Source organism: Rutidosis leptorrhynchoides, chromosome 2 (genome assembly GCF_046630445.1).
Source record: "Rutidosis leptorrhynchoides isolate AG116_Rl617_1_P2 chromosome 2, CSIRO_AGI_Rlap_v1, whole genome shotgun sequence".
NCBI classification, from domain to species: domain Eukaryota; kingdom Viridiplantae; phylum Streptophyta; class Magnoliopsida; order Asterales; family Asteraceae; genus Rutidosis; species Rutidosis leptorrhynchoides.
Genome location: NC_092334.1, coordinates 700,538,194 through 700,610,282, shown reverse-complemented (window position 1 = coordinate 700,610,282; position 72,089 = coordinate 700,538,194). Strand labels below are relative to the sequence as shown.

At 31.9% G+C, this 72,089-nt stretch overlaps 4 protein-coding genes across 10 annotated transcripts; 2 read left to right on the top strand and 2 right to left on the bottom strand.

The window, feature by feature from the left end:
• The first annotated feature begins 17,401 nt into the window (after positions 1-17,401).
• LOC139890411 (factor of DNA methylation 1-like) lies at positions 17,402-18,622 on the top strand. The gene is made up of 2 exons (XM_071873296.1): positions 17,402-18,290; positions 18,417-18,622. The coding sequence occupies exons 1-2, from the start codon at positions 17,402-17,404 to the stop codon at positions 18,620-18,622; spliced, it is 1,095 nt and encodes a 364-aa protein (XP_071729397.1).
• Positions 18,623-20,221: 1,599 nt separating this feature from the next.
• On the bottom strand, positions 20,222-23,469 carry LOC139894131 (uncharacterized). 5 transcript variants are annotated; one of them, XR_011774820.1, is made up of 7 exons: positions 23,228-23,469; positions 23,024-23,049; positions 22,582-22,655; positions 22,215-22,364; positions 21,545-21,895; positions 20,488-20,981; positions 20,222-20,361 (listed from the first exon to the last, which is right to left on the bottom strand). XR_011774820.1 is itself a non-coding variant. In XM_071877337.1 (5 exons), exons 1-5 carry the CDS (start codon positions 23,280-23,282, stop codon positions 21,844-21,846), a joined length of 357 nt encoding a protein of 118 aa, XP_071733438.1. In that variant the 5' UTR covers positions 23,283-23,469; the 3' UTR covers positions 20,993-21,843. The 5 variants fall into 5 exon arrangements, 1 of the variants encoding a protein (XP_071733438.1); XR_011774822.1 differs by having other exon boundaries at positions 20,222-20,981; positions 21,545-21,622; positions 21,711-21,895; XR_011774819.1 differs by having other exon boundaries at positions 20,222-20,981.
• Positions 23,470-24,690: 1,221 nt separating this feature from the next.
• LOC139894130 (factor of DNA methylation 1-like) lies at positions 24,691-29,769 on the top strand. 2 transcript variants are annotated; one of them, XM_071877333.1, is made up of 8 exons: positions 24,691-24,834; positions 25,324-26,213; positions 26,340-26,521; positions 26,702-26,791; positions 27,044-27,331; positions 27,777-27,992; positions 28,887-29,118; positions 29,549-29,769. In XM_071877333.1, exons 2-7 carry the CDS (start codon positions 25,325-25,327, stop codon positions 29,115-29,117), a joined length of 1,896 nt encoding a protein of 631 aa, XP_071733434.1. In that variant the 5' UTR covers positions 24,691-24,834; position 25,324; the 3' UTR covers position 29,118; positions 29,549-29,769. The 2 variants fall into 2 exon arrangements, with proteins under 2 accessions (XP_071733434.1, XP_071733435.1); XM_071877334.1 differs by having other exon boundaries at positions 24,729-24,802.
• Positions 29,770-32,896: 3,127 nt separating this feature from the next.
• LOC139894129 (probable CCR4-associated factor 1 homolog 6) lies at positions 32,897-34,099 on the bottom strand. Of its 2 annotated transcripts, none has more exons than XM_071877331.1 (2): positions 33,996-34,099; positions 32,897-33,881 (listed from the first exon to the last, which is right to left on the bottom strand). In XM_071877331.1, exon 2 carries the CDS (start codon positions 33,835-33,837, stop codon positions 33,028-33,030), a length of 810 nt encoding a protein of 269 aa, XP_071733432.1. In that variant the 5' UTR covers positions 33,838-33,881; positions 33,996-34,099; the 3' UTR covers positions 32,897-33,027. The 2 variants fall into 2 exon arrangements, with proteins under 2 accessions (XP_071733432.1, XP_071733433.1); XM_071877332.1 differs by having other exon boundaries at positions 34,001-34,097.
• Between the last annotated feature and the right edge of the window lie 37,990 nt (positions 34,100-72,089).

Here is a 72,089-nt window from a genome sequence, read left to right as displayed (position 1 = left end):
TAGACGTAAAATTAAACGTAAAATATAAAAAAAAAATATTAAATTGTTGTATTCTAATATCTAATATTTTATCAAAACTAATATTAAATAGAATTTGGGTGGATCACGCATTATTAGATAAAAATTACGAACAAAGAATTCAAATTAAGTAATTAAGTAATTAGAACTACATGACTGTAAACTTAGGACTCAATAATAATAATAATAAAGGAATGGATAATATCACATTATCCCATTCCATATACAAAACACGTAATTAATTTAATAATATATATAATATAGATATATAGATATAATATATAGATACAAACATCTTAAAATAACTTACAACCACAATTCACAAAAAACTTTTAGTTTATATATATATATATATATATATATATATATATATATATATATATATATATATATATATATATATATATATATATATATAAAGGGAAGATCAAGGGATAAGTGACTTTTTGGGGATAAGGGGATAAGTAAAATGAGATTTTTATATCTTTTATATTAGAGCTTCAATTTAAAAAAAAAAAAAAAATCCGTGATCGACTGACATTGTGTAGATTCATATTTTTTTTTTTCAACAGGAGCTTAAAATGCATCTGATGCATGTTAACGTGTTTTGAGGTTTTTTTAGTTTTTTTTAGGATTTAGCCCGATTTAGAGTTTAGGGTTAGGGTTTAGGGTTGAGGGTTTACCGTATTAAAACTCGTTCTAAAACCCTAATTTCTAAACCCTAAACCCTAATTTCTAAACCCTAATTACTAACCCTAATTACTAAACCCCAAAGACTATTTTTCTTTTTTAATCAAAAGTCATTTTTTCTTTATTTTTTATTAAGATGCATCTGATGCATGAAAAGCAGTTAACATGTATCAAACAGTGGATAACATGCATCAGATGCATCTTAACACTCCAGTTAAATTTTTTTTTTTTTTTTCTGAATCTACACAATGAAAATAGATACCAGCAATTTTTTTTTTTTAAATCGGAGCTGTAGAACTAAATATATAAAAATCACAAAATCACTTATCCCCTTATCCCACCAACACCCACTTAGCGCTAGATCCTTATCCTATATATATATATATATATATATATATATATATATATATATATATATATATATATATATATATATATATATATATATATATATATATATAGTGGTAGGATCAAGGGGGAAGTAACCAATCGGGGAAAAGCGGGGGGAAGCATTTTTTTCGTTTTTTGAAAAAACTTTGTTCACGAACATTATAGATTGGATGAAAATATGAACATTTAATAAACACACTTTGTGATAAATGTTTTTATTTTGACGGGGAAACGCTCGAAGCAGTAATATATAACAATTATCGTGTTTTTCGAGCGTATGTTGAGGTTTTAGATATTATGGCTTATAGGGTTTAGATATTATGGTTTAAAAATTTAGGGTTTAGGGTTTAAATTTAGGATTTAGATTGAGTTTTTAACACGAACGGTTTAGAGTTTAGGTTTTAGGATTTAGGGTTTTGGGTTTAGGGACTAAACCCAAAACACAAAACTCTAAACCCTAAACCCTAAACTCTAAATCGGGCTAAATTTTACTTCACAAAATATGAAGAAAAAAAAACGTTAACATCTTCATGTAACACCCCGTTTCCTCATACATGGTCTAAAAGTGCGTATTTTACCTTGTAATCGTTTTGTTTTAACCGCGAATGTGATGACCCAGAAAATTTTACATTAATAAATTAATTACAGGATAGAATGTTTCCGACACGATAAACGGACCTATTATGTTGAGTCTTAAAACTTTTTGAACTAGTTTACACGTTCAAGTACCCTTTTATCATTTCCGACGATTCACGAACAACAATATATATATATATATATATATATATATATATATATATATATATATATATATATATATATATATATATATATATATATATATAATGATTTAAATAAATAATTTAATTATATATGTTATATAAATAACTCGATATATATATCATTGAAAATGGCAAGATTGTATTTGGACAAAAATGTGGGACTTTCTATTTTTCACTTTTGATAAACATGCATATCTATATAGATTCGATATTAGACGAGGACAAAATTTAAAGTAGCTAGATATTTGATCATGCAAGCTGACGTGTGTGTATATAATTAGTCTCACTTAAATGTTGTTAAATATAAAATAAAGATTTCTAATGAGCAACAAAAGACTACAACATTTCGTATCAAGATTTCAAGTTAAAATGATGAAAATCACTAAACCTGCGCACTTTCACGAGAAAAATCATAACTAAATCATACTGACTCGAAAAAGGTGATTCCAGTGTCCAGACGTCCGTAACTCAAAAATCTACAACTTTCATGAAGACACCATACGCGGACCACGTACCTATCTACGCGAAACGCATAATGTTTGTTGACATAAAAAGTGATGGCGGCTTTTAATTTAACACGTTTATTATTATATTATATTATTATATTATTATTTTACACACACACACACACATATATATATATATATACATATGAACAAAGTACTTGTGATTAGGAACTTAAAAACACGCACACACTCACATAAATAAATCACTCTGTATATTTTCTAGCTTAAATTTTAAATTAGTAGTATGGTACTGTAACAAGTTATGTACGGGTGTTTTTAATTAGGGTTTCAAACCGTTTTAAACTAAGAAAATATTGGGTATTGTTCGGGGTATTATTCTTGAATCCAAGGCCAACCATACAGTCATCTACCATCATTACGTCTACGCAATTTGCCTACAATATTGAATCTCAATATTGAACCGTGAGTTTATAGTCTCCCTTTTTAAATACTTTAAATATTATTGGGCTGAGAATACATGCAATTTATTTTAAATGCAATGGACACAAGTACATACTTAATTCTACACCGAGTTAAACCGAAAAATCCCTTAGCTTTGGTAACTAGTAGCTGCCAGTACATAGGATATGGACTGGTGGGCGCGAATAATTGTATATGACACGTTGGTTTGCGTGTATTAAAACGAATAGGGTAATTATCATTATAGCGTTAAGTTTAGTTACTAGGGTGCTCTGTTACGTAGAATCTATTGATAAACTTTTGATGAAATCTTGTGGTCCATCTTTATATATTTATGACTCGAGCAATTAAACCTACAACTCACCAACATTCGTGTTGACATTTTTAGCATGTTTTTATTCTCAGGTCCTTAGACTGCTTCCGCTGTGATGTGCTTGTTGCCTGCATGGAGTCTCTCATGCTTTGTATAAAGTTTATTGCATTCGAAACAAAATCACGTTGTGTAATAAATAAATTGACTGTGATGTCAACCTGTAAAATAAAGACTTATGTATTTTGGGAATTTGCTTATACTTAAGCACTCGCCCACATGTTTATAACTTTCTATGTTTAGAAAGTCACTTATTTTAATGAATGCAATATTTTATCAAAACGTATCATATAGAGGTCAAAACCTCACTGTGGAATCAATGATTAACGTGCCGCGTCAATAGCGATTTTGACGGGTTGTTACAGCGAACGATTGTTATTTGATTAAATGTTAGAATTTGGTTTGATCAGGCCCTTCGTCGTGTATTGGTTAGGTATATCGCGTGTATCACTGTCGCGACAGATGATGTTGAAACACGATGGGTTGAAAACCCTCTCTTCTGTTCTTTTGTCGCGTCCGAGGGGAGTATGTCACGTACAAGGACATCGTGGGGCGTGATGTAGTGGATCCAGACGCGATGGCTTCAAATCCCCACTCCTGTCCAATCTATCGCGTTAGAGTGTGTCATGTCGCGTATGTGTGGTCGCGTATCGCGATGGGGTGTCGCAGATCACGACATGTGTCGCTGTTTTGACTATTTTAACCCGAATTAATAGCATCTTTTGGGGGTGTATTGGTCTTTTCACTTGTGGACGGTGTTAGATCTAGAAAACTGATACATGAGTTATCCTAACTCATTTAACACACTTCCAACTACACCACATTCAATTTAGAGAGAGAGTTAGGGTTCTAGTGAGAGAAAGCTCATTTGGAGAAGAAGGAGACCAAATCTCACCCAAGTCCGAGTTTTAAAATTATTCCCTACGTCTCTAGTTACGTTGTGATTGTATTGGTAAGTCTTAACTCCGTGTTTTGAGTTTTACTTGATTTATGACCAGGGTTTGTTCATTTGGAACTTGTAAGACCCATTTAGGGGTTAAATGGGTTAACTTGGGTTAAATGGGTGTATGAAAACCCTGATGGTTATAATCTAGGGTTTGACCATGTAAATTAGGGTTTGAAAGTATTAATTGTGTTGTTAATCACTAATATGCTTGTGAGTTAGTGAAAGATCATTAATGGGTGCAAGTTTGACCAATTTTGCGAGTCTATATGTTTAAATGGGTCAAATGGGTAATAGTTGACCTAGTTGGGTAAGATGGGTATGAAAATACCCTAAATGGTGTTAGTTATTGTTATTGGAATATAATCACTAGCTTTTAGTGATTTATGATGAGTCTTGGACATAAATGGGCGGTTTTGGTGTAATGGGTCATTTAATGCAAGCAAGTCATTAAATGCTCAAGAGTTAAGTGTTGGTCGTTAGTTCCACTAGTTTGTATATTAATGTGAGTACTTAATGTATTAGGTACTTTGCGTGAAGCTTACGGAGTTGTTAATCCATCGCCTAGTCTATAAGGTGAATGGAATAATTATGTGTATATGTATATGGTGTATTTATTTGTGAATGTTATGGTATGAACCACGAGTCGGTAGTACCATAGCACGTGTGTGTGACGACTGTCAAGTGTGAACCACGAGCGGGTAGCACTATAAAATAAAGTGTGAACCACGAGCCGGTAGCACTATAAAATAAAATGTGAACCACGAGCCGGTAGCACTATAAAATGAGGCGTGAACCACGAGCCGGTAGCGCCAAAGTGTGAACCACGAGCCGGTAGCACTATAAAGGAGTATGACTCAAATGCGTAGTGGCGTGAACCACGAGCCGGTAGCTTTATAGCATTACGTATGGTGTGAACCACGAGCCGGTAGCACCATAGCGATTATGGTTAACCATATTGTGTTGTTGTTGTTGATTGTTTAGCATACTATATATATTGTGATGAATGTATGCTAATGCGGTTTTGCGATATGGTACCAATTGTTAGCATTATGAGTATGATGACATGTTATTTGAGTTATAAGTTCGTATGAGGTATTTGGTGGGTGTACTTGCAAATAGATGGGTTATATATATGTATGTATAATTGTTGCACTCACAAAGCTTTGCTTACCCCTCTCGTTGTTTACATATTTAGGAACGAATATGGAGAAAGGGAAAGGGGTTGTCGGGAATTAAATATTTCCATGTTGGTTGCTAGTTGGGGCTTTTGGAAGTCGACCTAATGTTTTGGGTAGTTTAGCCCCAAATCATGCTCGTGTGTCATTTGGTTTAAAACTATCATGTATGGGTCGAACTTGTATTACTTTTGATTAAGGGCTTTCGCGAACATGATGTAAACTTTAAACATGTTGTACGTTTAAAGGGGTTGTATGTAATGGTTTACATCTTGCGATCATTCGAATGGCGCATAAATGGTTTATTATTTTAAAAAAAAATATATTAGTTGGGTTGATTACGGGTTGGGTTGTTTCAAGTGGTATCAGAGCATGGGCTAAGGGATTTAGGCGACTTGAGATAGGTTCCTAGACTTAGACTTTATTGTGTATGTGTTTTATGCGGGACTTGTAGGAGACGGGTCAGACCGGGATTGGTTAGTGCCTAGGTTTATTTGAACTAACCTTGCGCTAATTGTTTTGTGTTGTAATTGAAATCCATCAAGCGAGATAGACGTTGTACTAGCAAGTTAATGCGACGTGCTCGCGTAACAATGACTAGCTACCATTGTTACTGGTTCAAGTCGTGTCAAGCAAGCGATGTACGACGATTATTGTGCAAGATGGAGCGGTGTGGTATATTTATGACTTGTCCTTCATTTCGTTGTTTGACCTATTCCGTTTTGTAGAATGAAGATGAGATATGGTCATGATACCAAAAACGGAGGCCCGAGCGAGGACTCCGAATTCACGGCCAAGGTTGAGGCCATCATTAAAAAGCAAAGAGCAGAATTTCTCGAGGACGACCGAAAGGTCTTCCAAGACTCGGTTGATGGGTAAGTAACCGAGTTAATTAATGAACGAATGAAAGCCGCAATCGAAGAGGCACTCGAGGTTAGAAACTTAAATCCTCATGGTGAAGGGGGTAATGGTAACGGTGGGTATGGAAGGCGAGACTTCCATTTTAAGAACTTCAAGGACGCTCAACCTCCTATGTTCAATGGAGTGAGAGATCCGTTGAAGAGCACGTGTTGGATTTTCGACATCGAGGGGGCCTTCCGTACCGCGGAATGTCCTCCCGAGAAGAAAACGAGGTACGGTTCTAGTATGTTGCGTGAAGAGGCGAAATTGTGGTGGGAAGATAAAATTCAATTGTATGGGGAAGAACAATGTATGAGCTTGACGTGGGAGGAGTTTAAAAAGGAGTTCTTTGTTGAATATCGAACTCAAGCCGACCTAAACACAATCCGGGACGAGTTGCGCAATTTGCGACAAGGTTCTATGGACTTGGTTACTCTCAAGTCTACATTCTTGTCAAAGACTCATATTTGTCAGGAGTATTTTGGTGATGACCGAATGTTGATGCTAGATTTTTATCGCACTTTGAGCGACGAGTTGAAACGTAAGATTAGTCGGGGAATGGCTAAGTCTTTTGAAGAGTTATATGCGTTGGCTCAGGGTTTCGAACTGGAAGTTCCAAAGAAAAGCGATTTCTCTTTCTCTAAGAGAAAATTCGAAGGTTCGAGTCATTAGAACTTTTCAAACAAGAAGAGCAAGAAGGGTTTCGAAAGTGTTAATAGCGTGAAGAAAGGTGGTTCTTTGAGTTATGGACCCACGTGTTTTAATTGTAATCAAAAGGGGCACATGGCCCGTGATTGTATCAAGGCACCGAACAAGCTTACTTGTTACAATTGTCAAAAGGAGGGACATCGAAGGACGGAGTGTCCCGATTTGAACACCGATCATGTTAAACGGTTAGAGAAGGCGGCGGGTACGACTAGAGGACGAAATTATTTAATGACCAATGATGAAGCCAAGCAATCCAATGAATTTGTCTCAGGTACTTTCATGGTTAACTCTAATCCGGCAAGGATACTATTTGATAGCGGTACTAATTTATCGTTTGTGTCTCCGCGTTTTGTGTCTAAGCTTGATAAACCGCTAGCTAAGTTAAGTCATCCGGTAGAAGTTGAAATAGCGGATGGTAAGACGGTGCTAGGGGTTGATATGCGTAATGATTGTAATATTGTCTTTGGTGCCGAAACGTTTAAAATTGATCTCATTCCGATGATTTTGGGTGAGTTTGATATTGTCGTTGCTATGGATTGGCTCGATCGTTATAGGGCCGATATTGCATGCCATGAAAAGTCTATTCGTGTGAAGACCCCAAGTGGGGGAGAGTTAATTATTCATGGCTAGAAACGTAGAAGACTTGTGCCATTATGCACTTATACACGTGCACGTCGATTTCTTACTAGTGGTGGCATGGCTTTTCTTGCCCATGTTGTTGATACTCGTGAAGAGCCACCATCCATTCGTGAAATTCCGGTAGTTAATGAATTCGAAGACATTTTTCCGGATGAATTACCGGGTGTTCCGGCGGAAAGAAAAGTTGAGTTTGGCATTGAGTTGGTTCCGGGGGCTACTCCCATTGCTAAAACTCCTTATCGTTTAGCACCAACGGAAATGCAAGAGTTGTTAAATCAAACCCAAGAGTTGCTTGAAAAGGGTTTTATTCGACCGAGTGCTTCGCCATGGGGCGCTCCAATTTTATTCGTGAAAAAGAAAGATGGTAGCATGCTGATGTGCATCGATTATCGGGAGTTGAATAAAGTGACGATCAAGAATCGTTATCCGTTGCCTCGGATTGACGATTTGTTTGATCAACTCCAAGGCGAGACGTATTTTTCTAAAATTGACTTACGATCCGGCTATCACCAAATGCGGGTCCATGAGGAAGATATTGAGAAAACGGCCTTTCGAACGCGTTACGGGCATTTTGAGTTTGTAGTTATGCCTTTTGGTCTTACGAATGCACCGGCGGCATTCATGGATCTTATGAACCGAGTGTACCAACCTATGTTGGACAAGTCGGTAATTGTGATCATTGACGACATACTTGTCTATTCGAAAAGTATGAAGGAACATGAACGTCATTTGCGTGAAGTATTGAAGACGTTGCGGAAGGAGAAATTGTATGCTAAAATTTCCAAATGTGAATTTTGGCTAAGGGAAGTACAATTCCTTGGCCATATTGTGAACAAAGAAGGTATTCAAGTGGATCCGGGGAAGATAGAGACGGTGAAGAGTTGGGAACGACCGACTACGCCTACGGAAATCCGAAGTTTTCTCGGATTGGCCGGTTATTATCGTCGGTTTATCCAAGACTTTTCTAAAATCGCTTCTCCATTGACGAAGTTGACGAGGAAGAACGTGAGATTCAATTGGGAGAATGAGCAGGAAATTGCTTTTCAATTGTTAAAAGAGAAATTGTGTCAAGTTCCGGTCTTGGTGTTACCGGAAGGTGTAGAAGATATGACGGTTTATTGTGATGCTTCTTTAAATGGGCTCGGGTGTGTTCTAATGCAACGAGGTAAAGTCATCGCTTATGCCTCTCAACAATTAAAGAAACACGAAAAGAGATATCCGACTCATGATCTTGAATTAGTGGCGGTGGTGCATGTGTTGAAAATTTGGTGCCACTACTTGTATGGTGTCAAGTGTACGATTTATTCGGATCATAAGAGTTTGAAACATCTCTTTAACCAATGAGATTTGAATTATCGTCAACGTAGGTGGATGGATGTGGTACAGGAATACGATTGTGAAATACTTTATCATCCGGGTAAGACGAATGTGGTCGCGGATGCGTTGAGTCGAAAGAGTCAACATCCGACGATACGAGTAGGATCGTTATGCATGATTATTACTAGCGATTTTTTTGTAAGGCTTGGTGAGATACAAATTGAAGTTTTTGATAACAACAAACATGAGGAACGAATCATGGGCCAAACGGAGTTTATTACCTTAGGCCCGCATGGTTTTTTGTCCAATCAAGGAAGGGTGTGGGTGTCTAGAATGGGAGATTTTCGGTGAGTGCTACTTGATGAAGCACATAAGTCAAAGTATTCCATTCATTCGGACGCGACAAAAATGTATCTTGATTTGAAGAAAGAGTATTGGTGGCCGGGCATGAAACGTGATGTTGTAAAGAATGTTGAACAATGTGTCACGTGTTTGCAAGTTAAGGTCGAGCACCAAAAGTCGCATGGTAAGTTACAATCGTTTGAAGTCCCGAAGTGGAAATAGGATCACATTACCATGGATTTCATTACAAAATTACCAAAGACGGCGAGAACCCAATTTGATACGATTTGGGTGATAGTTGATCGGTTGACGAAAAGTGCTTTGTTTCTTCCCATTCGGGAAACGATATCGTCGGAGGCTTTGTCAAGGTTGTTTATCAAAGAGGTGATATCGATACATGGGGTTCCTATATCTATTATTTCGGATCGGGATACTCGTTTCACATCTCAGTTTTGGAATAAGTTTCATGAAGATATGGGTACACAATTGAGAATGAGCACGGCGTACCATCCTCAAACGGACGGTCAAACCGAACGTACGAATCAAATATTAGAGGATATGTTACGGACGTATATTATCGATTTTGGTGGTAGTTGGGATGAGCACTTACCTTTGGTGGAATTCTTGTACAACAATAGCTATCATGCTAGTATTGAAATGCCACCGTATGAGATGCTTTATGGGCGTCGGTGTCGAACTCCTATTTGTTGGGGTGAAGTGGGATAAAGAGAAATCAGGAGTACCGATTTGGTTCTAGAAACGAATAGTAAAATTGAGATGATTCGGACTCGAATTAAGGCGGCGCAAGATAGACAAAAATATTATGCCGATAAACGAAGGCGACCGATTGAGTTTCAAGAAGGTGACATGGTGATGCTTAAAGTTTCGCCATGGAAAGGTGTTATTCGGTTTCAAAAATGAGGGAAGTTAGCTCCTCGGTTTATTGGGCCTTTCAAGGTTTTGGCTCGTGTTGGTGAGGCTGCTTATAGACTAGAGTTACCCGAAGAGCTTACGGGAATCCATAACACATTTCATGTTTCTCATCTCCGTAAGTGTCTTGCGGATGACTCGAATTGGGTGCCGTTAGATGAGATCGCACTAAACAACAAACTAGAATATGTTGAAGATCCGATTGCAATTCTTGATGAAAAGGTTATAACATTGCGAAACAAAGAGGTTAAAACTTACAAAGTGCAATGGCGTCATCGAAAAGGTTCCGAGTTTACATGGGAACCCGAAGAGTTTGTATTGGTGTATCTTCCGGCTTGTCATGCGGCTTGGATCGCGAGGACGCACTCCGATTCAAGTGGGGGAGAGTTGTAACACCCCGTTTCCTCATACATGGTCAAAAGGTGCATATTTTACCTTGTAAATGTTTTGTTTTAACCGCGAACAATTGTTATTTGATTAAATGTTAGAATTTGGTTTGATCAGGCCCTTCGTCGCATATTGGTTAGGTATATCGCGTGTATGACTGTCGCGGAACGCGACAGATGATGTTGAAACGTGATGGGTTGAAAACCCACTCTTCTGTTCTTTTGTCGCGTCCGAGGGGAGTATGTCGCGTACCAGGACATCGCGGGACGCGATGTAGTGGATCCAGACGCGATGGGTTAAAATCCCCACTCCTGTCCAATTCTATCACGTTAGAGTGTGTCATGTCGCGTATGTGTGGTCGCCTATCGCGATGGGGTGTCGTGGATCGCGACATGTGTCGCTGTTTGACTATTTTAACCCGAATTAATAGCATATTTTGGGGGTGTATTGGTCTTTTCACTTGTGGACGGTTTTAAATCTAGAAAACTGATACATGAGTTATCCTAACTTATTTAACACACTTCCAACTACACCACATTCAATTTAGAGAGAGAGAGAGAGAGAGAGTTAGGGTTCTAGTGAGAGAAATCTCATTTGGAGAAGAAGGAGATCAAATCTCACCCAAGTCCGAGTTTTAAAGTTATTCCTTACGTCTCTAGCTACGTTGTGATTGTATTGGTAAGTCTTAACTCCAAGTTTTGAGTTTTACTTGATTTATGGCTAGGGTTTGTTCATTTGAAACTTGTAAGACCCATTTGGGGATTAAATGGGTTAACTTGGGTTAAATGGGTGTATGAAAACCCTAATGGTTATAATCTAGGGTTTGACCATGTAATTTGGGGTTTGAAAGTATTAATTGTGTTGTTAATCACTAATATGCTTGTGAGTTAGTGAAAGATCATTAATGGGTGCAAGTTTGACCAATTTTGCGAGTCTAGATGTTTAAATGGGTCAAATGGGTAATAGTTGACCTAGTTGGGTAAGATGGGTATGAAAATACCCTAAATGGTGTTAGTTATTGTTATTGGACTATAAACACTAGCTTTTAGTGATTTATGATGAGTCTTGGCCATAAATGGGCGGTTTTGGTGTAATGGGTCATTTAATGCAAATAAGTTATTAAATGCTCAAGAGTTAAGTGTTGGTGGTTAGTTCCACTAGTTTGTATATTAATGTGAGTACTTAATGTATTAGGTACTTTGCGTGAAGCTTACGGAGTTGTTAATCCATCGCCTAGTCTATAAGGTGAGTGGAATAATTATGTGTATATGTATATGGTGTATTTATTTGTGAATGTTATGGTATGAACCACGAGCCGGTAGTACCATAGCACGTGTGTGTGACGAGTGTCAAGTGTGAACCACGATCCGGTAGCACTATAAAATAAAGTGTGAACCACGAGCCGGTAGAACTATAAAATAAAGTGTAAACCACGAGCCGGTAGCACTATAAAATGAGGCATGAACCACGAGTCGGTAGCGCCAAAGTGTGAACCACGAGCCGGTAGCACTATAAAGGAGTATGACTCAAATGCGTAGTGGCGTGAACCACGAGCCGGTAGCGTCATAGCATTACGTATGGTGTGAACCACGAGCCGGTAGCACCATAGCGGTTATGGTTAACCATATTGTGTTGTTGTTGATGATTGTTTAGCATACTATATATATTGTGATGAATGTATGCTAATGCTGTTTTGTGATATGGTATCAATTGTTAGCATTATGAGTATGATGACATGCTATTTGAGTTATAAGTTCGTATGAGGTATTTGGTGGGTGTACTTGCAAATAGATGGGTTATATATATGTATGTATAATTGTTACACTCACTAAGCTTTGCTTACCCCTCTCGTTGTTTACATTTTTAGGTACGAATATGGAGAAATGGAAAGGGGTTGCCGGGAATTAAATATTTCCATGTTGGTTGCTAGTTGGGGCTTTTGGAAGTCGACCTAATGTTTTGGGTAGTTTAGCCCCAAACCATGCTCGTGTGTCGTTTGGTTTAAAACTATCATGTATTGGTCGAACTTGTATTACTTTTGATTAAGGGCTTTCGCGCCCATGATGTAAACTTTAAACATGTTGTACGTTTAAAGGGGTTGTATGTAATGATTTACATCTTGCGATCATTCGAATGGCGCATAAATGGTTTATTATTTAAAAAAAAAAATTAGTCGGGTTGATTACGTGTTAGGTTGTTTCACTTCACGATCAATATTATCTTGAATGTTATTTTTGTCGATCGTTTTTCCGCCTAAATAATAACATTCACCACGAAGTGTCTTTTTTAAATGTTCATATTTTCGTGTGATCTTAATGCCTGAAAAAAAATCCAAAAAAACAAATAAAAAAAATTGCTTCCACCCACTTCCCCCCGATTGGTTATTTCCCCATTGATCATGCCCATATATATATATATATATATATATATATATATATATATATATATATATATATATATATATATATATATATATATATATATATATATATGTATATATATATATATATACGTTTTAAAAATATTTTTATGTTTAAACATTATTAACATTATTATTATTATTTGTAATAAATGTCGTGGATACTTTTATTGTCTTCGAATTGTCATTTCAAACACATGTAACACAACAACCAGCAACTTAAATGTAACTAAAAGAATATTATTTCACCATACATAAGACATGGAAGCTAAAAAAGAGGATAGCCTGAATCACAAACTTGACAAGTATATGTATATGTATATGTATATGTATATGTATATGTATATGTAACCACTTAACAATGACTACTACTATCTTGGTATTCACCTTAAAGTATCACTATGTAGGAAATATTTGCAATGTAAATAATTATGAATGTGGAATAACTAATAACTATTACTATAGTAACATATGCTAAGTATAGATATTAAAAACGTAACTATATTATTGTGAAGGCCCGTCAAGTACCCTTAACGGCTCCGTCACTTGGTCACACAGCTTGATCGTAACTCTATATGAATTTTATAAATAACATTGCATTCTTTATTTAAAAATGATTTCTTATAAAGGAAATCTACCAAAATGTGTAAGTTTAGAAAAACCCATCATATGTAAATATCCAAAGTTGACCAAAAACCAGGTCAACAAAACGCCCACAAAGTATTAAACCCAAAAGTAGAATGCAATGTTTAATGTTTAATGTTTAATGTTTAAATCAAAATCTGCGACAGACAATGCAGACTCTCTAAGCACATCGGAAGCAATCAATCATGAACCTGAGAATAAAACATGCGAGTAAACTGTCAACAAAAATGTTGAGTGAATTATAGGTTTAATATTGCAAACAATAATTAATTTAAACCATAAAAATTTATGTTTGAAAACATAAAGACTCATTTTGGACCACAAAGTTAAATGCTCAAAAACATATAAAACATTATTTCATTAACCCGTGAGCCACCTGGTAATCACTTAACAACTCCATACCCTTAACAAAAACCAATATAAAAATATACATTGAACAGGTGTATCTTCCAAAATACGAAGTACTAATACATTCCGTCTGTAACTGCTAGCGCGACTAGCATGAAATGGGGCTGTCAGGTCCGATAGATCTATCCATAGGATTCACATTTACCAGTAGAAACCAGTGATTAAAATTACCAGATTAGGGAATATTTTCGTTCGACTCACAATGAATAATTTAAACCAATTTCCACTTGTGTCCAATATGTAAAATAAATTGCACGTATTCTCATCCCAAAAGATTTAAAATAGAAAAATGGGACTATACCTCACCTTAAAGCAAGTGAAGCAACAACAACACAGAAATGCGAACGGCAAAAGGTAAAGTGATCAAGAATGACCACAACACCAACCTATAAATAAAGCAGGTTGATATAAATAACTAACTTAGGTCAAGTCTTAGTATGATAGTTATAGTACTTGTTGCAAATAAGCATAGAACAACACTCAGTATGTTTCGATATGATCGGGACAGCGTATAACACGTACTTTTTATTTTTAGAAAGTTTCTATTTTTAGCAGGTTTCCATTTTTGGAAAGTTTCTATTTTTGGAAAGTTCTATTTTAGAAAAGTTTCTATTTTTAAAAAGTTTCTATTTTTAGAAATTTTTTATCCAAGGAAAGTTTTCTTAATTAAAAAAGTCAACAAAAGTCAACTGGAAGTCAAATTCAACCGAAAGTCAACTCAAAAGTCAACCTTGGTCAAACTTAGTCAACATTGAAATTAAAGTGTAAATTATATTGATAATATAAGTTATAATGTTATTTAAAGTCATATTTGTATAATCATGTCATATCATAAGTTTAATTAAATTAAATTGAATTATAAAGTTAACATGAGTTTAAATGATATACTTAATATAACATAAGTATTTAATTAATTAATTAAATATTAATCATAACATAAGTATTATTAATTAATAATAATTATTAAATCATATCATAAGTATTATTAATTAATAATGAATTATTAATCATATCATAAGTATTTTAATATAATTATTATACCATAAGTATTTAATAATTAAATTATAATTAAATAATAACTAAGCCTTATAATAAATAAATAGATAATTAATCTTTATTATAAGTCTTGATATAATAATCTCTTAACATAAGTTTAATACTTATCATAAGTATTTAATAAAAGTATTATTAATCATAAGTTTAATTATAAGAATAATTAATGATATAATAAATATATATCATAAGTCTTAATTAAAAATAATTACTTTTATAACATAAGTAATTTTAATTATAATGCAAATCATATTTTTATAACCTAAGTTCAAATTTTATAACCATAAGTTTAATTAAAAGTTCGCCGGGTCGTAACTTGAGCCTCGGTGTCGGTTTTCGACGAATTTTATATATATCTTCGCTTAACCAATCAACCCGATACATTAGTGCACTCAAAAACACCCTAAGGTCAGGTCATAAGTCATGAAGAATAGACATGATCCAACCTAAATCATTAATCCGCCTTAAAACTTATTTTAGCCATTCCGGGTAATCCGTGGCTCGGATTTCGATGACCCGAACATGAATGTTCATCCAATCATCAATCCCAACCCAATGGTACACCCTAGAGGCTCAAAAAATGGTCACAAAGTTTGACCCCAACTGATCATACACGTTTATACATTTCAATTTCAACAAAGCCTTAAAATAAGCATAACTTTTGATCCAAAACTCGAAACAACGTGAATCCAAAGCCTAAAATTATTGTCTTGATGAGAGGAACTCATATAATCACTTTATTTAACCAAAAACATCTGTTTAGTGTACTGATTTTACTAAAAAGTCCGCTGTCCAAAATTTATCAAACCGAAAACATACATAAACGAGTATTTCTACGCATCAAATCATCAATACAACAATACACAAGTACTATACTATCATAATATGATTAAAATCAGTAAAAATAAATAGAATTGAAAAATCTAGGGTTAGGGTTTATACCCTAATCGAGAAATGGATGATATGAGCGAGTAGAGATCGAAGAGAGGAACCCGGTTACACTAAAAGCCCTATGATCCAAGCTTGATTTTTGGTTGAAAATGATGATGTTTATGGTGATGATGGTGGCGGCACAAAAGGGAGAGAAAGAGGATAGGAAAAGTGAAATAAAATGTTTAAGTGAAAATGGAGAAATGAGGTTTGCTTTTAATTAATACTAATTACAAAAAAATGCACAAAACACCCCCTAAAAGGGGTTCAGCCGAAATCCTCACGGGGTGGCCCCCCTTGGGCCCAAATTTGATAAAATGTATAATTACCTTTGGCCCGAATGCCCGAACGAAGCCCGAAACGCGAAAACACCGTTAAGCGATTAAATCTTCGGAGGAATTACGCACGCGCGAAAAATAAAATATAAAAATATTTTATATACTCATATGATATAAAAATATCATAATTAAAATAATCGGGATTCAAAATTCTCAAAGTCTAACCGTTGGTTTGAAAACCGAAATAATTCGCCGGATAGAAATTCACGACACGTAGAAACGTGTAATTTAAATACGAATACAAAAATATTCATATAACACACAATAAGGAATATATTATTACTATAATAATAATATAAGTCATAGAAATGACGTGGCACGAATATCAATTAATGGACGTTAAATACGAACGGTAAAAGATAACGAAAAAAGTAAGGTCGTGAGTTACAATTATGAAGATGACTTTCGTAGCAGCAACGCTCCGCCGGAACATACTCTAGTTTATAACAAGTTAAAAAGGCATATTGGATAGTAAATATGGGATGAATAACTAAGTGTAAGAAAAGTGAAAATTATTGGCCCACGGGACTCAAGTAAACTCAGAAGGCCAACAAATTTTGACCCAAATAAAATTTGTCTCTCTCCTACATGTCAACTCTTGTCCCAAACGACTCATAAAAAACTGATAGTCACGTCATACACACATTGAAACTATTTCTCCCTTTCACGATCATTTGACGGTGCTTCTCTACTTACGCAGAGCGTCGTGCTTCCGTCGGTCGCAGGTAGTTCCGGTCATTCAGTTTGTGCATTTTGTTTTCCCTAATCTGTAACTAGGTACTGTTTTTTTAATATTTATGCACATATGTACAACTGAATTCTGCCTTTTTTTGTTGATTATTGATGATGCATGCGTTATACTGTTTGTCGAGTTCAGATTAATTTCATTTTTGTACGCACATTTTGTTGATTTATGATTTTCTAGGGTTTCTGCTTTTGGTGTAATTTCATTTTTTTTTTGTAATCTTAGTTTTTATTTGAAATTCAAAGTTATTTATTTTGAATTATTGTGATTTTATATCTTTATTGATAAAGTTTTGTGCTGATTATGTCGATTTTTGATTGTGATTTGTAACATTGTTTGCAGGATGGAGTACAATTCTGGTGAAGATTCTGAGATCAGTGATTCGGAGATTTACGACTACAAAGATAAGCCATATCAGCAACTGAAGAATGGAACCTTAAAAGTTAAGTATCCGAATGATATTTTTAGGTGTCCTTTCTGTGCCGGAAAGAAAAAACAGAATTTTAAATACAAGGATTTGCATCAACATGCTTCGGGAGTTGGCAATGTTTCTTCCAACCGAAGTGCTAAACAAAAGGCTAACCATCTAGCTTTAAGATTGTATTTGGAGAACGAGTTTGCAAATGAGGCTGAAATCGCATTAAAAGTGACTCCACCTGTACCTGCAACTCCAAACTCTGACGAAAACGAATTGTTTTGTTGGCCTTGGACTGGGATTGTAGTAAATATTTTTAAAGAGGCTGAAGATGTTGAAAATACATCGTATTGGATGATGAGATTTTCAAAATACAAGCCTGTAGGGGTGGAGATCTTATGGGACGATTTGAAACAAACAGCACAAGCATTGGTGAGCTTCAACAATGATTGGACTGGTTTTAGGGATGCAATGGAGTTTGAGAAGTTTTTTGAAGCTTCTGAACATAGTAAGAAGGAATGGAATACATCTGAAAGTCATACTAGCATATACGCATGGCTAGCTAGGGCAAATGATTTCAATGAATTACAAGGGCCAGTAGGAGACTATATTCGATCTAATAGAAGGCTAAGAACGATTTCTGATCTTGTTCAAGAAGCAAAGAATACGAGGAACAAACCAGTGGTGGACTTAGCTATCGAGATTGACACGAAGAATGAAGATCTTGATGATTTGCAGGCAAAGTACAATCAGAAAACTATGTCTTTGAGTAGGATGCTCGAGGAAAAAGACAATCTTCATGTTGCTTTCTATGAAGGTATGCATATAAAGGTTAATGGTTTGAAATTGAGACTTGTAGATCTTTTAAATTCATATTATCAAATAATCTATGTTTGTGAGGGGTCAATGGTTATACTTACATGCAAATATTTTCCCTGTTCAGAGACAAAGAAGTTGCAGCGCATGTCAAACGATCATATTAAAAGGTTATTAGATGAACAAGAAGTGTTGCATGCGGATTTGGAGAAAAGAAGGAAAAAACTTGATTTGAGGAGCAAAGAACTTAGTAGGAGAGAAGCCTTAACGGAACAAGAGAAGCAAAAATTAGAGGAGGAAAAGAAAAAGGTGATTTCCAAATTTCTTCCATAAACGAATTATTATAGCCTATCACATTAATTATTACTTCGCACTATTATTGTTAAATGAACATATGCACAAAGTGATGATGGTGAAGGTTATATCAGATGGTACCGACAAACAATTAAAGGAATACACATTTGAATCTGATAGTGGGTAGGAAGAGAGTGGGTGAGAGTATGGGTGGTAGGGAAACGGAAGTAAAGCCGGTTTTTGTTTTGTTTTTTTTTTTTTTTTTAATCAAAACTTTATGGGGAGTTGTGAATAGTTAAAAATGGATCAATGGGAAGAGAGTAAGGTGGTCAATAGAAGATGGATAATTATACTTGTTAGTCCATTTCAACTCCAAACAATATCCTAAACTCCTTCACTTTTTTACCAAGTTTCTGATAAACATTGTCCATCACTTAAGTCAAGCTCTTTGTGCTCTTAAAAGTTATATATTTCATTAGCTTTGTTTGATAAACAAAATTAATTGGGGCTTTTTGAAAAAAAGAAAGTCTATTAAAATGATGAAAATGAATGATTATGATAAACTAATAAACTCACCAATCTTTTGGTTGACACTTTAAAGCATGTTTATTCTCAGGTATTAAAGAAATCTTCCGCTGTGCATTTGCTCATATTAGAGATATTACTTGGAGTCATTCATGACATATTTCAAAAGACGTTGCATTCGAGTCGTCGATTTCATCAAGATTATTACCAAGTCAATTATAGTTGAAAATATTATGAAAGGATATGCACGCCGTCAACTTTCGATGATATATATATATATATATATATATATATATATATATATATATATATATATACACACACACAATCGAACATATCTACAAATTTTAGAAAATAAAATAAGCTTATATAATATCATTATACAATTCATTTTATATCAACAAATAAACAAAATAAATACCAATAACAAAACTAAAACTTTCTCTGTTTTAGTCATAGTGTATACTTTCAAATAATAAAATGTTGTAAAGCGGTGTATATAAATTTGATTGATTCAACGTGCGCACACACATAAATTGAACTGAATAGCAAATGGACTTGAAATGATTACAGATTCAAAAATGTGAAGTTAAAAGGAAAATTATGAAATTAAAGATTAAAATAGGATTTCAATCCAAGTAAACCGAATTTGACTTGCAGAGTTAAAATATCTATTCAATATCGTTTCTCGTACATATATACAATAATATAAATAACTTAAAATATTTATTTAATATTGTATAAATTGAATTCGGTTTTATATTCGGTTTTCGGTTAACCAAATTAAAAAATTTCAAAACCGAAAACCAAACCGAAAAACCAAATTAAAATTCGGTTTCGGTTTTTCTCGATCCGAAAACCATTTTTCAAATTCGGTTTGATTTTTTTCGATTTGGTTTCGATTCGATATTCGGTTTAAATGGTTTCAAACCAAATGGTGCAAACCCCTAGTCTGAAGAACTAAAACAACTATTGTATTTTTCATGTTGACCACTTAGTAACTTATCAAACTAAATAAATAAGAGACCAACTAAATAAAAAAAAAAAACTCAATTGTCCTAACCTCCCGCTGAATATGTTGGCCATAGGTTACATAAGTTCTACAATGCCATATATTACATATGTGCTTCACTATCATATGTACAAAATGGAAAGGGTAAAAGAATATTCAAAGTAACATATAACAAAACACTAAAAAAATCTTGCATTAACATCACACTAAACTATATCCATCATTCTTTTCGAAGTCTCAACTACAAAAAATTTAAAGGTTCATTTTGTCAGAGTTTCAATTTCAACTTTCCATTTCTTTCTTCCTTAAAATCAGTCAAAATATATTATAGTCAAAGATTGATTCTTTTATAAATTATAAACCTTACCAATAAACTTTATGGGCTTTTAGGATAGTTGTCATGAAGATAGGATCACCATCATCCCCATTAATATGAAAAATTTCATCATCATCAACAACACAGTTTGTAATATCTCCTGCATAATCTTTAGTGTATCCAAAATAGTATCCACAACCCAGTAACAACAAACTGTACGGACATAATATGAACAACTAAAGACTCCTCCATAATCCACAACCCAACACAGTTTGTAATATCTCCTCCATAATCTTTAAGCCATCATATCATAGAAACATAATATGAACAACTAAATACTACCGTAATAATATGTACCAAAAAGCAAGTGAGTAAATACAATTATGACATTATAAATTAACATTAATTCTCTACAGACATCTAAATTTATGTTCTTAAAAAGTTATTTAGAACTTCATGGCCTTAAAAAAGTCTGCAAAGACTTCATGTTCTTAAAGAGTTATGTCCGCAAAAATATAAGTCTGCAAAGACTTCATCGTCTTAAACTGTAAGGTATATTACGTATATGATAGTGATTAGAAACGTATTCAAAAATAAAACAGTTATAAAGAAGAGAATAATAATGACACCATATGAAATGGGATTAAAGGTCTCAAAAATGCAATTTATTAAATCCTTCGTACTTGATATAAAGATAATCAATAGCCCTTAAATTGCAACATCATTTTTGAAAACTATTACTCCGTGGTATATATTAAAGAGCTACTTGACACACTCGTATACAATAGAATTTAAATCCATATTTAAATCCATATTTAAACCCATTCAACATACCTACATCAAAATTCAAAAGTGGTCAAAAGCCACGAGTATAGTTTTCAAACTTACATAAAAAAATCAACTGATTGAATGGTTAGTCCAACTGATTGAGCTAGTTGCCAATATAACACTTCCTCTCTTTGAGGTTTGAACAATAACTAACTCACCTCCCTCTCATAGGTAGCTCTAACTTAACTGGTATATACATGATGCATAACCATTTTTTATGATTGTACTCTACTAATTATAATAAGTTAATTACACGTTATGTAGATGAAATTTATAATACCTGGATTGGATTTACTATAGTTTGTAATTGGACCCATTTCATGTAGGATCATCTGTTTGCGCAGAAACTCTTTTTGAACTACTTGAAACATACATCTATTGTAATACCTGTTCCCACATTAACCAATTAATCATAAACCTAATAAGTAAATGAGTCAAAAAGCTACCTGATTATATCTCTAGGTATCATTTGGTTCCATAAACAGGGTCGGCAACACATAAGCGGGATGCTTCACATAATTCCTCGACAATGCATAATCGTCAAGGTTTACATAATCATCTTCAGTATCATATTATCTTTTACAATGTGGCCTCAGAGCTTTGAGAGTCATAGCCAGAAATACAGACAACCCTTGCATTTCAGATACGATACTTAGTTTAACTAAAACAATCTATCATTCATTTTGGAATGCACTGGAAAGAAAGAGGATAAAATAAATACTTGATAAAAAAAGATAAATGAAGGGATGATACTAAAGCAACAAAAACGGAAGTGATAAATTATTTTTCTTTCTAAACGTATTTGGACAAACAGCCTAGTAAAGATATGGGTCAAGTGTCTGAAATGGTTTCAAACTTTGCCCAAAAATATAGTGTATACATCCAACAAACTCCTACTGTTTGACACTTGAAAAAAGATAGTTGGTCATAGTCTCAATTAACTGTTTGACCTGTTTGCTATTTCATTCAGCACAAAGTAAGTATCAACGTAAACGACTGTATGGCATATGCACTTCATCTCAGACAAACTGCTAGTGTGTCTCTTATGGTCTTCAAATGTAGACGACCGTATTTGTGGCAATAAAGGGATTGTCATCTTCCTGTTGAATCATAAACATCATAAAATCAAAATTATTAATCCACCAGTTACACATGACCAAATATGCCCTTGAAGTAAAGAATAATGAACTAATCACTTTAATTGGCCTACATTTCTAGGATTTACATTCTAGTGACTAAACTCAAATCAAGAATAAAATAACTACCATTTTTATATGAAACAAAGTGATTGAATATATTATACTATTAAAAACTTACCAAAGAGGGATCCAAAACATCAACCACATAACATCCATAATCTTCATCTGGAACCACAAGATCCAAAGTATACCCTAAAACACAAGATAGTAGTGCATAGCATAACAGAGAGCTACTTGTTGAATTATGGTACATACCTATGATATACTTTTCATCTTTATTTGATTTGTGAATCAAATATAGAATATATTTTCATCTTACTAAACATAAATATAAGAACAATGATCATAACATCTTTCTCCATCTTAATTAGATCTGTCAGCAACAACATAGACTAACAAATCAAACTTAACAAAACTAAGTTAATTCCTAAGATTAACAAAATCAGACTAATATCCATTGAAGCAAAAAGATGTGTAATATATAATCAAACCCTTACCCAAAAAAACCTTAACAAAACTTAAACTAATAGGATCAATTAGCAATAAGATAATTTACATACCTGATGAAAATTCTCGACTATAGAACCTGAGGAAACACGATCATTAACCGACAAATACAAAAAGTATGTTATAGTTTAATATTACTTTACAATACGGATATTTATCTGCAAATTTTAACTTAAAATGACAAAAACAACATAGATTATGGCATAAAAATCGAAACACACAAAAATTGGAATTGAAACAGAGTAATAGATACATACTTCGGCCTGTAAGAGATACATACGCCACCATGGATATGAATCGCAATTTGTGCATCGTCTTCCAAATAGTAAGTATTTATGGACGTTTTGTTTATCTAGGGTTTTTTTTTCTTCCGAATTGGGTGAAGAACAAATCTTTGAAGAGGCGTATAATATCTTTTGGTCTCTGAAATATGAAATGATAATTAATACTGGAGAAATGAAGCGTGCAGAAACCTAGAAGCCTATGGAGATTGAGATTAAGAAAGAGAACTGGGGTAATGATTTTAAATTAGGGTTAAGAAAATATAAACACGATGCTTTTTTTATAAATTTAATTTTAGTATTAATGACATCATCGTGCCTAAATTTTTTCCTTTTTAATTTTTTTTAACAAAAAAAATAGATTTTTTATGATGTCATCATTTTAGGATCTATAATATGAGGAGGGTCGGGTGGAAAGTTTAATTTCTTTGAAGAGGCGGTGAACGATTTGGAAGGTTTGGTTCGGATGGAAGGAAAGTTGATCGGGTCGAAGACACTTTCAAAGTTAATGAGAAAACAAAGGCGCGGTCAAGGAAAGGTAAATGGGGGGTCGTTCGTAGATCCAAGTTTGATGGTTAATTTGTTTCGTTCGTTGATTCGTTTGGTTTTTTGTCTCCTTTTGTTATTTGGTTAGTTTGTGTTTTTGTTGACGTTTTGTAGTTTGATTGGCCCCGATGCCTTTGTTTGTAATCTTGTTCCGAGGCTTCATTTTTTTGATGAAGCTTCGCGGTTATATAAAAGTTTCGATTTTTTTGGGCGCAAAAAAAAAGAAAGAAAAAAAAAGATAGATAGATAGATACGGGCAAGGTTGTAAAAGTCGCGAGTCGGGGACGCATCGGTCGAGACCTAAAAAGGACGTGTCGGCCGAGTCGTGGACGCGTAGGGGACGCATCGGTCGTTGACCAACGTTGACTTTATTTATAATTTCTTAAATATATATTTATATATGTATAAAATAGTTGATTCTGTACCATAAATTTCTTAAATAAGAACTTGAATTTAAATACATTTAAACTTCAAACTCAATTAATGTTACCGAGTACATAATCAGTAAAGACACTGAAAAAAGAGCGGCCCAAAAAATGAAAACAAACCCTAAATTTAAAGCATATCACATCTTGACGAAAATTTGACTGATTTTGATCGTTTTTGACCAACTTTGACCGTATTTGACCGAATTTTTAGCTTTGACCATCTTTTGAGTCGTTTTCAGAAAAAACGGGACGGAGAACAAAAAAACGACGCATCGGCCGACTTTTACAACACTGGATATGGGAATAACTAAAGTGACGAAGAACCTAGAAGAAAAAGTGAATATTATTGGCCCATGGGCCTCAACTAAAATCAAATGGCTCAACAAATTTTGACCCAAACAAACCTGCAATAAAATTAGTCTCTCTCCCCTACATGTCGTCTTTTGTCCCAACGGACTCGTAAAAAACTGTGATAGTCACGTCACACACACTGAAACCATTTCCCCCGTTTACGATCATTTGACGGTGCTTCTCGATCATCGTGCTTCCGTCCGTCGCTGGTGGTTCCGGTCACTCAGTTTGTGCATTTTGTTTTTCCCTAAGCTGTAGGTAGGTACTGTTTTTGAATATTTATGCATATATGTACTACTGAATTCTGCTGTTTTTTGTTGATTATTGATGATGCATGCGTTATACTGTTTGTCGAGTTCAGATTAATTTCATTTTTGTACGCGCATTTTGTTGATTTATGATTTTCTAGGGTTTCTGCTTTTGGTGTAATTTCATTTTTTGTAATCTTAGTTTTTATTTGAAATTCAAAGTTATTTATTTTCAATTATTGTGCTTTCATAACTGTTGTTAAATTAGTAGCTGTTTATTTGTTATGCATTTCATTATAATTTGTTAGTTTATAAGTTTTGTGCTGATTATGTGGATATGCTACTATGTTGCATGAAAATATTACTAAGCAGAAGTTAGATGTGATTTTTAAACTTAATTTTACTTAAATTATTAATGAATGACTTTAGAATATTATTATTGTTAAGTTTTGTGCTGATTATGTCAATTTTTTATTGTGATTTGTAACGTTGTTTGCAGGATGGAGTACAATTCTGGTGAAGATTCTGAGATCAGTGATTCGGAGATTTATGACTACAAAGATAAGCCATATCAGCAACTTAAAAATGGAACCTTAAAAGTTAAGTATCCGAATGATATTTTTAGGTGTCCTTTCTGTGCCGGAAAGAAAAAACAGAATTTTAAATACAAGGATTTGCATCAACATGCTTCGGGAGTTGGCAATGTTTCTTCCAACCGAAGTGCTAAACAAAAGGCTAACCATCTAGCTTTAAGATTGTATTTGGAGAACGAGTTTGCAAATGAGGCTGAAATCGCATTAAAAGTGACTCCACCTGTACCTGCAACTCCAAACTCTGAAGAAAACGAATTGTTTTGTTGGCCTTGGACTGGGATTGTAGTAAATATTTTTAAAGAGGCTGAAGATGTTGAAAATACATCGTATTGGATGATGAGATTTTCAAAATACAAGCCTGTAGGGGTGGAGATCTTATGGGACGATTTGAAACAAACAGCCCAAGCATTGGTGAGCTTCAACAATGATTGGACTGGTTTTAGGGATGCAATGGAGTTTGAGAAGTTTTTTGAAGCTTCTGAACATAGTAAGAAGGAATGGAATACATCTGAAAGTCATACTAGCATATACGCATGGCTAGCTAGGGCAAATGATTTCAATGAATTACAAGGGCCAGTAGGAGACTATATTCGATCTAATAGAAGGCTAAGAACGATTTCTGATCTTGTTCAAGAAGCAAAGAATACGAGGAACAAACCAGTGGTGGACTTAGCTATCGAGATTGACACGAAGAATGAAGATCTTGATGATTTGCAGGCAAAGTACAATCAGAAAACTATGTCTTTGAGTAGGATGCTTGAGGAAAAAGACAATCTTCATGTTGCTTTCTATGAAGGTATGCATATAAAGGTTAATGGTTTGAAATTGAGACTTGTAGATCTTTTAAATTCATATTATCAAATAATCTATGTTTGTGAGGGGTCAATGGTTATACTTACATGCAAATATTTTCCCTGTTCAGAGACAAAGAAGTTGCAGCGCATGTCAAACGATCATATTAAAAGGTTATTAGATGAACAAGAAGTGTTGCATGCGGATTTGGAGAAAAGATGGAAAAAACTTCATTTGAGGAGCAAAGAACTTAGTAGGAGAGAAGCCTTAACGGAACAAGAGAAGCAAAAATTAGAGGAGGAAAAGAAAAAGGTGATTTCCAAATTTCTTCCATAAACGAATTATTCTAGCCTATCACATTAGGTGGCTGGGGTTGTAATACGACAACCGAAAAAGCACCCCCCCCCCCCCCCCCCCCCCCCCCCTCTCTCCACCTCCTCGATTATTACTTCGCATTATTATTGTTAATATTCTGTTTGTTTTGTAATCCAGAACGAGGTGCAAAACACTTCTCTGGAAATGGCTCACGTGGAGCAGAAAAGAGCTGATGAGAGTTTCTTAAGGCTTGTTGAAGTACACAAGGTAAACTTGCCCAATGTATACTTAGAGATAGCAATGTGTAATCATTTTCTTTATAAATGGGTGATTTGGATCATGTCATTGATAATGGATCACCCGATCACCCGATATCCTTTTATCATGAAAACTTTAAATTTGTAATCACACTTCACATAATAAGCATTAATATAAGGCTTGCCCTGTATCTTGATAATTGTCTTTATACTTTCTTGTTTATGTTGATGTAAGTTTTGTAAATTGGATTGTTTATGACAGAGAGAAAAGGAGGAGGCAATGAAGAAAGTACTAGAGTTAGAGAGGGAAGTTGATGCTAAGCAGAAACTAGAAATGGAAGTTGAAGAACTTAAAGGGAAGTTGCAGGTGATGAAACATCTGGCCAATAAAGATGACACAGCAATTCAGGAGCAGATAAAAATGATGGACGATGAACTGAAAGAAAAAATGGAAAACCTGGAGGGTGTGGAGGACTTGAATAATGATCTTGTCATTAAAGGACGCCAATATAATGATGAGTTGCAAGAAGCTCGCAAAGAGTTGATTAAGGTATGTTTGACTTCTTATTTGTATCTAAATTCTTTGATCATGCATTTTATAGCAATTCTGTAAAAGGTGGTCATATTGATCTATTTACCTATGAATGGGTTGATTTAGGTCTTGTTTTTATCTCAAATGAGTGAAATAAAAAAGGATAGCAAATAGGGGAATGGATCAAAGGTTGAATAGCCGTCCAAAATCATGTTTAAGTCATAAAACTTTCTTCAATATGTATCTGGTAGATCACTACTGTATTAATACTACATTTCATAGTTTTTATTACCTTGATCATCTATCATCTATAAATACAGTTGGTGGAGATAGATGACCTAGCCCGTCCTTTATTTAACATATCCTTTAAAATGCGAGTTTTTATTGACCCATCAACCTCGACCCACCCGTCTTGTCCTTAATGAAAGTCCAGTGCGTTAGTAAATTGTTCTTTTGTTTTCAGGGTCTGCAGGATATGTTGAGTGGGCGTACCAATATTGGGTTGAAAAGGATGGGGGAACTTGATATGAAAGCGTTTCACGATGCTTGTAAAGATAAGTTTGACCATGAAGAAGCTCAGATCAAGGCCTCTGAGTTGTGTTCAATGTGGCAGGACAAACTTAATAACCCAGAGTGGCACCCCTTGAAAGTTGTTGCAGCAGACGGTGGTGGTCACAAAGTATGTTTCTTAAAATTCATTAACTGATATTTACTTATGAATGAGTCTTCTTGAAAATCATATTATATCTCTAATAAGTGGTTTCTGATAGAGATGGAAATTTGAAAAAATTAAACGAGTCTAATGAGAGTTGTCCAACCTTTTTATATGCAAAAGGCAGCTAATTTTTTGAGTCTATTTGGAACCGTCCGAACTTTTTATATGCTTGCAATCTACCAAGTTTAGCTGACTGAATAAATGTGACTGTTTTATATTCATATTTAAGACGATTTTGGTCAAAGATTTTGAAATTTTGACAGTAAGTGTTTTGTCAACCCAACCCGACCCAGCCTGTACATAAAAGTTGATTGTTTTGGCAAAATGGTGGGAGCTAAAAAAATTGTGTAATCATACCAGTATAGTTATCAAAACATATTTGATGACAGTGATCATGAATTTTCACGATGTGTATTTTGATTAACAATTTATGTTATGTTATTGTTGAACTCTTTACATATTGTTCAAGCTCTGGAGATAACCATTTTTTGTTGTAGCGAGTCTTAGCGTGAGTAGTTTTCAACCCATCATGGAAGAAAGCGGTCAATATGGGTTGTGTTTTATCTCAAAAAGGTCAAATCAAATACATGATCTTCAAGGGGGACATGTCACACGTGTTGAAACTTGCCCAAAGTCTATTTGTAATGCATTATGCTTCCTAAGATGTTTTATCCCAAGATTCATGTTATTATTGTAGTACTATAGTATTCTGTAATTATGATTAATGTAATATTAATACGGCCAAAAGGTGTTTAGTCTATATGCCCAACATGCTTGGTCGATCTTGGTACCTGTAATTAGTCTATATGCCCTGCTTTAATTTTAACTTATACTTACATATATACATACATGGTGCAGGAAGTTATTAATGAAGAAGATGAGTTGCTAAAAAATCTCAAGGCGGAATGGGGAAGTGGCGTTTATGATGCAGTAGTTACTGCCTTTATGGAGATGAACGAGTATAACGCTAGTGGAAGGTATGTGATGAACGAGCTTTGGAACTTCAAAGAAAATCGTAAAGCTACATTGAAGGAAGTTATTAGCTACATTTTGAAGAATTTGAAGAGCCTCAAACGCAAAAGATCTTAAGGTTTGTATTTTAGTATCAGTATGTCTTTTCTTTGTTTCCAAAGCTTATTCTAATGTGATGAGTTTATATTTCTATTTATAACGGGTCAAATATGTAAATTTAAAACTTGGTTGTAGTATGGAATCGGTTAATGGGTTAAAAATAACCCCAAGTGTATATAAATATCCGGAACCATCTCATAATACATAATCTTTCATCTTTTATGATCATATTTTAAAGTCGTAATCGTATAGTGTTGGACCCACCTTGTTTCAACTAGTTATTACTTATCCCACCCATTTTGCCACTCTTGTATAAGACTCCGGCAATTCTGCAAGTATTCTACAAAACAAGTATAATGTGATCTGTGATTATGCTGTTATGCAACATGAATGTCATTACTAGTGTGTGATATGCCATTTAACTACGATATATCTGTTATTCGATGCAGATTCCAGAGCTGGCGGTTTTGGATGGTAATCACGAAGCAATCTGTGGGTTTATGTTAATATGAATTCTATTCTCTAAACTAGTATCTGGACTGTGGACAGCATTCAGCAGGACTATAATTTTTTGCAACTTGTCCTAACTGCACAATGCTGTAACCATGTTGACATTAAGGCCTTATCTGGAGCCTCTTTTGTTGTATAATATCTTTAACGTAATAGGAATGCATCTAGTATTTGTCACTGTAATGTCTCTATAAGTAGTTTTCCCATGCTTTTGGAAAGAAAAAACAAAAGGCAAACGTGTGTTTTTGCTGTCAGCCTTGCTGATTTGCCATTATCTGACTCGAATTTGAAGTTCCGTCAAGTTTGCTGCTCTGATCATATATAAAACTTGAAATTGCATTCTTCAGTACAATATCTATATAGGTCATCATTAAGAGAGGGAAGTATTTTTTTGGGGAAATGTAAATTTTTTTCATTTTTTCGATTTTTTTTTCTTTCTAGACATCAAGTTTAGGTGGAAATATAAACATTTAAAAAATACACTTTGTGATGAATGTTATTATTTATGCGGGAAAACGATCGAATAAATAATTGATAACATTCATCATGAGTAATGTTATTCCTAATAATATTTTTGGAACGTTGTCTTCTTTCATCTTATATGAAGTTTTTTTCCAAAATTTAGTCCGTTTTATGGTTTAGTGTTTCGGGTTTAGTCCCTAAACCCTAAACTTTAAACCGTTCGTGTTAAAAATTCAATCTAAACCCTAATTTCTAAACTCCAAACCCTAATTTCTAAACCCTGGAAAAAAAACTTAGGAGAATAATATTACTCATGATGCATGTTTTCATTTTTTTTTTCTTCGAGCGTTTTCCCAACAAAATAATAACATTTATCTCAAAGTGTCTTGTTTAAATGTTCATATTTTCATGTGATCTTTGACGTCTGAAAAAAAAAAAAAAAAAAAAAAAACAAAAACAAAAACAAAAAGTTTACTTCCCCACTTCCTCCAAAAAAGTGATTCCCTCTTGATTAAATCTCTACTAGTGTTTATGGTGTGCAACTGTCTTTACATTACAATACAGTTCATTGATGGGTTTTGGTCTGGTTTAGTCAGGCCTTCTTTGCCTCCTTTCAATACACAAGTAAAGGGGTGAAAGTTGAAACCCATTTCAGATTATAATGGACACAAATGGTCACCGAAAACCTCATGCTCATCTGTTTTGTGTATAATATAATCAACTTGTATGAGCTCACAAGGTTGTACAAGTAACGCATCGTTTTATCGAACTTTGGAATGAACTACAATGCCAATGGAGCGTTTAATTAGTCAGCGTCAACTAAATAAGTTCTTTTAGACTCATTCTAATGGGGCGTCAAAAAAATCCGTCAAATGACATGGAATCCAATGTGGCACTAGTTTGACGCCCTTGACGCCTCTAACGGGGGTCAAAGTTTGACGCTCAGGGGCGTCAGTCGAAAGTTTGACGGAAGAGAGAAGGTGTGTCAAATATTTTCCAGCCAATCAGATTTCACCATTTATTTTCATATATTATTATTTAATATATTTTATACTCAACCACCAACAATATTTTACCAAATCACCCACCACACAATTTAACACTCAAATTTGACATTTCCCTTTATAATACTTCACCACTTGACATTGCTACATCATCAAAAAGTACACTACTTGTCTTTGACATCATAGTTAGGGTTAGAAGCAGTCTTAAAGCATGGTCTTAAATCAGCAAGCATTTGCGGTGTGATCTTCTCACATTAACACCACGTCAATATCGAATCCCATTTCATTCAGTATAGTCACACCCGCGATCATGATTGGTCTCATATTTATAAACCAACTTTGTTGGTTCCACTCACAATGTTTCCATCAACATTGACCAAACCCCCTTAACCACAAGCTCCACAACGGTGCGGTTGATGTATCATGCAGGTTTTATCCGATTACCATGTGCTCTAACAGTTCTTTTTAATAGTTTGCTCCTACACATCAATATGACGAATAAAATAAAACTATTCAACTGTATACTTGATCTAAACTTGTAGAAGTAACAAACAAAAAGATGACATTGTTAACTTGATTTCAAACAATAGGACCAACTTATAATAGCATTTCTTTTATTAAATATGCCTGGATAAAGGATGAATACAAATTGAAATTGAAAGACAGACTTCCAAAGAGAGTTAACTCGTAGTAGTTGATTGAAGGTCTAGGTGACCTTATCAACAAGTTAAACCAAAGTGTCTTCATGTTTGATAACTCTGTATGATCAATTCCTTGATTTCATGCCATTCTTCTTATTATGATTTCATGTTTCATTCAGAATTTTGTCCAATCCACGTGTATTTCGCAACAATCATGTTTCCTGTGGACCTAGTCAATTGAGAATGCAGAGAACATGTAAAACGATAAACCGTTAGATGTTACTAGCACACGAGGTGGGTCAAATAACGAGGCTTGAGTATGAAAATAATGATAAACTAACAATACCCGTAATCATAACAAAACAATAGAAAATGGGAGATGAGTACATAAACCATGTATGCACATATGTCCGATCGTTTGAATGAGCTATGCAATTAACTGGTTGAGTGAAAAGGTGAACCAAGAAAGCAGATAAAAGTTCATCGACTTTGAAAATTTCTTCTTTACAAAAAAAAACAGAGGGTCTTAATTTACACGTAGCCAAACAAGAGATGTTGAAGAACACACGTGCAAACGGTAACCATCAAACATGACCAATCATGCTTGTTCAAAATTTCATCACCGGGATACACGTAACAGAAAGTTTCTATCTTTTTACTTTCCAGATATTTACTTTTATACCCTCAAAAGTAAGGAAATATTATAACAATGTAAGAAGATGTTTAGCACTTTAGCACGATATATAGAATCAAGAAACATAAATTAAACAAACGTTTAGGTCCATATGGACATCATGAAATCATACCTGAATATGGATGATACTAACCAATGAACACTACCAGTTTAATCTTTTTCTTGCAGAAACTTAGAAAAATAAAAAATGAAAACTTGTATAAACAGAAAGTGACCTTTTCTTCTTCTCAGAATGTATACATACTATTGTCATCACAAGATGCAAATCTCAAACAATCAACATTTCATACTCTAAGTTTCATAAATTATTTTTCCTATTTTCTCTACTAATTTCACAATAGGCATTGAACACTACCAGTTAAATCTTTTTCTTGCAAATTCATCAAAGCATTGCTACCCAAAGGAAAAAGAATATCCTAAAGTAAAAACTATGCAGATAGTAGAAACCTAAAAAATCAACATTCCATTTTCCATAACTTATTTTTCTTATCAAACTGTATACAAAGTATGGTGTCATTACGACACACATATATCTCAAGAAACCAAGATTTCATACTCCATTTTCCATAACTTATTTTTCTAATTTTCTTTATCTAACAACGAACAACGCGTCGTCGTCAATTCTCAATACCTAAACCATATAAAACGCCAGCATACTTTTCAAGCGAACCACTAAAGAAATTTTCTTTCAACTTCCTGAAAGTACACGCCGTCAACAAACTATCCGAACCCGCTTGATGACAAACACCAATTCTTTCAACTTCCAACAATTCAGCTAACTTATTCAACCCACCATGAAGACTATTGCAAAACTTCATTAAATGCTTAATATCAAAAACAGTCGGAAAATACATATTAATTAAATCAAAAAATCCCGCTTGTGTCTCGGGCAAGTGTTGACAAGTCAACACCTTTAGCAAGTACCCGAAATCATATCCGCTATGAAACGTAACCCAAAACACATTATCATTCAACACAATACCAGAAGACATTAACAATTCCCCAAATCTCATCGCATCAATTCCATTCTCAATATTCTTATTGAAATCCATCCCACTTTGTTTCAAAAGCTCGACAGAATCATTAGCAAAAACATCATCATTTACGTCGAATTCACGGAAATTGAACTGCCAAACGCAATACTTATCCGTACCGCACTTAGGTAAATTTCCATGTTCATCGGAAAAAGTTAACCCTAATTGAATCAATTTGAGCAAATCAACATTATCCTTTAACGTTTGGTAATGATAATCATTGCTGTTTTTAAAATTACCAACAGGACGAATAACAATTCCTGGAAATTCAGTATCCATTGCAATGTACGGAAATTGATCAACTAAATTTTGTATTAATGCGAATTCTTGTTCGAGATTGTGATTCCATACCTCTCGGATTTGAATTGAATCTTTTTTCGATAAAATCGACATTTCTCATAACAAAATTTTATCGATTACATGAAGTCGTTATGGATCTGCAAAATGTACAAAACGAACGTAATTAGATTAATGTTTATTGTAGTAATATGAAAATTAAGTGAGATCATACAGTATAGTATTAAAACTCAATCAGTGAAGAAATCGGAAACCTTACGGATCTGCAAAATGAACGAAACGAGATTAAATTAGGGTTTCGAATTTGGCAGGGAAAAGGAAAATTTGGGTTTTTTCATTTGATTGGGTGATTACTGCTGAAAAGAGAGCATTTTTCAAAAATTTCCCGTCTCATTTATTTATAAGGAAATTTATTTTATTTTATTTTATTTTTTGAATTTATTCATTTTTATCAAAATAAAAAATACATACACATGTATGTAGACGTGTACGTGTATAGTATACGGTCTAGCGATAATAACTTTTGACACGATGAATTCTTTTCATGTTTATTTATATTTATATAAAAATAATTCACAGATCATGTTGATGTTGTTATGAGTAGATAAATTTATTTCTTAAAAAAACAAAGGACTTATCAAATATTTAAAAATAAATCACTCTCACAACATTCGGAATATGATTATGTTATTTTTAATGGTGTAATTTTTTTTTTTTTTAAATAAAAGTAGCATGTTGTGTTTCGTATTAGGTTTTGCACATTGCTTACATGCATATCAAAAGTGTGTGCTTCTGGTAGTCATCGTTGTTCAACTTTTCAAGCGATGTTCATGTTTATGGATCATTCATGAATATGAAAGCGTGCCAAGAGAACATCTCAAGTAACTAGTCAGACACTTGTTAGTTCAGTTTGGCGAATTACTAAAAAAAAGCTTTCATGTTAATCGATTTTAGTTTTTTTTTTTTACCAACTAAGTTACATTCTTAATTAAGGTCTTCCGTGTTAATTTCTTGCTACCTCTCAGCATTTTATGAGCTCAATTTGATGACTTATTAAAAAAAAAAACTTGAAAACGAGATGTTACAAAACTACCCGTTGACGGTATGATTAATTTAATTATGTTTTTACTTGACCACTTTAGACGTTTAAAATTGAATTTCTTTTGTTAACTTTTAATTAGAAGGAAGAATTACAATTGTATTATATGAATATTGGCATTTTTTTCTTTTGTATTCTAAGATAAAGGAATGATTATCTAAATATTACCTTCTTCATACTCCATATATGTAGGATTCGATTTTGTTGTTGTCGTGTTATATAATATATTGATCTTTACCCTTTGGACTATCTTAACCTATTGCAGTAATAAGGCTTACTTTTGAACTTCGCTCAACTTTGTAACTCTGTATACATAATCATATTGCCAGAGATAATATTGATGGAGATGTTGATATCCTAACCATTTTATTTTTTAGTCTATTGTTATCTAAATTGATGTGATGTGTGATTATATTTTACAGCCGACCACCTGATTTTGGACGATTGAATTTCGATAACAGGGTAAAGTCATTCAATTTGATGAGAAACCGAAGCGCGACGATTTATAAGCAATAGTCGTTAGACAATGTAAATAAGAAACTCTTGTAATTTAAATCCAATTTCTAATAAAGGTTTTGTTTTTGCATTGAGTTGATACAAGTAAGATTGAGTTATCACAAAGTAAATTAAAAGGCGTTAATTCGTATATAACTTTTTTTTTTTTTTTGTCATCCACAATCAAATTAAATATTTTAACTATTTTACACTTCATTTCCTTGAAGGGAATGAAGGATAATTTAAGGGAAGAAAGAGTAAAAATGTCAAAATATTTAATTTGATTTTGTATGATAAAAAATGATGTGTACGGATAAACACTCTAACTTAAATTAATAATTTAATATACTACTAGTTTTGCTTCTCTTGTTTAGGTTATAGACTCTCGTGTTGTCTGCTTCTCGTGGCTGTATCTTTTCATTTTTCATGTCTGTGGGTACTGAGTTCCATAGCCTCACTGCTATGGCCTTGTATCTCTTTGTGGTGGTAATAAAATTCTTTCTTACTGTTCAATATATATATATATATATATATATATATATATATATATATATATATAGTTCATGCATAAATTAAATTATTATAGTTAATAATTATTTTTAGGTTTTTAGTAACGATGGTCCTTATTTTGATTTAATAGAAAATGGTTACCGCGCTTCGCTGCGGGTATATGCTACTTTTGTCTATGAACATAAATTGAAACGACGATGATAGTATATTTCATTATGTCAAAATAAAATTGATAATATACAATTGATTCTTAGATCTATTTTTTACATTAAGAAAATAAGATGACCTGGTCTAGTGTGTTAGAAAAATAAGATGGCGTGTAGTGTGTTGCATATAAAATTTAAATAATGCAAAAATAATACTCTCTTAATATAGGTCTTTTTCAATAACTCATTTGAAAATGTATACATTGCATTAATATTAAAAAATTACATTAGAAATGATAATCACCACTAAGTCACTTGCACCAAAATAACAAACTCTAATATCATTCTATTTTCTAAAAGTTAGTGGGTCCTTGTTAACAATGCTAAAGATGCAAGGGTCTAACTGTAATTCCCAACCCTTTTTGGGTCAAACTGGGAGATACCCGTATATGAAAATACCACTAAATAGTTTTTTTCCGTATTTCAGTTTTGGGGTTCAGGGTTAGTTAAATCAACTCGTTGTGAGATACTGTTTCTCAAATTCCGGCCCATATTTCCATAATCATCACAGTAGATGTGATGACCCGGGAATTTTCGACCAAATTTAAACTTAATTTCATACGATCTCGACAAGATAAGCAAAGTCTGTTAAACCGAGTCTCAAGATTTTTGAACTGTGTTCATGAATTCAATTGACCTTCGACCATTCCCGACGATTCACGAACTACTGTTGTAAATAATTATATACATATATGTATATATAAATGAAAATAAGTATAAGTATATATATTATAACTAGAAATAACAAAATACAATTTGATCATTTGAATTAAAGATACGAAATAGTACACAAAATAAATTAATAAATATAAATATAGTTACATATATATATATATGAATATAATTTTCATATATAACTGTTGATTATATGTATATTGTAATACATAAAATATTAAATATATGCTATTATATGATATATATTATTACATAATTAACAATATGTAATATGAATATATTAAATGTAACAACAAATTAAAAATATAATTATTATAGTAATATTAGTATTACTGTCATTATTACTATTAATATTGATATCAATATCAGTATTAATAATATTAATGTTATTATTATTGTTATAATTTCAATTAAAAAGTTATGATTATTAAATTTAAGATATTAGATGGAAAAATTATTAAAAGGATGATTAAAGATAAAACTTTAATTATTGTTATGTTTATTTATTATTATTATTATTACTAAAAATCATCATTTGTATTAATATTATCATATTATTAATTATCATTTATTATTGCTAATTCCTTTATTAATAATATTATTATTAGTAATATTATTATTAGTATTATTAATAGTATTAATATATTTTAATTGTTAATTTCCAAAATTAAGAAGTTAAAACAAATATATAAACATGGTTATATAAATATATAAATATATACAGGTATATATATAAATATATGCGAATTATACAGATATATATATATTTAAAACCAGTATTATTACTTATTATTATTTATTTGTTATTATTATTTAGAATTATTAATTATTATATATATATACATTATCTGATTATATATACTATAAAATAGGAAATCGTACCATTCTGTTTCCTATCATGATCAGATGATATTCCTGCATATACTCCCAAATCAGATACGAACAAAATCTGTTGAAAGTTTCTTTCAAACTTTATCTATTTTATTTATATTTATGTACTGGGTAAACTAAAGTCTGTCGACTCCTCTATTCTTCTGAAATTCGATTTAGCCATTAATTATAAACCATACAACCTTATACTACCAATTACCAACTCCCATTTATCCTCTACAGCTTTATAATTGTCAAAAATAATCAGAAAAGGGAACGTAACAGGGTTACTGCCCTGTTTGAGTTTCATTTTTCAAAAACCTTCGAATTGCTATTTTATTTAAAATCTAATAATGCAGTAATGTTATAAACACTTCGTTAAATAAATCTGGAAAGTTACAAGTCTTAATTTTTCATATCGAAATCCAATTTTTAAGTATAATGTTAAATTTAAAAAGTCAACATTATTGTTCTTCGCGAAATTGAAACTCGTTTTAATGTTTATGTTTCAATTAACTGCTCAGAACGATTCTAGGGATATTTTTATACCTATGTTGTGAAGAAATTTTTGGTTATAACTGTCTTAATTTTGAAATTGAGTATTGAGTTCTTCGTGTCTTCGTATGAACTGCTACTGCATTTTTTATTTATTTTCTTTTCTGTTCTAATAAACCCTAACACTTAAAATGAGTCGTTTTAGTTTCAATTACGAGTTTTAAAACAAACAATTTAAGTTGTTGTTGGTTTTGATCTCTGGTCCAGCGAATGATAGGAGAAGAAGATAGAAACGGGTTTAAACGGGTTTTATAAAATAAAAACTGGTATTAGATTAGAAAGATGAGCCAGCCCAGCTGAATTGATTGTATTACGGTTTAGCGAGAGGTCCAGGGGTCGAGCCCGAGCGGTGACATTCTTTTTGGCACTTGTTAATTTGAGGTAGTTATCATAATATTATTGTTATTATTATTATTATTATTAGTATTATTATAATATAATTATTGTTGTTGTTATTATTATAAATTGTTGTTAACATGTTAACAAAAATAATAGGATTAGTATTATTATTCTCATTATAATTCTTGTTAAATATTGTTATTTTGATATCATGTAAACACTATCAACATTATTATTAGAATATTTATATTTTTCACTAAGATTATTATCACAACTATTAAAACTAATAATAGAATCATTATAAATATTAGAATTATTATTATAAACATAAGTATCATTATTAATATAAGCAGTAGTAATAAAATGGTTAAAATTATTATTATTATTATTATTAAGTATTAGAATTATTATTATTATTATTATTATTATTATCATTATTAGGAACATAATAAAATTATCATTATAAACATTATAATTAGTGACAAAATAATGCAACTTATTATTATTTTTGTAAATATTAGTAATTGTACAATTTTTAGTACTATAATTATTATTATGAATATGTTCAGGATTATTATTATTATTATTATAAAATAATACAAGTTATTGTTATAAATATTGGCATCATTTTGTAAATACTAAAAATTATTGTTATCAACATTTTTTTCACTATCAAAATTATTTTTGATATTCTTATAACTACTATTACTAATATATAAATGATATATAAATATAAATATATATATATATATATATATATATATATATATATATATATATATATAATAAAGATATAACTAATACTTATAGCATAACGAAAATTAATATTTTTATATATATACAAAATGAGTATATGAAACATATATATATTATTAACATAAAATGAAGATAACTAATAAATTTATGTATACACTGTTCGATCTCCATTATGTATATTAATATATATACAAATGTTATAGGTTCGTGAATTCGAGGCCAACCCTGCATTGTTCAGTTGTTAAATATCGTCGTATGTATTTTTACTACAAAATACATTATGTGAGTTTTCATTACTCCCTTTTTATATATATTTTTGGGACTGAGAATTCATGCGCTGCTTTTATAAATGTTTTTCCATATAGACACAAGTAATCGAAACTACATTCTATGGTTGAATTATCGAAGTCGAATATGCCCCTTTTTATTAAGTCTGGTAATCTAAGAATTAGGGAACAGACACCCTAATTGACGCGAATCCTAAAGATAGATCTATCGGGCCCAACAAGCCCCATCCAAAGTACCGGATGCTTTAGTACTTCGAAATTTATATCATGTCCGAAGGAGGATCCCGAAATGATGGGGATATTCTTATATGCATCTTGTTAATGTCGGTTACCAGGTGTTCAATCCATATGAATGATATTTTTGTCTCTATGTATGGGACGTATGTTTATGAGAAATGAAAACCTTGTGGTCTATTAAAATGATGGAAATGATTATTTATGTTAAACTAATGAACTCGCCAACCTTTTGGTTGACACTTTAAAGCATGTTTATTCTCAGGTATGAAAGAAATCTTCCGTTGTGCATTTGCTCACTTTAAAGATATTACTTAGAGTCATTCATGACATATTTCAAAAGACGTTGCATTCGAGTCGTTGAGTTCATCAAGATTATTATTAAGATAATTATAATTAGATATATTATGAAATGGTATGCATATCATCAATTTTCGATGTAAGGAAGTTTGTCTTTTCAAAATGAATGCAATGTTTGTAAAATGTATCATATAGAGGTCAAGTACCTCGCGATGTAACTAACTATTGTGAATCGTTTATAATCGATGTGGACTTTGTCCAGATGGATTAGGATGGGTCCTTTCAGTTGGTATCAGAGCGGTGGTCTTAGCGAACCATGTCTGCATTAGTGTGTCTAACTGATAAGTCATTAGGATGCATTATTGAGTCTGGACTTCGACCGTGTCTGCATATCAAAAGTTTTGCTTATCATTTTGTGTCAAAAACTAACTGGTGTCAAAAACTAACTGCTTATCATTCTTAGAAAATCACTTACTTATCATTCTTAGTCTAGACACGTTTTACTGCATTGACTGCATGAATAGTGTATAGACAAAATTCATATCTTAGCGTATCTGCTACTTCATATCTTAGCGTATCTGTTACTGTAACTTTGCCTTACAACTTCCGTAGATTCCTCCGTAACTTATGGGATTTTAGTATTATATATGCATACGTAAATTATGTATTGCAGGGTACTAATCTACATCCTATAATCTATTTCTTATTGAAAATCCTTCATCTGATCGTACGAGATGAATCCTGCAACCAGTTCGAGTCCCTCAAATTACGATAGCTATTCCGATAGTTATTCCGACAGCTATTCCGACATAGACGTTCACCTAAGCTCCAAAAACAGCGTCATCGGCATGAATCAACCAATCAGCCATTATCAATTCATCTGATGGGTTCGTAGTCGACTTAATTAATGGAAACGCGCAGAAGGCAATCCCTTCCACCAACCGAATTCACCTCTTGACAATGAACCTGAAGCGTTTACCGGCGAACCTGTTTGAGACACCATTTTCAGTCTTATTTTCAGAGTAACTCGACAATATTATATTCTATCTACAATTCTGAACCTTATTCATCTGCTTGTTCTGACCGACAATCATCTTGGAATAATAGGAGAAGTCAACGAACTTCGCACTCGAGTAATCAATCTGGAGAATATGGTACAAAATGTACCAGCTTCAGCAACATCATCGGCACCAACAGTACCATCAGTAATAGCACCAGTACCATCAACAATCCATGCCTCAACATCTCATTATGTACCTCGAGTATAATCATCGTTCTACGTATCGTTATAATCGATTATCTTCTTTCTTCATGACGATTAAGTAATCTCTAAATGTTTTAGAGATTATGTATTCTAGTTCTAATGGTAAACCAAATGAGTTTAATATCACATTGACTCATTAAATCCATAATTATGTCTTAAGAAAATATATATGTATATATGTTTTCATAAAGATTGTAATTAAATTTTTTATTGTACAAACTGTTAATGGTGAAAATATTTTAACGGGTAGGTAATACCAGAGGAATATTTAGATTTCGCATTAATAAGTTACACTGTACATTCTTCGAATCTGATTCAACAGTCATTTACTATCCTATTTACATCTACCGATATACGAATCCGTTCACCACAGAATAACCATTTTCATTCAAATTCAATTTCATTTTTGGATTTTGACTTACCAGAATCCAACAAGTGGCATAATGAAGAAATAATAAACACAAAAAAAAAAATTGATTAGAAACAGACTAATTAACAACATGAAATTCTATTAAGAATCCACGCTAACAAAATCCTAGCTAACTGTTCCTAGCTAACTGTTAATTCCTTATTACCATTTAATTTATTTATCGTAGTTTAATTATCGCAATTTATATTCTCGCAATTTTATTTATCATCATTTAATTTCTGTTATTTACTTTACGCACTTTATTTATTGTCATTTAATTTCTATATTTATTTTTCGCACCTTAAATATCGGGACACGTATACAAGGTTTTGACATATCATATCGACGCATTTATATATATTATTTGGAATAACCATAGACACTCTATATGCAGTAATGATCGAGTTCTCTATACAGGATTGAGGTTGATTCTACAATAATATATATAATTTGAGTTGTGATTGAGTCTGAGACGTATACGGGTCACGACACATATTAATTAATTCGAATATTATATATGAATTATTGAAATGCTAACTTTGGACTAGTAACTGTGGACTATCAACATTGGACAATTAAAATGAATTAAAATATTGATTATAACATATGAAACTAAACAATTCTTCAAGTTTGCCACTTGATTTCATCTTAAACCTCATTTGTATCTTGACGATTACAATCTGCATTCAAACCTTTCATGATTCTTGAAAACATCTCAATCGATAGGATGAATCAACCGCACTTCATCTACAGAAGGAAAGATTTTTGGTATATAGTTATGCACCTGAGAAACTCTCGCCAACTGAGTAAAAGTTTAACACGTAGCCGCGTCAGATCCTTTGGTATTTATTAGCAAAAATAACTTTGCGTTCCCTTTTCAAAGTAGCAAATTTTGTCACAGCTCCAGCAAGTCAACTTCGACTTTTCAGTTGGACAAGCCTTATTATAATCTTGATTTATAAGCTTCCCTTTCGTCATCGTTACCGAGGAACTGTTTATATCCACTACATTAACAGAAACTTATCAACAACTTCATTACTCATCGACTTAAGTTCTCCGAAGAATCATTATATTTGTTTGTTAAAACCCTATCATATACTCATCCGCATCTTGTAACGAGAACTGACATACCAATTACCGGGAATCAGCAACCAGTACTTTGAAAACTCACAGCATATATACATCAACAGTTATATGTATAACATTCATCTCTTAGAAATATGAACTTTCATTATGAAATTCTGAAAAGCACTCAGTCTACAAATCAATACTCTGAATGTTGAAAAAAAAAGCTGAATGAAGCAGCAGAAACCATAAACAACCGTAAACGACATTAATCATCAAAAGTTTGATGATAAAGAATAGTATGTTGGAAAAGCTCAGAAAAGTTGGAACTGAAAAACAGATTGAGCTAACCACGAAGGAGACCAAGGACAAATACTAGGACCAAACCCTATATTCAAAGAATCCAGGTAATTCTGAAATCCGATGAAATCTTTAGAGAATATTTTGCTCCAAAGTCATGTTAAAATCTTGCGGAAAATCTTTCTCCATCAACCATCGAACTTAGAAATTTCAAAATATCATCATCAATATCTTCGATATTTCTGAGGATATTTTCATAAATATTCTCGCCCGAAATTATATACGTCTTCGTGCTTTCTGTGTATCATTATATTGGAAACATTCAATAGAAAATTTAATACCGAAAAGCGGATTATGCGAAACTATGAAGGAAGCCGTGGACAAATCACAAAGAATAAGTTTGACTTCAAAGAATCCAAAAGATTCAATGCCTGCTGAAGTCTTTAGCGAATATTTTGCTCTTTACTCTAAACCCTTACGGATAAATCTTTTTCATCATCCATTGATATTAGAAATTCCAAGATATCATCGTAGCTTTCATTATAAATATCCTCCATATTTCTGAAGATATTTTCATAACTATTCTTATCTGAAATTATTAATCTCTTCCTGATATCAGTGTTACATCATATAAAAACTGTTAGTTTCTATATTCTGTAAATTTTCAAGCTTAAAAATATGAATGTTATTGAAGTAATGTTGGGAACTGATGCATGAGTTAGTATAATATAATGACACTTGATCAACGTGATTATATTACAGTAAGTCATGCTGAGTTTCTAATGGGACATGATGATTCACAGATCCTAACGTCATCACGTGCCATGTTACATAACTCTTTCATTATGCTTAACTTCTGAACATATCAAGAAAGTATATTCTTGATAGTTCTATTCTCAGTGATTCTGGTAATTTGATAAATCAAATTGTGCTAATACATTAGTTCTTATTTAGAACACGATGTTTATTTAAAATTCCATACTTACGAATTCTGGACCGTTACTCGCTTTACTAGAGGTCGGGAGGATAATAAAAAAGGCAAAGGGCTCCAAAATATAAGAGAAAATATAAAGCCCAACAACAACACCGAAATTACAAATCGTGGATATCAGTGCGTATAGCAATATAAAGACACGGGAGGATTATAAATACAATAATTCCTAAAGCATAGTAGAAATAAACGGATTCCTCCGGTGAAAGTTGGAAAAGGAGAATGATTGTTGCGATAATCAGGATAAGGACAAGAATCAGAACTGGATTAAGCATTTTCACGATCATTTGAATTTGGGAATTGAGTATTGAAGTGGTGAAAAATTAATGGAACGGAAAAGCTAAAATTTATAGTGAAAATATCAGACAGAGGAATCGAGGCAGATCACCGCATTTAATTATAGAAATCTAAATTTCATTATTCGCAGGAGAATCAAATCTTTTAGAGTTCGAAGATTTTCTTCAAATCCCTTAAATTCCGGAATTCCACCAAAACAACGTCAAAAGTTAAGACGCATCCTGTTTTCTAAATTCAATCGTGACTACATCAAAAGTTAAGAGGTATCTTACTTTCAAAATTCAACCCTGACTCTGTCAAAAGTTACGACGAATCTTTACTTATCCTATTTCAATCTTTTGTGATAATTTCACTCGTACGCTTTGAATAATTGAGTTGTTCAAATCACCTGATGGTGATAAAACTTTAATTATTGACTCATATTCATCATAAAAACATTTTTATTGTTAGCCATGATGACCACACTCAAATTTCTGGACGAAATTTCTTTAACGGGTAGGTACTGTGATGACCCGGGAATTTCCGACCAAATTTAAACTTAATTTCATACGATTTCGACAAGATAAGCAAAGTCTTAAACCGAGTCTCAAGATTTTTGAACTGTGTTCATGAATTCAATTGACCTTCGACCATTCCCGACGATTCACGAACTACTGTTGTAAATAATTATATACATATATGTATATTGTGACAACCCGTAAATTTTCGGCAAAATTTAAACAAAAATCTTTATATGATTTTATTTAACCTCGACTAATTCTGACGATTCACGAACAATTATTTGTAAATAATTACGCATTAATTTGATATATTAATATTATTATTATTAATATCCTTTTTAAACAAGATATCAATAATTAATATCTTTATTATCAGTATTGTTATTATGAAAAAAAAAATATTGACAAATATTCTTGGAAAAGTAGTAAATCAATTTGTTTATTTTAAAAAAATATATAAAAAAATCCTTAAAATAAATGATTTTTTTTAATAAAATAAATAAATAAATAAATAAATTACTTTTTAATTAAAAATTATAATGGAAAACTACTTTTATTATTTTATTTTGTGCATTATCCCATGACCTAACATTTAATACTTTTGAATTTTAAAACCCCATTAAAAATTAAAATATTTCTTTTTCTTTTAATTATTTTATTCTTTTTACCTAATTTTTTCAAGTATAAATACCCCTCATTTCTCATTCAAACTCACACCAAAATTTCTCTCATTCTCTCTTTGAAGAATTACTACTAGTAAGTATTCTTTTCTTACTTTTTACTTTTTACTTTTTACTATTTACTTCGGTTTATTTTTTTTACCGAAACATGTAAATAATGTTATAAATTATATGCAATTAAAATTAAAATAAATAACATGTTATAATTAGTAACATATGTTACTAAAAATTATAAAAGTATTTTTATGAATTAATATATAGGAGTTATAATTAAAATCGAATTAATGAATATATATGTATATACGCACCTAACGTGAAGGTTATAATTAAAGATAGCGTACAAAGACTACAAACATCACCGCTACTTGTCGCCTAGGGTGATCCTTGTTACCATTATGGGACGCTTGTGGATCTCGAATGCCAAGACTTAGATTCTGGTCAAGAGATCCTGGGCCGCTCGGTAACAATAGATCATTTGAGTGACTTGCATGTTAGCGACGAAGTTTGGGCGAGATTGTACAACATCTTTGTTAAGAATTATAACCCGAACATTCTTAAACTAGAAACTTACTATAAGTGAAAGTTTTTCATAAATAGTAGGTTTCCAAAAATAGAAACTTTTGAGAAATAGAAACTTTTCTCGAAAACCGTCACTGTCAATATAGTTGCTATATTAATAAACATACTTTATGTCAAGTTAGACATTAACTAATCAAACTTTATACGACAAGGTTGATATCCAGATCACTTACTTGCTTTACTTTCCTTCTTGCGTGGAATACTTCAACTGCTATTTAATGTGAGTTTCATACGATCCCTTTTACTCTTTACATTTTTGGGCTAAGAATACATGCGAAACTTTTATAACTGTTTTACACGTATCAACTATTAAACTGTGATATGTTGGGCTATGACCAGTAAGTCCCCAACTGACAAGTATAAATGATAACTTGTTACGGGGCAAACTTGAAAGTCTAGTCTAAATACAAGTACCAACTATTAAACTGTGATATGTTGGGCTATGACCAGCAAGTCCCCAACCGACAAGTATAAACGATAACTTGTTACGGGGCAAACTTGAAAGTCTAGTCTAAATATCAGTACCAACTATTAAACTATGCTATACCCGGCTATGTCCGACTAAGTCCCTACAGTGATATTTTTAATTACTGCGGCATTCTTAATTATTGGGGATAGGCCTATCGGGAGTAACATCCCTGATACATTTGACTAAGTCTTTGTATTACTTGATAATGAAATTAACTGACAAGGACAGAACAACTTGTCACGGGGCAAACAATGTTTAGTCTAAATATCACGCACTGCCATAACTTTTTGATCCTGCGGGAGATCAACTTGACTGAATCTGAGTGATCTACTTATGAAAACAAATCTTGTGGTCTAACACTATTACTGAAATCATTATATATGACAAACCTATGAACTCACTCAACATCGTGTTGACTTTTTAAGCATGTTTATTCTCAGGTACTTAAATATTGCTTCCGCTGTATATCTACTGCTTTGATGATGATTGCTTGCTATGCTTGGAGTCTTCATTACATATCATATCAATTAAAGACATATTTATCTTCCGCTGCAAAACTCAACAAAACATCTCATGTAGAGTCGTTCTCGTTTATACAATCGTGATTTGATATAATTAGTCACAAATACCCCAGGCCCTATTACAGGGTGTGACAGATTGGTATCAGAGCTGGTTTAACTGCGTTCAAAGCAACGACCAGTTAACGTTCCCAACATTCGGGTTCGGTTAACGGCAACGAATTTGGGTGAGTTAGTCGTAGAGGGGGTTCTCACAGTGTTACCTGTGACGAAGCATTGGCTCTTACTCCTTGCGATCCTTTTATGGTTAGCCAAATAACAGCGGTGATGCGGGCTGTAAAATCAGAGTCTGAGGTACGCTCAGTGGTCACCCTATTCGTAGGAAAGGCACTGTTTGGGTTTTAACCCCAATCTGTGTCACATGGTGTTACAGATTGGTATCAGAGCAGGTTGTTGTAGAGAACCAGGATTGCATTTTATATGTGCCTTATACAATTAGGTACATTAGCAATGTAGGACTACAACTATCCTTGACCATAGTACCTTTAATTGTTGCCTTTAACTGTCAAATGCTATACTATACTTTAGAAAACTTTACTTATCTTAGAATGCCGTGCCAATCTAAGAACTCTGCTCACTCTCCTAAGTACTATCCAATTCCGCCACCATATTTAAATGCGACACCATGATTTCTGAAATTCTCGACATTCCTTTGTCATCTATCATGGTTTTGTGTATTACATATGTATTACATGAAATGTTATCCATGATTCTTGAAATCTCTACTATTCATATTCATTACTTTTAAAATCTTTGCTTTCTCGTTATTTTTGATCATTGAATTTTCTTGACGGATGGCGTCTACGAAACTCTAGAATGGAAGGATTTCGATTACCAATTTAAAGGATCCTATAGCTCAAGCCCCTAGACCTGAATAGGCCATCACGAATTGAAAGTCTTTAATCGAAAGTTCATCTGATTACATACTTATCATTTTAATCTCAACACGTCATACCGCCATTTTTACATAAATGGAGTATAGACAAATCATATCTTATCATATCTATTCCAATAAACTTTGTCTAACGCTTTTCCTAAATTCCCTCCGTAAATTACGGATACCTTTTTGCTATATATATGTATTCAAGGAAACGAATATATCATTTAATATTCAACACCCATTTCATATCAAACCCTATTCCAAACACATAATATGGATTTCTCACCTGATTCCTCAAGTTCCTCTAGCTCCGAAGATAACGTGACGGGAGCACACCCACCGATCAATTACCGTAATTTCTTCAAAAAATGGGGATGGGTTCGCGAAATACTCACCCTATGGAGAAACGAAGAAGGTACTCCTTATCATGAGCCAAACTTACCACCAAACGTCGGAGTACTCGATCCGCTTACCGGCGAACCTGTTCGCAATACTGTTTACACTCTTTTCGCAAGGATTTTCCGCCTCAAAGGTCGACTCGATGTAGCCCAAGACAGTATTCGTCCTCTACTCCCGAATTCTAACCAGATAGGGTTATTAGAAGAAGTTAGAAGACTTCGAACTAAATATCAAGATTTGACAAACCTTACGGAGGAATGGGTAGAACAAATCCATAGACTCGAGCGTAAAGTAGAAACCCTGGAGGAAACAGTGCACGATTTGGAAGCTAGGCTCACACCTACTACCCAAATACCACAAGCAACACCAGCAACATAACCAGAACCATCAGTACCACCAACATCACCAACATCGTCAACACCACAAGCAATACCAACAGCAACCGCAACACCACCAGCAGTATCGTCAACATCACCAGCACCGACGGCACTACCAGAATCAGCAACAGCCTCAACAGTACCACCAACGTCATCAACACAGCAAGCATTATAAGCACCAGCAGTTGCATCAGTATCAGCAACAGCATCAGCACCCTCATCTTCATCAACAACAACATCCGCATCACAAGCCTCAACATCACAGTCTATGCCACGAGCATCAACATCATACACACCATAGATACCAAGGAATACCAGTAACAACAAACGAAGAAGTATTGATTCATAACTACATTGAAGAAATACTCTGCAGAGAATATGTAGTTTCTAAAAGTTTTTGGAGATTATTTATTCTTGTTCTAACCTCAAATCAAATGAGTTTAATATTATATTAACTCATTAAATCCATGATTACATCTGAAGGAAAATATATATGTACGTATATTATCATAAAGATTGTAATTAAATATTCTGTTGTACAAACTGTTGATGGTGAAAATATTTTAACGGGTAGGTAATACCCGAGAAATATTTATATCTCACATTAATATGTTACATTGTACATTCTTCAAAATTCTTGAAAACACCTTAGAACTATAACCAACGATTCAGATTCGTTAACCCTAATAATGCTGATGAAGCAGCAAAGGCCGTAGTTGGTCTTAATGACCAGAAGCTTGATAATAAAGAATTGTGCGTTGGAAAAGCTCAAAAGAAAATCTGGTATTGAAAGACAGATTGTGCAAAACATGAAGGAAGCTGTGGACAAATCTCAAGGACTAAACCTGTATTCAAAGAATCTTGATGATTCAGTATCTGCTGAAATCATTAGCAATTACCCTGCTCCTTACTTATCTTAAATCCTTACAGAAGAACTTACCTCATTATCATTTGATCTTAGAAAATTCTAAGATATCATCGTATCTTTCGTCATAAATATTCTCGATGTTTATGAAGATATCTTCATAACTATTCTTGTCCGCAATAAATTATCTCTTTGCGATATCTTTGTTACATAATAAAGGAAACTGTTTTAGTTTCTATATTATGTAAAATTCAAGTTTAAATTATAAATGTTTTGAAGAAGTGTTGGGAATTGAAGCATGAGTTAGTATAATATAATGACGTCAGGCCAACGTGATTATATTACAGTAAGTCATGCTAAATTTTTAATGGAAGATGATGATTCATAGACTTATTAATCATCATTTGCCATGTTACACGACTCTTACATTCTACTTAATCTCTGAACATATCAAGAACATATAATCTTGATAGTTCTATCCTCAGTAATTCTTGTAATATAACAAATCAAATCATGATATTACGTTCCTTCCTGCTTAGAATATTACGTTCATTCGAAACTTCATACCTACAAATTCTGGAACATTACTCGCTTTACTTAGAGTCGAGAGGAGAATAAAAAGGCAAAGAGCTTCGACAAATAAGGGAAAATATAAAGCCCGATAACAATACCGAAATTACAAACCGTGTATATCAATGCGTATAGCAATATAAAGACACGGGAGAACTAAAAACACGATAAATCCTAGAGCATAATAGAAGTAAACACACTCCTCTGGTGGGAGTTGGAAAAGAAGGAAGATTGTGGCGATAACCAATATAAGGTCAAGAACAAGAACTGGATTGAGCATATTAAGAAATCTTTTGGAAGTATGAATTGAGAAAGAAAGTATAGAAGTGGTGAAGATAATGAAACGGAAGAAGCTAATTTATAGCGAAATTATAGACACAGCAATCGAGACAATTCACCGCATTTAATTAAAGAAAATCCTAATTTTCTTAATTATCGGAGAATCAAATCTTATAAAGATTATAAAGATTTCTTTAAATTCCTTGAATTCCGGAAATCAACTTTAACCATATCAAAAGTTAAGGTGAACATTTAATTTTCTCATTTCACTCTTTTGTGATAGTTTCATTTATACTCTTTCTATAATCGAATCGTTTTATCCATATTATTTAATGTCAATAAAACTCTATTTTTCAACTCATATTCATCATTCTTGTTGTAAAGAATGACGATCTCTATTAAATTTCATGATTATGATTTTCATGAACTCCTCTCTATTTTGTCTACCCTAATATTGTGGCATAAACGCTCAAGGTTTAAATAAGCTCACTATTATTCATCACACATTTCATGTATATTGAAATGCTTGTATAACGTCATCATCTCTTTCTGAGGAAAAACTAATCAATGACAATCTTGTTAAATCCTTTAGATAACCTCCGCATTAATAATAAAATGCACTTCATAGAATTTATGGATCGTAAGATTTAAACGCTAGAAACAAAACAATATCCTATTAGTTGGAATTCACGAAAGGCCCCGAGCATACCTGGGAACGTGAAGACCAAATAAAATGAAAATATCCTCACCTGTTTACAAACAACGCCGACTGATGGCAACAACTAAATTTCGGGATGAAATTTCTATTAACAGGGGGATACTGTGACAACCCGTAAATTTCCGGCAAAATTTAAACAAAAATCTTTATATGATTTTATTTAACCTCGACTAATTTTGACGATTCACGAACAATTATTTGTAAATAATTACGCATTAATTTGATATATTAATATTATTATTATTAATATCCTTTTTAAACAAGATATCAATAATTAATATCTTTATTATCAGTATTGTTATTATGAAAAAAAATATTGACAAATATTCTTGGAAAAGTAGTAAATCAATTTGTTTATTTTAAAAAAATATATATAAAAAAATCCTTAAAATAAATGATTTTTTTAATAAAATAAATAAATTACTTTTTAATTAAAAATTATAATGGAAAACTACTTTTATTATTTTATTTTGTGCATTATCCCATGACCTAACATTTAATACTTTTGAATTTTAAAATCCCATTAAAAATTAAAATATTTCTTTTTCTTTTAATTATTTTATTCTTTTTACCTAATTTTTTCAAGTATAAATACCCCTCATTTCTCATTCAAACTCACACCAAAATTTCTCTCATTCTCTCTTTGAAGAATTACTACTAGTAAGTATTCTTTTATTACTTTTTACTTTTTACTTTTTACTTTTTACTTCGATTTATTTTTTTTACCGAAACATGTAAATAATGTTATAAATTATATACAATTAAAATTAAAATAAATAACATGTTATAATTAGTAATATATGTTACTAAAAATTATAAAAGTATTTTTATGAATTAATATATAGGAGTTATAATTAAAATCGAATTAATGAATATATATGTATATACGTACCTAACGTGAAGGTTATAATTAAAGATAGCGTACAAAGACTACAAACATCACCGCTACTTGTCGCCTAGGGTGATCCTTGTTACCATTATGGGACGCTTGTGGATCTCGAATACCAAGACTTAGATTCTGGTCAAGAGATCCTGGGCCGCTCGGTAACAATAGATCATTCGAGTGACTTGCATGTTAGCGACAAAGTTTGGGCGAGATTGTACAACATCTTTGTTAAGAATTATAACCCGAACATTCTTAAACTAGAAGCTTACTATAAGTGAAAGTTTTTCATAAATAGTAGGTTTCCAAAAATAGAAACTTTTGAGAAATAGGAACTTTTCTCGAAAACCGTCACTGTCAATATAGTTGCTATATTAATAAACATACTTTATGTCAAGTTAGACATTAACTAATCAAACTTTATACCATAAGGTTGATATCCAGATCACTTACTTGCTTTACTTTCCTTCTTGCGTGGAATACTTCAACTGCTATTTAATGTGAGTTTCATACGATCCCTTTTACTCTTTACATTTTTGGGCTGAGAATACATGCGAAACTTTTATAACTGTTTTACACGTATCAACTATTAAACTGTGATATGTTGGGCTATGACCAGCAAGTCCCCAACCGACAAGTATAAATGATAACTTGTTACGGGGCAAACTTGAAAGTCTAGTATAAATATAAGTACCAACTATTAAACTGTGATATGTTGGGCTATGACCAGCAAGTCCCCAACCGACAAGTATAAACGATAACTTGTTACGGGGCAAACTTGAAAGTCTAGTCTAAATATCAGTACCAACTATTAAACTATGCTATACCCGGCTATGTCCGACTAAGTCCCTACAGTGATATTTTTAATTGTTGCGGCATTCTTAATTATTGGGGATAGGCCTATCGGGAGTAACGTCCCCGATACATTTGACTAAGTCTTTGTATTACTTGATAATGAAATTAAACGACAAGGACAGAACAACTTTTCACGGGGCAAACAACGTTTAGTCTAAATATCATGCACTGGCATAACTTTTTGATCCTGCGGGAGATCAACTTAACTGGATCTGAGTGATCTACTTATGAAAACAAATCTTGTGGTCTAACACTATTACTGAAATCATTATTTATGACAAACCTATGAACTCACTCAACCTCGTGTTGACTTTTTAAGCATGTTTATTCTCAGGTACTTAAATATTACTTCCGATGTATATCTACTGCTTTGATGATGATTGCTTGCTATGCTTGGAGTCTTCATTACATATCATATCAATTAAAGACATATTTATCTTCCGCTGCAAAACTCAACAAAACGTCTCATGTAGAGTCGTTCTCATTTATACAACCGTGATTTGATATAATTAGTCACAAATACCCCAGGTCCTATTACAGGGTGTGACATATATATAAATGAAAATAAGTATAATTATATATATTATAACTAGAAATAACAAAACACAATTTGATCCTTTGAATTAAAGATACGAAATAGTACACAAAATAAATTAATAAATATAAATATAGTTACATATATATATATATATATATATATATATATATATATATATATATATATGAATATAATTTTCATATATAACTGTTGATTATATGTATATTGTAATACATAAAATATTAAATATATGCTATTATATGATATATATTATTACATAATTAACAATATGTAATATGAATATATTAAATGTAACAACAAATTAAAAATATAATTATTATAGTAATATTAGTATTACTGTCATTATTACTAATAATATTAATATCAATATCAGTATTAATAATATTAATGTTATTATTATTATTATAATTTCAATTAAAAAGTTATGATTATTAAATTTAAGATATTAGATGGAAAAATTATTAAAAGGGTGATTAAAGATAAAACTTTAATTATTATTATGTTTATTTATTATTATTATTACTAGAAATCATCATTTGTATTAATATTACCATATTATTAATTATCATTTATTATTGCTAATTCCTTTATTAATAATATTATTATTAGTAATATTATTATTAGTATTATTAATAGTATTAATATATTTTAATTGTTAATTTCCAAAATTAAGAAGTTAAAACAAATATATAAACATGGTTATATAAATATATAAATATATACAGGTATATATATAAATATATGCAAATTATACAGATATATATATATTTAAAACCAGTATTATTACTTATTATTATTTATTTGTTATTATTATTTAGAATTATTAATTATTATATATATATACATTATCTGATTATATATACTATAAAATTGGAAATCGTACCATTCTGTTTCCTATCATGATCAGATGATATTCCTGCATATACTCCCAAATCAGATACGAACAAAATCTGTTGAAAGTTTCATTCAAACTTTATCTATTTTATTTATATTTATGTACTGGGTAAACTAAAGTCTGTCGACTCCTCTATTCTTCTGAAATTCGATTTAGCCATTAATTATAAACCATACAACCTTATACTACCAATTACCAACTCCCATTTATCCTCTACATCTTTATAATTGTCAAAAATAATCAGAAAAGGGAACGTAACAGGGTTACTGCCCTGTTTGAGTTTCATTTTTCAAAAACCTTCGAATTGCTGTTTTATTTAAAATCTAATAATGCAGTAATGTTATAAACACTTCGTTAAATAAATCTGGAAAGTTACAAGTCTTAATTTTTCATATCGAAATCCAATTTTGAAGTCAAATGTTAAATTTAAAAAGTCAACATTATTGTTCTTCGCGAAATTGAAACTCGTTTTAATGTTTATGTTTCAATTAACTGCTCAGAACGATTCTAGGGATATTTTTATACCTATGTTGTGAAGAAATTTTTGGTTATAACTGTCTTAATTTTGAAATTGAGTATTGAGTTCTTCGTGTCTTCGTATGAACTGCTACTGCATTTTTTATTTATTTTCTTTTCTGTTCTAATAAACCCTAACACTTAAAATGAGTCATTTTAGTTTCAATTACTAGTTTTAAAACAAACAATTTAAGTTGTTGTTGGTTTTGATCTCTGGTCCAGCGAATGATAGGAGAAGAAGATAGAAACAGGTTTAAAAGGGTTTTATAAAATAAAAACTGGTATTAGATTGGAAAGACGAGCCAGCCCAGCTGGTTTGATTGTATTGCGGTTTAGCGAGAGGTCCAGGGGTCGAGCCCGAGCGGTGACATTCTTTTTGGCACTTGTTAATTTGAGGTAGTTATCATAATATTATTGTTATTATTATTATTATTATTATTATTATTAGTATTATTATAATTATTATTGTTGTTAGTATTATAAATTGTTGTTAACATGTTAATAAAAATAATAGGATTAGTATTATTATTCTCATTATAATTCTTGTTAAATATTGTTATTTTGATATCATGTAAACACTATCAACATTATTATTAGAATATTTATATTTTTCACTAAGATTATTATCACAACTATTAAAACTAATAATAGAATCATTATAAATATTAGAATTATTATTATAAACATAAGTATCATTATTAATATAAGCAGTAGTAATAAAATGGTTAAAATTATTATTATTATTATTAAGTATTAGAATTATTATTATTATTATTATTATCATTATTAGGAACATAATAAAATTATCATTATAAACATTATAATTAGTGACAAAATAATGCAACTTATTATTATTTTTGTAAATATTAGTAATTGTACAATTTTTAGTACTATAATTATTATTATGAATATGTTCAGGATTATTATTATTATTATTATAAAATAATACAAGTTATTGTTATAAATATTGGCATCATTTTGTAAATACTAAAAATTATTGTTATCAACATTTTTTTCACTATCAAAATTATTTTTGATATTCTTATAACTACTATTACTAATATACAAATGATATATAAATATAATATATATATATATATATATATATATATATATATATATATATATATATAATAAAGATATAACTAATACTTATAGCATAACGAAAATTAATATTTTTATATATATACAAAATGAGTATATGAAACATATATATATATATATTATTAACATAAAATGAAGATAACAAATAAATTTATGTATACACTGTTCGATCTCCATTATGTATATTAATATATATACAAATGTTATAGGTTCGTGAATCCGAGGCCAACCCTGCATTGTTCAGTTGTTAAATATCGTCGTATGTATTTTTACTACAAAATACATTATGTGAGTTTTCATTACTCCCTTTTTATATATATTTTTGGGACTGAGAATTCATGCGCTGCTTTTATAAATGTTTTACGATATAGACACAAGTAATCAAAACTACATTCTATGGTTGAATTATTGAAGTCGAATATGCCCCTTTTTATTAAGTCTGGTAATCTAAGAATTAGGGAACAGACACCCTAATTGACGCGAATCCTAAAGATAGATCTATCGGGCCCAACAAGCCCCATCCAAAGTACCGGATGCTTTAGTACTTCGAAATTTATATCATGTCCGAAGGAGGATCCCGGAATGATGGGGATATTCTTATATGCATCTTGTTAATGTCGGTTACCAGGTGTTCAATCCATATGAATGATATTTTTGTCTCTATGTATGGGACGTATGTTTATGAGAAATGAAAACCTTGTGGTCTATTAAAATGATGGAAATGATTATTTATGTTAAACTAATGAACTCACCAACCTTTTGGTTGACACTTTAAAGCATGTTTATTCTCAGGTATGAAAGAAATCTTCCGCTGTGCATTTGCTCACTTTAAAGATATTACTTGGAGTCATTCATGACATATTTCAAAAAACATTGCATTCGAGTCGTCGAGTTCATCAAGATTATTATTAAGATAATTATAATTAGATATATTATGAAATGGTATGCATATCGTCAATTTTCGATGAAAGGAAGTTTGTCTTTTCAAAACGAATGCAATGTTTGTAAAATGTATCATATAGAGGTCAAGTACCTCGCGATGTAACCAACTATTGTGAATCGTTTGTAATCGATGTGGACTTTGTCCGGATGGATTAGGACGGGTCCTTTCAGTAGATAGGTTAATTCGTTTTAATTACACCTCATTCGTCGAAGATCTTTTGCTTCCCTCTAATCTGCGCCGTCACCATGCTTCCACCCACTCCGGCCGCCATTGTTAAAAATATGGAGATCTTCTTTCTTTCTATTCTTCTCAAATGCCGTTTCAAGAATTTTTTTTGTTGGCTGCATTCATAGTTTAAACGTTCATAACGATGTATTTTATTAATTTCATGTAAAACTCTATAAAAAGTATCATGCGCGTTGTTGTGGGAAATATATTTGTTTCGTAGATTTATAATTACAATTCGCTAAATGGCCATTGTTAGTAATCTTTTATTGATGAAAAGTTTACAAATATCAGAAAAATACTACTTGGTGATGAAGAGAGAAAAAGAAAAAAATAACTTAGGTTTTTAATTCTAATATGTTCTCGAGAATGTCTTTGCCTTTCTACACATTCATTTTCATTGTTATATTGAATATTAATGTTTTATTGATTTTTGATTTAAAATAAAAAATCAAATGCGTTGGGCTACGGAGTAGTTTGGAAATTAAAAAGAAAACCACCTCATAAAAGTTCTGAAACTGTGGATGGTTTACACCAACACATTTACCCTCCTAAGTCCTACCTACTCTTTCATCTACCCTTCCATCTGTCTTTTGTTTCTCTAAAATATAAACACAACCCAATCCTTTTTTATTTTTCTAAATTTAAACATAGATGATTCTAGTGTTTTAAAACATATACACTGATTGTTAGATCTATTGTCATGTTATTATTCATTATCAAGTCCTAAATCTAAAACACTTTCATCTTCCCCTTTTTCTTTCAAACCGTCGCCGCTATAACGACCCTCATTTTTCCATCTATATAATGCCCGAACAAAAGATTTAAGTATAATGAATAAACTCTAAGTACTAATAAAAGGTCGTTATATACATACGAAATTAACGAACGTTAAACGAATAATAAATTTTATTCAACAACGTACGCGTAAGAATTTTTATAAAAAAAAATTTTATGTCATAACATGATTACATATAAAATACTTATATTAATTTTGTATTTAGTTAATATATTATACAATTAATAAATACAAGTATATATAAATGTAGTAACATATATAAAACTAATAAAATTATAAAGTAATAATTTAATTAAATAAAAACCACATTTAGTAATTATAATTTTATAAATACCGAATATATATTTATATTTATCAAAATTCGTATTTAATAATTAAATAAAAATAGAAATTTAGTTAGTTAACATTTTTAGAACTATGAAATATATATATATATATATATATATATATATATATATATATATATATATATATATATATATATATATATATATATATATATATATATATATATATATATATATTTTATTTTTTTTAAAAGTAGTATTTTTTTTTATATATAAACTAGATCTAGATCCACTTTTATTTATTTTATTCCTACTTTTAACTTTAATTTTATTTATTTATATTTTGAAATGGTGGCATGATTGGCCATAAATACTTTTAATTTTTTTACAAGACACTAGTTATTTTTTTATATAAACTTTTGTATTTTTTTATTTTCTCTTTACCAAAAATTATAACTATAAATACCATAGCCTAGTTCACAAATTTTATACACCAAAAACTTGAAGAATTCTCTCTCAAACCTCTGCAAAAATTATTTTTGTAAGTTCTCTATATTATTTTTATAGTTTTTATTTAGTTTTTATCATATTTTTGTGCTAGTTTTATGTTAAATACCAAATAAATACGAAATTAATTATAATAAATAATGTAAATACATGATAATTAGTATTAAGTATCCTAATGACTATAAAAATTATTTTTATGAATTATACATTCGAATTTATATTTATTAAAAAGCAAAAACTGATTTTTTTTATATTCGGTATATATAGATAATGAAGAAATAAATAGTAAACAATTTTATATATTATGTTTTATAATTTTTGCTTGTTCCTTAGGTCATAAAAGTAATTATAAAAATTTATGTTTGATTTATTTGTCATTTTAAATAATTAATTTGTATTTTCTTCTACTTTTGCTACAGTACCGGAAAATTTGTTTTAAAAAGAAAAATAGAATTTAATGATATAACATGTTTATGACTACAATAATCAATGGAAATTACTTAGGAACTAATAAGAAAGTTATAAAAATTATTTTTAGAATTAATAATTATATATTTCTATTTAATTCTGAATTTAAACTAAAAACAATACAAAAGTTGAATTAAATAGTTAAACTATTAATATAAATGTACAAATAATTTTTCGAAGCTTAATACACTATATTAGGCATACAAAAATTTTAGATGAATTAATTGAGTTGATATAATAATTATTACTTTATAAACTTTGATTTATCTTGAACCGAAAAAGAAATTAGAAATAAATACTTTTACACCATAACAAAAATTTATAAATTTTTCCTAAGTTTATTTTGGTCATTAGAACCTAAGAAAAATATAAAATGTGTTGTTAAACTTGTTTATCTATTTATTTGTATTTTAGCTTTAAAAAAAATTTAATATTTAATACATAAAACTTAATATTTATGTATAGAAAATTTTTATAATGTTTTATACATGTCACTTACTGTTATGAAATCAATAAAACACTTGTTAGCATTTTTAGATAATTATTGGTACTTATATTGACATAAAACTTCAAATTAAACTATACATATTTTAACATATAAGATAAATATATATATATATATATATATATATATATATATATATATATATATATATATATATATATATATATATACATACATATTAACTTGATATTAATACATACCCATTCATAAAACACAATTTCTATGTATAACACTTGTTTACCTACTTAAATATATCCTACTTATTATTAAGATTTAAAAACCAAACAATCTTAATAACGATAATACAATCGAACTTAAGTAAATACTTATTATATAAAGTATTTAAAGTGTTGTATTCCTATACGCACCTAAAAACGTATTGGAACGGTATATTAGATGGGTATAGATCTTGATCTTTCTCGAGTGGATGGACGCTCGAAAGTCTAGGCGGAGAGTTTGGATTACCGAGTTAAAGGATCCTGTGGCTCAGAAACCTATGACCTGAAAAGGCCATTTTAAATTGAAAGTGTTAGATTGGAAGCTTGTCTAGTATTAAAAGCCTTTCCAAAGCGATAAACCTTCTTTAAACTTACTATAAAAGAAAATACTTACACTTATCATAATACGGGCAAAACATCTAAACTATTCTCAACTTATTCTTAGGTTGACTTCTCTGTGCTTCGATCATCCATACTTTCTCTTTAAGGAATACTTTCACTCACCGAATTACTAAGGTGACTTTCATAGCCCCACTCTTATTGCTATAGCACTTTTTATACTTACTGGGGTGAGACACATGCTGCTTTTATACTTTAAACAACTTAGACACAAGTACGAACCTAAACTGTACTATGACTAGCTTATGCTACTAAGACCCCACAGTGATATTTTTTAATTGCTTTCAGGATAAGGCATTCTTAATTATTGGGGGTAAGCCTATCGGGAGTAACGTCCCCGATACATTTGACCGCGATGTCTTTGTATTACCTAATAATGATTTAAACATGGTGATAAGGTACTGTCAACTTATCATCGGGGCAACAAAACAAACGTTTAGTCTAAAATATCACGAATCAGTACTACTTTTGGATCTACGTGATCTACTTTTATAACAAATCTTGTGGTCTAAGAACAAACGGTCAATCATATTTGTTAAACCTAAAAATTTCACTCAACCTTTTTGGTTAACACTTTTAGCATGTTTGTCTCAGGTACTGAATGATCAGGACCTCTATATCCACTGCTTATGTGATGACTTACTTGGCTAGGATCAAGACTTATCGCATATTTACTTTTCTGCATTTGAACAATTTATAATTCTTGTAATGACATTATTAATCCTTCCGCTGCAAATTTGGTTTTATTCATATAGTATTTGTTCTCATTTTATAATATGTTGGTATGTATTATGATATTGAATCACATTTCGCCCAGGCCCTAACTGGGGGTGTGATACCGCCGCCATACCTACCACCCTAATCTGCCGCTGATCACCATGCTACCGCCTCTTATCAACGTCAAAATTGATTTCGGTGGTCCATTATCATCATCATCATGGGTTCAAATCCATTATCTTCATTATCCATCGTCATCTTTATTATCCATTATTTAAAAACAACCGCCGCTCAGATCTGAAAATATACTCCGGTAAACTTATGTTCATATCTATAACTAATTTCTCCCTGATTTTCAGCAGGCCGAGCTGCTAGATCTGTTTTTTTTATTTGCTTATTTTTTATATAATTTGTATTTTTTTTTGTCTTTATTATTTATGCTCACTAATTTCGAAATCTATGTGGCTTTTGTAAATTTTCATGTCATACTTGACGATTTAGTGATTGATCTTGATTGTAGGTTGTTAGTTGGATCTATGAAGATTTTCCATTTTGTAGATGACTGAGGTTAACAGTGGTCGGTGACGGTGGTTGACGGTGGTCGGTGATGGTGGTTAACGATGGACGGTGATGAAGGTTGACTGTGATGGTTGGCAGATGGCTGGAAGGAATTGTAAAATCAGATTTGTTTCAAATTTTTTTTTTTGTTGCAAATTATGGGGTGTAAAAAGACAAAAGTACCCCTGCCCGTTACTGTTACAATGTAGCTGATGTTATATTGTAGCAATGTTGATGATGTGGCTAGATATTATTGGAGACCGCTGTCCATATATGGGGTGTAAAAAGACAAAAGTACCCCTGTCCGGTACTGTTGCAATGTAGCTGATGTTATATTGTAGCAATGTTGATGATGTTGTGAGATATTATTGGAGACCGATGTCCATATTTAGTGTATATGTAAATGTAAATGTTGTTATAATTCAGTAGGCTTATAACTACCTTTAGTGGTTTGATTCTTGATGTTATAATTCAGTAGGCTTATAATTACCTTTAGTGGTTTGATTCTTGATTAAGAATACTAATAATGAAGTGTAAGAACAAAGATGATAATGGAGAGAAAGAAAGGAACACTTTGTAAGTGTGAGAAAATGGTGCAAGTTTAATGCTTGCATTCATGGCTATTTATAGCAAAAATATCACAAGTTTAGGTAATACAATAATATTACTTTTGTGTATCAATAATTGACTATCAATTTATACATATATACATTTATATATTATAACACTCCCCCTTGGATAGCAATTTTGTTTGTTGAAGATCAACTATAAGTTACTGCCTCGTTAAAAACCTTGCTAAAGAAAACCCAGTGGGAAAAAACTTTAGCTAAGGAAAAAAAGAGTGCAGCATGGAGTCGACTCCCCCTCAAGTAGACATCGCTTCAGTTGTTACATCTTTTAAACATGTCTCATGCCAATATTATGAACGTGTGTTCTGAAAATAGCAGTTGGAAGTGCTTTCGTGAAAAGATCGGCAGAGTTTTTGCTGGATTGAACATATCTCATTTCAATCTCGTTGTCCTTAATGAGATTTTGAGTGTATGAGAAGAATCTAGGAGGTATGTGTTTGGTTCGGTCACTTTTGATATACCCTTCTTTCATCTGTGCTATGCAAGCTGCATTATCTTCATAGATAATTGTTGGACTTTTATCGCGTTCTAGTCCACAAGAATCAGTAATGATTTGTGTCATTGATCTCAACCAAAAACATTCCCGAGTAGCTTCATGTAATGCAATCACTTCGGCATGATTTGATGATGTAGCAACAAGTGTTTGTTTTTGAGAACGCCATGATATTGCAGTACCTCCATTTAGGAATACATATCCAGTTTGAGATTTAGCTTTATGTGGATCAGATAAATAACATGCATCAGCATAACCAACCAAATCTTGTTTTGATTCGTTAGAATAAAATAATTCTAAATCAGTAGTTCCTCGAAGGTATCGAAATATGTGTTTGATCCCATTCCAGTGTCTTTTGGTAGGAGCAGAGCTGAACCTTGCCAACAAATTAGCTGCAAAAGAAATGTCAGGTCTTGTACAATTTGTAAGATACATAAGAGCTCCAATTGCACTAAGATATGGTACTTCTGGTCCAAGAATATCTTCATGATCTTCACATGGACGAAATGGATCAGTTTCAACATTGAGTGATCTAACAACCATAGGAGTACTTAATGGTTTTGCCTTGTCCATATTGAAACGTTTCAAAATCTTTTCAGTATATGTTGTTTGATGTACAAGTAAACCATTAGGCATATGCTCAATTTGTAAACCAAGACAATACTTGGTTTTTCCGAGATCTTTCATTTCAAATTTTTTCTTTAAAAGTTGAATGGCTTCATGGATCTCTTTATTTGTACCTATGATGTTAAGATCATCAACATAAACAGCTATGATCACATATCCGGATGTTGTTTTCTTAATGAAAACACAAGGGCAAGTAAGGTTATTTGTATACCCTTTGCTTATCAAGTAATCACTTAATCGGTTATACCACATACGTCCCGATTGTTTTAACCCATATAAAGATCTTTGTAATTTAATCGAATACATTTCTTTGGGTTTTGCATTTGATGCTTCTGGTACCTTAAATCCTTCAAGTATCTTCATATATATATCACTATCAAGTGATCCATATAGATAAGCAGTCACAACATCCATGAGATGCATTTCTAAATTTTTAGAAACTGCCAGGCTGATTAAGTATCTAAAAGTAATTGCATCCATAACAGGGGAATAAGTTTCTTCATAATCAATTCCCGGTCTTTGAGAAAAACCTTGAGCTACAAGTCTAGCTTTATACCTTGTAACTTCATTTTTCTCATTTCTTTTTCGGACAAAAATTCATCTGTATCCTACAGTGTGACGATCGCTCCAAATCCATATGGACGAACACGTCATTCATCGATTTCATTGCGAGGTATTTGACCTCTATATGATACGTTTTATAAACATTACATTCTTTTGAAAAGGCACACCATAAATGAATATTTAAATCAAAGGTTTTCGACATCTGATGATTTCTACATATAGACAATCACCGTAAATAATAGTTTACAATAATACTTCCGTTGACAATGCAGTCAAAATAAGATACAAGGTGATGATTTGGTGAATGCAACGTTTCCTTGAAAAATATGTCATGTAAGACTCCATGCACATAGCTTGTCTAACATCTAAACAAACAGCGGAAGACTTCTAGGAAATCTGAGAATAAACATGCTAACAAGTGTCAACACAAAGGTTGGTGAGTTCATAGTTTTAATGTTTCATATAATCTGTATATAAAGGTGGATCACAAGATTTCAGTTGTTTCATCCAGAAACGTTTATCAAAATATTCTACAAAATTGAGCACCCTGGTAACTAAGCTTTAACGTTATAATAAGTACCCCTGTTTTAACATACATGCAACCAACATGTACAATACACGCAAACTAACGTGTACTAAACTCAAATAGCATACGTCTGTTTTATAGTTCAGGCTAGGGTTTCTATACCTGGAACAGACGGGGATGTCAAGCCCTATGGATCCATATACTACTACTCGCGCCCACCAGTTCTTATAACCGGCAGTTACTAGTTACCAAAGCTAAGGGATTTTCGGTTCAAACTCAGTATAGAATTTAGTATGTACTTGTGTCCATTGTTTAAAATAAAGTGCATGTATTCTCAGCCCAAAAATATATATTGCAAAAGCAATTAAAAAGGGAGCAATGAAACTCACGCATATAAATATTGTAAAACAGTTATTAAAACAGTGCATGTATTCTCAGCCCAAAAATGTAATGAGTAAAAGGGAGCAAATGAAACTCACGCATATAAATATTGTAAAACAGTTATTAAAACAGTGCATGTATTCTCAGCCTAAAAATGTAATGAGTAAAAGGAAGCAAATGAAACTCACGCATATAAATATTGTAAAACAGTTATTAAAACAGTGCATGTATTCTCAGCCCAAAAATGTAATGAGTAAAAGGGAGCAAATGAAACTCACCTTAGCAGCATATAAAGTTGTTCGTCGTAATGTGACCGAAACTCGGATTATCAAATAATCGTAGATCTCAACTTATCAATATTGAGATTCAATATTGTAGGAAAATATGTAGACGTAACGGAGATGATAAACACTAGGTTTGATTCATAAATATATCCCCGAACATTACCCATAACCTCCTTGGCAATAACCCATAATTTCCTTTAGCTTCATCCCGCTCAAAAATCCGTTTTGAAAATAAAAATAAAATTGATGCAGAGTAAAAATATAAATAAAATGATGGATGATATGCATATATATATATATATATATATAATATAATAACATAAATATAATAATATAATAATATAATATATAATATAATAATAAACCGCCATCACTTTTTATGTCGACAAACTTTTTATGTCGACAAATATTACGCATTTCGCGTAGATAGGCACGCGGTCCACGTATGGTGTCTTCACGAAAGTTGTAGATTTTTGAGTTACGGACGTCTGGACACTGGAATCACCCTTTTTCGAGTCAGTATGATTTAGTTATGATTTTTCTCGTACAAGTGCGCAGGTTTAGTGATTTCCATCATTTTAACTTGAAATCATGAGATGAAATGTTGTAGTCTTTTAGTGCTCATTAGAAACCTTTATTTTATCTCTATTTTTATTTTCATATTATTGAAAATCCATAAAAACATTTTAACAATCCAATTCTATTATATCGAAAAAAAATGTTTTCGTACGTTTGAAACTAAATCAAATAATACTATAAGGTTTAGTTTTCCAAAACTACTTATATTCAAAATCACTTTATTAAAAGGTTTAAATAATAGAAATTATTATATCATAAAATATTTTCATTTAATAAAGTAAAATCATATAATATATACGTCATAATAGTTTCCAGTTTTTACTTACAGTTTATTCGTGAATCGTAGGGTTAAGTCCTATGAACAATTAAACGTATGAAATTATTTTAAAGCAACATATCCATTTGCTTATCGTGTCAGGAATATTAAACCATATCGAGAATTTGGTTTAGAATAAGTCGAAATTTTCTGGGTCATCACAGTACCTACCCGTTAAAGAAATTTCGCCCCGAAATTTGAGTGAGGTCGTCATGGCTAACAATAAAAATGTTTTCATGATGTATATGTGTCGATAAATAGAGTTTTATTACCGTTGAATAATATAGATAAAACAATCCAATTACTCGAAGCGTATGAGAGAAGTTATCATAAAAGAGTGAAATGAAGAATAGAGATTCGTCTTAACTCTTGATATATTAACGATTGATTTTCGTAATTTAAGAAATAGAAAATCTTCATAATCCAAATAAGATTTGATTCTTCGGAATTTAAGGAAATTAAGATTTCCTTTGATTAAATACGTAATCTGCCTCGATTGCTATGTCTAATATTTCGCTATAAATTGACCACTTCCGTTTCATTTATTTTCATCACTCCTATAATCTTCTTCCTTATTTCATACTTCCAAAAGATTGTGAAAATGTTTCATCCAGTTCTGATCCTTGATATACTTCTAACTTTCATATCTATCGTTCTTCTTTTTCATCTGCCGCCGGAGGAATCTATTCACTTTTACTATACTCTTGGCTTTATAGTGTTTTTAGTTCTCCCGTGTCTTTACGTTGCAATACTTATTGATATACATGGTTTGTAATTTAAGTGTTGTTATCGGGCTTTATATTCTCTGTTATATTTCAGAGTTCCTGCTTCTTCCTTCTATAATCATTGTCGTCTACAGTTAAGACTTTCTTTTATTTGCTGCGATTTATACCCCAATTTCTATTTCGGAGTTTTGTCCCTTCGTTTCTTCTTCTTGTGACTAAGCATTGCTTGTAATGGTCCAGAATTCGCTGATATGAATTTCAGAATGAACATTGTTAATGTTCTAAGAAGAAAATGGTAATGGCACGATCTTGATTTGTTAAATTACCGGAATACTCTGGAAAAGATAGAATCATCAAGAAATATTTTCTTGATATTTTAGAGATTAACTAGAATACAAGAGTCGTATGACATAGCACATGATGACGTTATGATCTGTGAATCATCACGTTCCATTTAGAAACTCAGCATGACTTACTGTAATATAATCACGTTGATCAAGTGTCATTATATTATACTAACTCATGCTTCAGCTCCCAACACCACTTCAAAAATATTCATATTTTAAACTCGAAGGTTTCAGAATTTAGAAACTAAAATAGTTTCTTTTATGGTGTTACACATATATCGCAAGGAGAAAATTGATTTCCGATAAGAATGATTATGGAATTATCTCCAGAAATCTGGAGGATATTTATAATGAAAGATACAATGATATCTTAGAATTTCTAATATCAGAGGACGATGAAGAATATTGTCCGCTAGGGTTTAGATTCGGAAGCAAGGTATTCGTCAATGGCTTCAGCAGATACTAAATAATTTGGATTCTTTGAAGACAGGTTTAGTCTTTGTGATTTATCCACAGCCTCCTTCATACTTTGCTCAATCCGTTTTCCAGTTCCAAACCTTCTCTTTTTCTGAGCTTTGCCAACACACTATTCTTTATCATCAAACTTTTGGCTGTTAAGGTCGTTTACAGTTTTTGCTGCTTCATCAGCATTCAAAGTTATCATAACCGAACCGTTGGTTATCAATCCGAGGTGTTTTCAAAAGTTGGAAGGGTTTGCATGAAGATTGTAATTGTCAAGATACATATGATGTTCTAGAATTTTGAACGATAATTTTTTTTTTCTAGGTTTATGAATAGAAGTGAAGTTCTAGCACAGTTTTGAAGCCAAAATATAGCATTTGAAAGATGTAAGAATCTAAGAGTGATGTTTTCTGTTAAATCTTGGCTTGGATTCTGATTTTTCAAAATCAGAATATGTAATTGAATTTGTATGGAAACGATTGTATATCGCTGTGAGCATAGTTAATAATTTTTGAATCAAAGTTGAAGAATGTATAGTATAACATATTAATTGTGAACTTATATATTTCCCGAGTATTACCTACCCTTTAAAGATTTCACAATTAATACTTTGTACAAAAGAATTTTTTTTTATTACCGTCTTTATGAAAATATATGTATGAATATTTTCTTCAGATGTAATACAGATTTGATGAGTTAATATCATATTAAGCTCATTTGATTTTTGAATTGAATGAATAATCTCTAAAATATTAAGGATTACATAATCTTCGCGGAGTATTTCACTAATAAAATCAATACTTCATTATTTATTCTTATTCCTCGGTGAAGGATGTTGATGCTCGTGAAATTCTTATGAACTTCATAAGATATAAATGATGTTTTCTAGAAAGTTTCGAGTACATCGAAGATAAAAGTGTAAAATCAAACATGTAATTAATTAATACACTAAGTTCATTATGAAATGGAATTCATTGAGTTGAAACGGATATTTGTAGTTAACGATGGTTAAGTTGTTAACGAAGGATGTACATCATAGCATATTAGTAATATGAATTAACCGAGTAGTATCTACCCCTTAAAATTCACACGTAATAGCTTAGTACGAAAAGATTCATGATGGTTTCAAAATTTATATATATAAGATATACATATAAATTCTTTAGATGAATTGAGTTATTACTTCATAACTCATTGATACAATATACTCGTTGTTGACTCGTAATGATGTCCACGGTGCTTTCTTGAACTGACGGAGCTTGTGATGTTAGAGGTGTTGCTGATTCTGACGATGTTGACAGTACTGACTGTGCTGGTGAGGCTAAGGGTACTGTTGATGCTGTTGGTAAAACTAGTCTAGCTTGTATCTTACACCATTCGGATAAGGGTTTCTACTCTATCTGATTTAGGGTTAAGGCTAGAATAGATAATCTCTAAACTTTAGAAATTACATAATCGCCGTAGAACGTTTCTCCGATGAAGTTATGAATCCATACTTCATCGTTTGTCGTTGCTGGTACTTCTTGGTACCTATGGTGCGTATGATTTTGATATTCGAGGTACAGATTGTGATGTTGAGGCGTGTGATGCGGATGTGGTTGTTGGTGGTGGTAATGATCCTGTTGGTGTGGATGATGGTGGTACCGGTTATGCTGCGGGTGCTGCTGCTGGTGTTCGTAACCCTTGCACCATATTCTCCAAAGCCACTACCCGAGCACGAAGCTCGTTGACTTCTTCTATTATACCGGGATGATCGGTGGTTCGGACGATCGGATAAATAAGATTTATAATATGGGATAGTATATAATCATGATGAGATACTCTGGAAATGAAAGAGAAAATAGTATTACGAATAGGTTCGCCGGTAAGTGCTTCAGGTTCTTCGCCAATAGGGCAATGTGGTGGATGGAAGGGATCACCTTCTTCTTGTCTCCAATAATTAAGTAGGCTACGAACCCATCCCCAATTCATCCAGAATAGATGATGGCTAATTGGTTGATCCATTCCGGTTACACTGTCTTCGGAATTCAGGTGAATATCCATATCGGAATAGCTGTCAGAGTTTAAGGAATTTGAACTAGATATGGGATCCATCTAGTATAATTAGGGAGATGATTTTTGATATGAATTATATTATAGAATTGGTATTCTTCAATACATAATTTACATATGTATATATAATACCAAATTCCATAACTTACGGAGAAATTTTCGGAAGATGTCAGGAAAAGTTTACAGTAACAGATACGCTAAGATATGAATTTTTGTCTATACACTATTTATGTAATAATTGCATGAAAACGTGTCTAGACTTAAGAATGATAAGCAGGTAATTTCTGACAAGAAATGATAAGCAAAACTTTTGACATGCAGACACAGTCGAAGTCCAGACTTACTAATGCATCCTAATAACTATCAGTTAGACACACTTATGCAAGACCTGGTTCACTAGGACCAACGCTCTGATACCAACTGTGACGATCGCTCCAAATCCATATGGACGAACACGTCATTCATCGATTTCATTGCGAGGTATTTGACCTCTATATGATACGTTTTATAAACATTACATTCTTTTGAAAAGGCACACCATAAATGAATATTTAAATCAAAGGTTTTCGACATCTGATGATTTCTACATATAGACAATCACCGTAAATAATAGTTTACAATAATACTTCCGTTGACAATGCAGTCAAAATAAGATACAAGGTGATGATTTGGTGAATGCAACGTTTCCTTGAAAAATATGTCATGTAAGACTCCATGCACATAGCTTGTCTAACATCTAAACAAACAGCAGAAGACTTCTAGGAAATCTGAGAATAAACATGCTAACAAATGTCAACACAAAGGTTGGTGAGTTCATAGTTTTAATGTTTCATATAATCTGTATATAAAGGTGGATCACAAGATTTCAGTTGTTTCATCCAGAAACGTTTATCAAAATATTCTACAAAATTGAGCACCCTGGTAACTAAGCTTTAACGTTATAATAAGTACCCCTGTTTTAACATACATGCAACCAACATGTACAATACACGCAAACCAACGTGTACTAAACTCAAATAGCATACGTCTGTTTTATAGTTCAGGCTAGGGTTTCTATACCTGGAACAGACGGGGATGTCAAGCCCTATGGATCCATATACTACTACTCGCGCCCACCAGTTCTTATAACCGGCAGTTACTAGTTACCAAAGCTAAGGGATTTTCAGTTCAAACTCAGTATAGAATTTAGTATGTACTTGTGTCCATTGTTTAAAATAAAGTGCATGTATTCTCAGCCCAAAAATATATATTGCAAAAGCAATTAAAAAGGGAGCAATGAAACTCACGCATATAAATATTGTAAAACAGTTATTAAAACAGTGCATGTATTCTCAGCCCAAAAATGTAATGAGTAAAAGGGATCAAATGAAACTCACGCATATAAATATTGTAAAACAGTTATTAAAACAGTGCATGTATTCTCAGCCTAAAAATGTAATGAGTAAAAGGAAGCAAATGAAACTCACGCATATAAATATTGTAAAACAGTTATTAAAACAGTGCATGTATTCTCAGCCCAAAAATGTAATGAGTAAAAGGGAGCAAATGAAACTCACCTTAGCAGCATATAAAGTTGTTCATCGTAATGTGACCGAAACTCGGATTATCAAATAATCGTAGATCTCAACTTATCAATATTGAGATTCAATATTGTAGGAAAATATGTAGACGTAACGGAGATGATAAACACTAGGTTTTATTCATAAATATATCCCAGAACATTACCCATAACCTCCTTGGCAATAACCCATAATTTCCTTTAGCTTCATCCCGCTCAAAAATCCGTTTTGAAAATAAAAATAAAATTGATGCAGAGTAAAAATATAAATAAAATGATGGATGATATGCATATATATATATATAATATAATAACATAAATATAATAATATAATAATATAATATATAATATAATAATAAACCGCCATCACTTTTTATGTCGACAAACTTTTTATGTCGACAAACATTACGCATTTCGCGTAGATAGGCACGCGGTCCGCGTATGGTGTCTTCACGAAAGTTGTAGATTTTTGAGTTACGGACGTCTGGACACTGGAATCACCCTTTTTCGAGTCAGTATGATTTAGTTATGATTTTTCTCGTGCAAGTGCGCAGGTTTAGTGATTTCCATCATTTTAACTTGAAATCTTGAGATGAAATGTTGTAGTCTTTTAGTGCTCATTAGAAACCTTTATTTTATCTCTATTTTTATTTTCATATTATTGAAAATCCATAAAAACATTTTAACAATCCAATTCTATTATATCGAAAAAAAATATTTTCGTACGTTTGAAACTAAATCAAATAATACTATAAGGTTTAGTTTTCCAAAACTACTTATATTCAAAATCACTTTATTAAAAGGTTTAAATAATAGAAATT

What these genes read in the sequence shown, in the direction of transcription:
- LOC139890411 (XM_071873296.1), top strand. Translation starts at nt 17,402, where the DNA reads ATGGAGTACAATTCTGGTGAAGATTCTGAGATCAGTGATTCGGAGATT. An exon ending in TCATGTTGCTTTCTATGAAG is followed by an intron (nt 18,291 to 18,416) that starts GTATGCATATAA and finishes TTCCCTGTTCAG; the next exon opens with AGACAAAGAAGTTGCAGCGC.
- LOC139894131 (XM_071877337.1), bottom strand. Translation starts at nt 23,282, where the DNA reads ATGCACAAATTGCGATTCATATCCATGGTGGCGTATGTATCTCTTACA. An exon ending in TAGTCGAGAATTTTCATCAG is followed by an intron (nt 22,656 to 23,023) that starts GTATGTAAATTA and finishes CTTGTGTTTTAG; the next exon opens with GGTATACTTTGGATCTTGTG. An exon ending in CTGAATGAAATAGCAAACAG is followed by an intron (nt 21,896 to 22,214) that starts GTCAAACAGTTA and finishes CTGAAATGCAAG; the next exon opens with GGTTGTCTGTATTTCTGGCT.
- LOC139894130 (XM_071877333.1), top strand. Translation starts at nt 25,325, where the DNA reads ATGGAGTACAATTCTGGTGAAGATTCTGAGATCAGTGATTCGGAGATT. An exon ending in TCATGTTGCTTTCTATGAAG is followed by an intron (nt 26,214 to 26,339) that starts GTATGCATATAA and finishes TTCCCTGTTCAG; the next exon opens with AGACAAAGAAGTTGCAGCGC. An exon ending in CAGACGGTGGTGGTCACAAA is followed by an intron (nt 27,993 to 28,886) that starts GTATGTTTCTTA and finishes TACATGGTGCAG; the next exon opens with GAAGTTATTAATGAAGAAGA.
- LOC139894129 (XM_071877331.1), bottom strand. Translation starts at nt 33,837, where the DNA reads ATGTCGATTTTATCGAAAAAAGATTCAATTCAAATCCGAGAGGTATGG.